General features: G+C 40.7%; 5 protein-coding genes across 5 annotated transcripts in view; all 5 read right to left on the bottom strand.

Annotated features, from left to right (window-relative positions):
* LOC142255699 (phospholipase A2 inhibitor and Ly6/PLAUR domain-containing protein-like) overlaps positions 1-6,597 on the bottom strand; it is a 6,695-nt gene extending 98 nt beyond the window's left edge. The window contains exons 1-5 of the mRNA XM_075327148.1: positions 6,491-6,597; positions 2,983-3,096; positions 2,748-2,894; positions 453-602; positions 1-199 (exon numbers count right to left, since the gene is read on the bottom strand). The exon at positions 1-199 is cut by the window's left edge and continues 98 nt beyond it. Of these exons, the coding sequence (XP_075183263.1) occupies positions 84-199; positions 453-602; positions 2,748-2,894; positions 2,983-3,096; positions 6,491-6,542 (579 nt within the window). The 5' untranslated portion in view covers positions 6,543-6,597 and the 3' untranslated portion in view covers positions 1-83. The remainder of the gene's footprint in view (positions 200-452; positions 603-2,747; positions 2,895-2,982; positions 3,097-6,490) is intronic.
* An 18,579-nt stretch (positions 6,598-25,176) lies between these two features.
* Positions 25,177-33,409, bottom strand: LOC142255700 (phospholipase A2 inhibitor and Ly6/PLAUR domain-containing protein-like). Its single transcript, XM_075327150.1, has 5 exons — positions 33,295-33,409; positions 26,999-27,112; positions 26,762-26,908; positions 25,723-25,872; positions 25,177-25,468 (listed from the first exon to the last, which is right to left on the bottom strand). Exons 1-5 carry the CDS (start codon positions 33,344-33,346, stop codon positions 25,353-25,355), a joined length of 579 nt encoding a protein of 192 aa, XP_075183265.1. The 5' UTR covers positions 33,347-33,409; the 3' UTR covers positions 25,177-25,352.
* A 3,686-nt stretch (positions 33,410-37,095) lies between these two features.
* On the bottom strand, positions 37,096-41,139 carry LOC142256462 (phospholipase A2 inhibitor and Ly6/PLAUR domain-containing protein-like). The gene is made up of 5 exons (XM_075328155.1): positions 41,036-41,139; positions 39,317-39,430; positions 39,082-39,228; positions 37,629-37,778; positions 37,096-37,373 (listed from the first exon to the last, which is right to left on the bottom strand). The coding sequence occupies exons 1-5, from the start codon at positions 41,085-41,087 to the stop codon at positions 37,258-37,260; spliced, it is 579 nt and encodes a 192-aa protein (XP_075184270.1). The 5' UTR covers positions 41,088-41,139; the 3' UTR covers positions 37,096-37,257.
* Positions 41,140-48,487: 7,348 nt separating this feature from the next.
* On the bottom strand, positions 48,488-54,454 carry LOC142256569 (phospholipase A2 inhibitor 31 kDa subunit-like). The gene is made up of 5 exons (XM_075328327.1): positions 54,375-54,454; positions 52,109-52,222; positions 51,877-52,023; positions 48,978-49,127; positions 48,488-48,738 (listed from the first exon to the last, which is right to left on the bottom strand). The coding sequence occupies exons 1-5, from the start codon at positions 54,424-54,426 to the stop codon at positions 48,623-48,625; spliced, it is 579 nt and encodes a 192-aa protein (XP_075184442.1). The 5' UTR covers positions 54,427-54,454; the 3' UTR covers positions 48,488-48,622.
* Positions 54,455-61,036: 6,582 nt separating this feature from the next.
* On the bottom strand, positions 61,037-68,863 carry LOC142256522 (phospholipase A2 inhibitor and Ly6/PLAUR domain-containing protein-like). The gene is made up of 5 exons (XM_075328252.1): positions 68,753-68,863; positions 64,749-64,862; positions 64,514-64,660; positions 63,869-64,018; positions 61,037-61,458 (listed from the first exon to the last, which is right to left on the bottom strand). The coding sequence occupies exons 1-5, from the start codon at positions 68,802-68,804 to the stop codon at positions 61,343-61,345; spliced, it is 579 nt and encodes a 192-aa protein (XP_075184367.1). The 5' UTR covers positions 68,805-68,863; the 3' UTR covers positions 61,037-61,342.
* Positions 68,864-71,281: the final 2,418 nt, after the last annotated feature.

Genomic DNA, 71,281 nt, shown 5'->3' with positions numbered 1-71,281 from the left:
GACAAATCAAAAGAGATAATTTGTAATTGAATTGATAATTTAATTAGTTTACGTATTGAGGATTCCTTGAGAATATTTTAATTCTAGCACTTAAGTAACACCCTGTGTGTTTCTTCAGTGAGAATCTGGCTGGCAAAGTTGTATTCACAGGCAACAGAATTAGTACAACCTTTGCCAGAATATTTTCTCTCTTTCCCATCTGTAAACATAAAAATGACATTATTAGGTAAAGGGAAACTTGTGCGCATATTTGTTTTCAATTAATACAGTACAACTTGGACCTAAAAGGTTCCAAATCATAAATATACATAAAAACTGTGTACACAATTAAACATTTAATGTTAGAATATATGTGAAGTTGCTGTAGTTTTTTTTTTTTACATGCATTGGAGCGAAATAAAAAAGATTTGGTTGAAAAAATATTTATACGTCTTTAAGAAATATGTGCTTACATGGATCCCTCGCTGTACCCCTATAGTCTAGACATCGGTCCATGGATCCAGTGCAGTTGACCTCCTTTTCACTCTTACATTCCTCTAAAGTCCCGGGACACATGGACAATGGACATTTTACACCATTTGTTGTTAAATTGTCTTCAGGAGCTAGAGAATACAAGACCATTTATTATTTTTTTTTAAATATTAATATCAGTCACAGTATCGACATGGACCAGGGCTACATAGAATCAACAAAATGAAGAAATCCAGCAGAACCAGCAGTTAAAAATGAATGAAAGCTTCTTCTTTATTGGAACATAAGAACAAAAATCCTCACAGGTACTGGCACCTTCAAATATGAAGCAAAAGGAATATCAACCGACGCGTTTCGACATTGAGAATGTCTTAATCATGGACCATCTCAAACTAGCAAATTCTATAAAAAAAGAAAAATTCCTCCTACATTACAAATCAGCTGCATTATGATTTACCACTCCTTTAACTCCTGGAGAAAAATACTCCACACTGTATATACATAGCTTTAAAATATCAAAGATGAAAACACATAAAAATACAACATAGTATAGCAGAGAGAGAAAAAAACATAAAAAACACAAAAACCTTACAAAAAATTTATATTAAAACTTCCACCACAAAAAAAATCACCCACAAAAAACAAAACAACACAAAAAATCTTAAGAAAAAAACAAACATCTTGCAAAAAAACACAAAAAACCTCAAAACCTTACGAGACAATAACAAAACAAAAAAACCTTACAAAAACCTCCAAACATCTTACAGAAAATAATAAATAAACCCCCCCAAAGAAAACACCCACAAAGAAAACAAAAAAAAACCAAAACGAAAAAAAAGAAACACTTTACAAAAAACCCTCCAAAAAAACCAAAAACCTTACGAGATAATAACAAAACACAAGAACCTTACAAAGCCCCCCAAACATCTTAGAAAAAATGATAACTCAAAATCTACTCCCCAAAAAAACACAAATAAAACAAAACAGACCTTACAAAAAAAAACCTTATTAAAAAAATCACAAAAATCTTACAAACCCCCCATACAATTTACAACAAATAATAACTAATAACCTCCCCGCCAAAAAAAATCCACATATAAAACAAAAAAAACCCAAAACTTTAAAAACCCCAAATACCTTACAAAAAAACAGAAAATCCCCAAAACCTTACAGAAAAATATCAAAACACAACAACCTTACAAAAAAACCTCTTGAAACATAAAATCTGACACTTTTATTTCCTTTTACCTCTCTATTCCTACCAATAGGATTCTATTTTTTGTTTTGAGGGTTTTTTGTAAGTTTTTTGTGTTTTTTTTGTATGGTGTTTGTTTTTTTCCAATAGGTTTTTTTTTATAGGTCTTTCTTCTTTGTTTTCTTTGTGGGTGTTTTTTCGGGGAGGAGGTTTTATTTATTTTTTTTGCATGGTGTTTGTTTTTTTTTCCTACAGGTTTTTTGTTTGTTTTTTTGTGGGTGTTTTTTTGGCGAGGGGGTTTTTATTTATTTTTTCGTATGGTGTTGTTTTTTTTCCTACAGGTTTTTTGTTTGTTTTCTTTGTGGGTGTTTTTTTGGGGGGAGGTTTTTATTTATTATTTTTTGTACAGTGTGCAGTTTTTTTAAGGTTTTTTATTTTTTGCGGGTTTTTTCTCTCTCTCTCTTTCTGCCTTACTATTTTGTATTTTTATTGTTATGTATTTTAACCTTTATTTGATATTTTAAAGCTATGTATATACAGTATAGTGTATAATATTTTTGGCAGGGGTTAAAAGTGTGGTTAACTCATGATGCAGATGATTTGCAACGTGGGAGGAACTTTTTCCTCTTTTTATAGAAGTTTGCTGGCTTGAGATGGTCCATGATTAAGTCATTCACAATGTCGAAACGCTTCGGTTGATATTCCTTTTTGACAGTGCCAGTACCTGTGAGGATTTTTATTATGTTCCAATAAAGAAGTTTCTATTCATGTTTACCTACTGGTTCCGGTGGATCTCTTCAGTTTATTGATCACCCCATGATTACATGCCATCCATATGCTCTTCATTGTCTACATTTTAATTGGAAAAACGTATCTATTATTTGTTAAACATGAGAATCATGGAAAACTGATGGTAATATTGACAGAATGTCTAAATAATGATGGAAATCTGATTCAAAGAACGGCTGAATCTCAGTTCATTTTTTGGCTATTTGGAAATCCCTAATGTCTCAATGAGGCCATAGACTGAGGTTTCGAACAATAGTTAATCCCTTATAACTACACACATTGTGACACTTACATTGATATGTTTGATTGTTGCACAAGTGTCCATTGCAGCAATGTGATTCAAATAGAAATTTAGTATTTTCCGCCGTTGCTGAGCCATTCATTCCACACATAGTTTCATTAGCACAACCTTTTAACATTGACTTAAACTCATATCCATCTGTAAAACAATAAGTAGAAATTGCAAAGCTAGAAATAACATGAAGGTACTGGCTGTCTGATAAAAGGAATAAATAGGTTGTACCCACCAAGTTTAAAGTATTGGCAGACGGTCATACATCGATCTCCAAGACATTCAGTCTCAGACACGTCACATGTTGTAGAGTTGCGAGACCAACACGAGTGACATTTATAGGAAAAGACTGGAAAAAAAAGAAGACAATTCACAAGATTTTCATTCAAATGCTGAATATATTGATTATGATGATAAGTTATGTACACTTCTCACAAAAAGTTAGGGATATTTGGCTTTCGGGTGAAATTTCAGAAGGATCCTAAAATGCTTTTTTATGCATGAGAGGACACACACAAGCTAGGGACCCCAACGTAGAGAAATACTTTGGCGTAGTGTTGGGGCTCTGGTGCATTGATGAATTCAGTAGCTATATTTCTCTTTATTCATATGTTCATGGCAGTAATGCAGATTCCATTTTCATATTTTCACTCTTGCATATAGCTATTGGATTTTTCATGTCAGTACTCACACAGCAGTTTCTGCTTTTCATATATTCCCCCTACATAGTCACTGGTGTGCATACCTTATCTCCATATAGTGTAGATTTTTTTAGTTTTTTTCACCCAGTTCAGACTCAGAATTGGTGTTCCAGACATTATTTCTTAAATGATGGTAGAGACACCAAGGAGAGTACTTTGCATCAGACACTGTTGGCACCAGAAGAGCCTTTGGTGATGGTGGTGTTTTAGTGTGGGCAGATGTGCCTAGTCTCTTCAGAATGGCCCTAAACAATTTGAATGTTACAGTGACAAGCCCCTAATACATGAATAACATCATTAATACAGTCATTGTGCCTCTGCATGAAGAAGAGCCCTGATTTCATCTTCATGGAGGACAATGCTAATGCTCAATAAGATTGCATTATTAGGGAGTGGCTGCTGGAGCATTCTGTACCTCAAATGAAGGGGCCTGTACTTTCTCCAGAAATCCTATGGGATCAGCTAAGTCGCCATGTAGGGGCTCATAACTCTGTATCCTAAAACTTCAATGACCTGAGGGCTTCCAACAGACAATATCTCCACTTATGAACAGCTTGAAATGTCATTGACAAGCAGTAATTGATACTCAAGGTCACATGATAAGTCATTGAGACATTGACATTTTTGGGGGACTACCCACCACTGTTGTTGGCTTTTCTTTCAATATATTTTTGATATGAATAAATCACTATTGCATGCTTTTACTTAAATACCCTACTATCATTATAAAATATCACTGTTGCAAAAATATTTACATTTTATATAAATATCACCCGAAAGCCAAATATTCCTAACTTTTTGTGATTAATGTATGTTTCATCACTATAGCCAGCAAGAGTTGGACATTGGTCATTGTTAACTTTGCTACATTAATTCCACAATGACTTAGATTATTGGCTCATAAAAGTCTTCTTTCTATAGTTAAGAAAAATTTTTTGAGTGGAAATTAAATCTACCATATTTTTCGGATTATAAGATATACTTTTCCTCCCAAAAATTTAGGAGGAAAATGAAGGTGCATTTTATAATCCAAATGAAGGTCAGGGGTGGTGTAGAGGGGTCACAGGAGGCAGGGGCAATGATGCGGGCTGTCCATTGCTCTGTGAGGGCTGTGGGTGCAACGCTCTGCTATAGGTGGTGAGGCAGAGGCCATCCTTCCTGAAGACGTTGGCAGATCAGGCTTCAAATAATGATGCCCGGAGTCGGCATGTGAGCAGATGGAGCTCTCGGCTCAAGGTCTCATCGGCACATGTGCTGCTTCCGGCTCATTAGGAAAATTGCTTCCAGAAGTGTCAAGTGCGCAGATAAGAGCTCAGCTTGTCATTGAACCGAGAGCTCAATTTCACACGCTTTTCACACTCGCCGACTCTGGGCGCCATTTCTTTGCATTCCGCACCGCAAACAGGCTGGATGCTTTCTCTGCCTCACAGTACTGCTGAACATTTGGGACACCCACAGCATTGCCCTACTCCACCATTACCCCTGCCTCCTGTGACCGCTGCTTCACCACCGCTGTCCCCTACTGATAAGACCACCGGATTATAAGACCTTTTTTCTCTCTAAATTTGGGGTGTGCCATATAATCCGGTGTGTCTTATAAAACAAAAAATGCGGTACTTAAATTTTTGCAAAAATATGTATTCTCCAGAATACAGATTTTTTTTAAATTCGCTTTGTGGGAAAACAGCAAAGTATTAGGCTGCCATTGTGTTGTCCTTTAGACGACTGACAAATGGTAAAAAAAACCCTAATATTCATCTCATCACTCATCTCTGCATACACTCCCAACTGCCGGCTGCCCCGACTGGTCCTCAAGGATTCTATTCTATTCTATTTTGTAGACTGTGAGCCCTCGTGGGCAGGGACCTCTCTCCTCCTGTACCTGTTTGTGTCTTGTATTGGTTCTGATTATTGTACTTGTCCCTATTATGTACACCCCTTTCACATGTAAAGCGCCATGGAATTGATGGCGCTATAATAATAAATAATAATAATAATATTTTCTGACATTGTGTGCCACATTTCTGACCTTGTCTCTATTGGCTAGGATTCTGGGCCATGTCCAGAATTCAAAGGTCACTGTGCAACATAAAGTTGCGGTGGATATCTGTGATGTCATGAGTCGCAAACTTACAACATGCAGAGATGTTCAAGGTCTGGCCATAGCCAGAAGTCCTTGCAAATAGTGTGGTCAGATGAGGCCAGAGATGTAGCACACAATGCCAGGAAAAAAGAGTATCATTTAGACCTCCTAATTTTGAGAATAATGGGTTAATCTTGTAGGATAAAGAATAACTTCTTTAAACCAAAACCAACAAACTATATAAAATGGGTCAATTTAAGGAGGAAGGAGTTGAATTTAGTCTGGGATCACAATATCATATTGCCTCTCACGTGCAAGATCAAAAGTGAGGAGAAGAAAATGTTGGGTCCTATTTTCCCAATAATAATTTTATTTCTTAGATTTATGGTCCAATGCCACCATATTTCCAAGAAAAATGCAAGATCTGAAAGAATATGAGCTTAAAAGGTTCGTCCTGGACTTTAACATTGATGACCTATCTTTACCCCCACCAATCTTGAATGTGTGAAAAGTGGAGGTGCAATACCTGGCACCCTTGCTAATCAGTGGTTCCTGATACTGGCATATGTACTTAGATGTGAAACAAAGATCCATAAATGAAATAATGACCAGGGCTGCACTATCACCCCCAATTTATTCAAATAGGAAGCAGATACCCAGTACCCAGCTGCAGCCTTTATGCAGTTGACATAGCTGTGAAGCTCCACAACTGAGTAGTGCCAGCTGCCACTTTTATGGGGAACATCTGATCGGCAAGGATGCCAAGTATTACATGCCCACTAATCAGACATTGATGAGATATTCTAAGGGTAAGGCCATCAATACTAAAGTACTGGACAATACCTTTAATAGTAGTATGCAGAACTATTGAAAATCATTGAGGAACATATCAGTAAAGCTAGCAGACACTCCACAGTGTACTGTGTGTATATGCTGTGAAGTGTCTAGATTAGTCCTACCTGAGATGACAATAGCAGAGATGACGCAAAGCAATATGACCAGGTTCTTCATTGTGGATGAATTGGTGGCTTCTCGGGTTCTCTTCTGCTCATTCTGTCATCCGTTCCTAGGGATCATATAAATACTCTTTGGAATGGTAAAGAAACTATTGTATCACGGGATGGATGATATCACTGCTCTAACCCCATGGCACATCACATATTGCTAGCATCCCTGGCAGGACAGTTTCTTCTCCAAACATTTATGTTTTCTCTAGGTAAGCTTCTCAAGCAATTAATAATGAATTGATTACCTAATTTATAAGGAATCATCAGTGTATCTGTCAACGTGTTCTTCCCAAAATGAGCATGTTTAATTATCTCAAAACATCTCAAGAACATGTATTTACCTTCCCTGAGGAAGTTTGGGTGGATATGTCTTGTTGGTGTAGTCAAGATTCTAACTATTTGTTTCTCCTTCAGGTGTCTAAAGTACATTTCCAACACTGGACACCATATTTTTTCTTTGTCCAAGTCTCATTAACCCTGCTGTTCTGTTCGGGTCCTTAGGACCAAAAAAAAAATTTGAGACCCTACTTATTATTTATTATGCGGATCTGAAACTTGTGACTTTTCCTCATTTCATGGGTTCTTACTATGAGTGTTGTTTCTTGTGTTTTTTGTGTTACAGTTGTACTTTTTGGGGCAATATGACCCAATAACATTTTATACTGTTCAACAGGACACTAATTATTTCTAAACAACCTCTACTCAAAATAATATGTATTGCAAAGTGTGCACAGTACCAACATTCCAAACTGTACTATTGAAAAATGAGATTTTTGGCAAAAAATTGCAATTTTTCGAGCTACCCTGCCAAGTCACGGCAAATCTCTTTGGGGCAGTCCTACAGTAAAATATTTTTATTTAAAGTGTGCCATGCGGCCTCACATATGCAAAAATAGAACTGCACAGCCTGTACCTAGTGCTTTTTAGTCCTGTCTCCATGACTGATTCATGGTTGTGGGCAGGACAGGCCAAAGCACATGCTGCTTGGAATAAATAGCCACTAAGTATTTCTGCCTGCAAAATGTATTCGTTTTCTTGTGTACTTCATCTCATTATTCAAAAGGGTGGAGGTTTCGCTGTTCTGATCAGTAAGCAAGTATTCATCCAGTCGTTTCACTTTCAAGACTGTGAGAGAGGACATATTTAGAGCTGCAATGTCTCTTGAAAGGTTTAATGAGATTTCGAGCGTACTACGGTTTGATAATAAAACATATCGAAATGAAAGAAGAGCTAAATAGAAACTAGCCCCTATTAGAAATGTTTGTAATAAATGGGTAGAGATTCTACCAAATATATATAATATTGGTGAAGCTGTAACTGTCGATGAACAACTGGTGGCATTCCGAGGTATGTGCCCGTTCAGACAATATATACCAACTAAAACAGGACTGCCACGGAAACACCATCACATGTCTCAACGCTGGCAGGAAACTAGCCAGGTCTTTCACCGGGAAGGAACAACCACGGGAAGGGCAGTCTCCAGTCAAGGAAACCGCCTATGCCAAAACATAGTATCCATCCACAGACAGCTGTTTCGGGGTATTTGCCCCTCATCAGTGTGGAGTAGGAAACTGGCTAGTGGGAGCAATGCCTAGTAAAAGACTACATAAGCAAGGATGATTGACCTTAGGGAGATTAACATCCAGCACCATGGAGTCACCATCATGTGTTTCTCAACGCAGTGATTCTAGAACAAGGCCCCCTGGGAAAATATGCAAAACAGGACTGCCGCGGGAACACCATCACATGTCTCAATGCTGGCAGGAAACTAGCCCGAAACAGCTGTCTGTGAATGGATACCATGTTTTGGCATAGGCGGTTTCCTTGACTGGAGACTGCCCCTCCCGTGGTTGTTCCTTCCCGGTGAAAGACCTGGCTAGTTTCCTGCAAGCGTTGAGACATGTGATGGTGTTTCCGCGGCAGTCCTGTTTTGCATATTTTCCCAGGGGGCCTTGTTCTAGAATCACTGCGTTGAGAAACACATGATGGTGACTCCGTGGTCCTGGATGTTGATCTCCCTAAGGTCAATCATCCTTGCTTATGTAATATATACCAAGTAAGACAGTAAAGTACGGCATCAAGAAATGGACACTTTGTGACAGCAAAAGTTCATACGCTGTAAACGTTCAAGTGTATACAAGAAGAAACCCTGGAGAAAATCCTAAAAAAAAATCAGGGTACGCGAGTTGTTCTCGATTTGACTCATGGACTAAAAGCAGTCTCCGTTGAGCCGGCCGGTGTTTGGTGAAATTGACTTCAAGAAAATGGCCGCGGGAGCAGCGCATCCGCAGATTGAGATCTTGGACAGCCGAGATCTCAATCTGCGCACACGCTGCTTCTGTGGCAATTGTCTTGAAGTCTATTGTGTCAACCATCCAGTCGGCTCATTGGAGCTCGCAGTCCACCTGCAGGCTCAATGGCATCCGTCGCGACACCCCTGATCCCCCAGTATCGCCGACCCTCCTTAGCAGCGACAACTCCAAGCGATAAGTATTGCCAACCTTCTATCCTGTGACTCTACTAAGAGGCGGACACCCCCATCCTCTGAGCTGGCATCATCGCCGACTTAGCCTGAAGAGCTACCCTAGTGAGCTAATTAATATAAGTCGCACTAGGATTATAAGATTTTTATTGGATTTTTTATAGGATTTTTAACATTAAAAATAATTTTTTCCAATTTTCCATCTCTAAATTTGAGGTGTGCCTTATAATCCTAGGCTTACACTAGGGTCAATAAGTTTACTCAGTATTTCGTGGTAAACTTAGCTGCCTCGGTTTTTAATCGGGTCGGCTAGCATATATACGGTATATTGTAACTCTGTAATTCTGGATGTTAATTAACCAGCTAGTACTTTCTCATTTTAAGCATCGTGGAAAAAACACGTATTTTGTGTATGTTTTTGATACTTCTGTGCAGCGTGTTTTGGTACAAATTTTTCTCTTTCAAAGGAATAGTTGAAAAATGCAAAAAAAAAGCTACAAGAAATATTTGCTGCAGATTTAAATCTGCAACAAATCTGCAAGAACCAAATACCCAGCGTGTGCATGAGACTTCAGGATTCTCATTGACTTTGCTGGCATCGGGATTCCTTTCAGACTTTGTGACAAATCTGCACTAAAAATACAGAAAAAACTGAGTAAAAAGGCACCATGTGCACACAGTCTTATTGTCCATTACCTATAGACAATAATGCAAAACTGCTTTATACTAATAATGTTACCTTTCATTTTATCCCTCCCCACTCATGACAATAAGCTGAGAAACAATTTTTACACAAGAATTGCCAGCCTTCTGTGAGATAATAGTGATGGAAATATTAAAAACATTTCTAACAACTTTTTAAACTTTTTAAACATAGATGTCCTTTCAATGGGAACCAGTCAGGTCCCCGGGGCACCCAGAACAGTTCTGGGTGCATATATCTAATCCCTGCCTATCAGTCCCAGCATAGAGTAGCACACATACACAGATCATTAGAAAAAGTATTTCTAAAGAACATTTATGAGATGCTAACTAGGGCTGTGACTAGTTGCAGAGGCATTAGTTCCCTTGACTAGTCTGCCCACTGAAAATGCCCAACATTATCTGCCTCTCTATACAAACCCTCACATGAGAGCAGGTTTGCACCTCTCAGCATTGCGTGTTTCTGATGCCGAGTATGAGCACCCGGGCTTCATAGGGGCTTATTGCGCAAGCTTGGAAGTTGTCCACACTTCCGGTGATGCACACTACTACTCTAAAGCCGGGCATACCCTTCCCAGCTTCTGAGAGGTGTAGTGCGCATGACCAAAAAATAAACTATAGCTGTATAGAAGGAACGATATAGCCAACATATATAGGAGGGGGGCAGATGTGATTGGCTCCCCCACAACATGTGAGCAAAGGAGACTAACAAGCAGACTATCAGAGATTAATTCTTGCTAGCCTGCCTATGAACCACCACTCTGCAGGTTGACATCCAAGCCTTCTAGCATTAGTCACAGACACCAGAGAAGTCATCAGGCGGGTTGTCAGAATCTGTAGTCTGAACAGATCCCAATGCTGCCATGAAAGTCAACAATGTTTGTAAAAATCTCCATGTGATAGGGTCAGTATACAGGTGCCTATCTAATTCTATGGCTTTGTAGAAGAACAGGAAAATGACAGATCTTACCCCAAAGCTGGATTCACAACAGCCCTGCTTAGTACAGTTATGTAATGTCATCTATGCTGTTGCTGCATTTAGGAAAAAGTTTTATCTCAGCCAAGAGCTGGATTCACAGCTGCACTGCTCAGTATTGTTGTAGAATGCATATATGCTGTTATTTCAGAATATGTACCACATAGAGAAATTACAACAGAAATGTGTCATGTCTCTGTGTGCTTTTTATGGGAAACTTCTTAGAAATTAGTCTCCATTCAGTAGTTAAATGAGAAATAGATAGTATAGATAGAGTATAGATAGAGTATAGATAGAGCATGGAGAAATCCAGTAACCACCGCTGCTTCTACTGATTTTAAAAAAATCTTTTATCTCAGCCAAGAGCAGTATTTACAGATGCACTGCTTAGTATTGTTGCATAATGTTATCTATGTAGCGCCTTCAGAATATTTACCATATAGAGAAATTACAGCAGAAATTTCTCATGTCTTTGTATGCTGTTTATGGAAAACTTCTTAGATATTGAAAAAAGCTACGTCCCCTTCCTCAGGACCAATTAAATATAACATCATTTGGTCCTGAGGAAGGTGACATAGATCCCAGAAATGCATCCACCTGAAATAAATAAACTCATCATTAATTAGCAATTCTGGTGGCAGTGCGGTATTATACTTGTTCTCTTTTTTCAATATCTAGGAATTTCCTTGTGGGACTACAGCAGCGGCCATTATCCTTTCAGGAATATAGAGGGGTTGTGCCTTTCACAACCCTGCCAGGTGAGTCTCTTTCATATTAACCTCTTTTTTATCCAGTTAAGACCCTATTGCGCTCTCCAGTATTATAATTGAGAAACTTCTTAGAAATTAGTTTCCACTCAGTAGTTAAATGAGAAATAAAAAGTATAAATTGAGTATAGATTGAGTATAGATAAAGCATACAGAAATTTAGTAACTACCAGTGCTTCTCCTGCTTTCCAGAAAATATTTTGTCTTAGCCAAGAGTAGTATTCACAGATGCACTGCTCAGTATTGTTGCATAATGTCATCTATGTAGCGCCTTCAGAATATTTACCATATGGAGAAATTACAGCAGAAATACCTCATGTTTTGTGTGCTGTTTATCTGAAACGTCTTAGAAATTAGTCTCTACTCACTGGCTTAAAGAGAAATAAATACTATAGATAGAGCCTGCCTTTGGACAACTGGTAAAAACTCCAGGATACAAGTCAAGTAATGGACATAAACAATGTTATTACACATGACAGGTTATTCTGCCAAAACACTTAAACTGACATATACATTTTATGAGTTACTGTTTATTTAATTTGAATAGTTCTGCCTTTGGATATTATTACTTTTACTTGTTAATAGAGATGAGCGAACCGGTCGCAGTTCGGCTCGAGGGTGGCTCGCCGAACGGAGCTCCCGTTCGAGTTCGGTTCGTCGAACGTTCGACGAACTGAACTCGAACCAATAGGCTATAATGGGAGGCAATCACAAACACATAAAAATGCATTATAAATGTACACATACAGTAAATAAACATTGCCATAACACTTACCAATCCCCGCGATCCCTCCTGCACTCTGTCTCCTGCCGCTATTCCATCCGATGATCGCTGAATCCTCCCGGTGACCGGCACTGCCAGCAGAGAAGCAGGACCTATAGTGACGTCAAAATAGCCATGTGACCAGTCACGTGGCTATTATCTCATTGGCTACAGACTGGTCACATGACTATGACGCGTCATGTAGGACCTGCGAGTGCATCTCTCCGGTACACGGTGCACATTTGTGTATCGCCGTGTACCGGCGATATGCTCTAGCACACGGTCAACTCCCGTTCCATTAGGGATCGGCTGACACAGCCGGTCATTAACGGAGATCACCGTTGCCATAGCAACGCAGTTAGCGGTGACGTCACCGCTAACCGCGGCTCCGGGAGCACCGTTGCTATGGTAACGCGTCTGTCAGCATTACCGCTGTTACCGCTAGCAGCACTGATCACTCACGGAGTGAAGGCTGCATGCTGCTAACCGATTGTAGTGAGGATTGTAGTGAGGATGAGGTGCCCCAGCCCATCACTTGATGGGCTGGGGCACCTCATCCTCACTACAATCGTCACTACTACTACACTAGTGGGGATTGTAGTGAGGATGAGTTGCCCCAGCCCATCAAGTGATGGGCTGGGGCACCTCATCCTCACTACAATCGTCACTACTACTACTACACTAGTGAGGATTGTAGTGAGGATGAGGTGCCCCAGCTCATCAAGGTTTATTTGGGATTTATTGGGCTGACAGGGGGTAATAAAGATGGAGTTTCTAATGTGTCTGTGTATTTATTTCTATTAAAGTATTTTTTCTCTGTGTGGTGTCTTTTTTTTAACCCTTTATTGGAGATTCTTAATGGCCGGGTCAAACGTGCCTGACATTAAGAATCTCTGGCTTAATACTGGCTAGAAAAACAAAGCCAGTATTAACTCATGATTACCCAACAAGCCACCCAGCTCCAGGGCTGTTGGAAGAGTTGGATACAGCGCCAGATGATGGCGCTTCTATGAGAGCGCCATTTTCTGGGACGGCTGCGGACTGAAATTCGCAGCAGAGGCGCCCAGAAACCTCGGGCTAACCTGTGCTGTGGATTCCAATCCCCAGCTGCCTAGTTGTACCTGGCTGGACACAAAAATGGGGCGAAGCCCACGTCATTTGTTTTTTAATTATTTCATGAAATAAGTGAAATAATTAAAAAAAAGGGCTTCCCTATATTTATGGTTCCCAGCCGGGTACAAATAGGCAACTGGGGGTTGGAGGCAGCCCGTGGCTACCTGCTGTACCTGGCTAGCATACAAAAATATGGCGACGACCACGTCATTTTTTTGGTGGGCAAAAAAATTCTGCATACAGTCCTGGATGGAGTATGCTGAGCCTTGTAGTTCTGCAGCTGCTGTCTGCTCTTCTCCATACAGACAGACAGCAGCTGCAGAACTACAAGGCTCAGCATACTCCATCCAGGACTGTATGCAGAAGTTTTTTGCCCCCTGAAAAAATTATGTGGGCTTCGCCATATTTTTGTATGCTAGCCAGGTACAGCAGGCAGGTACGGCTGCCCCCAACCCCCAGTTGCCTATTTGTACCCGGCTGGGAACCAAAAATAAAGGGAAGCCCTTTTTTTATTATTTCATGAATTTCATGAAATAATTAGAAAACAAATGACGTAGGCTTCGCCCCATTTTTGTGTCCAGCCAGGTACAACTAGGCAGCTGGGGATTGGAATCCGTAGCACAGGTTGGCCTGAGCTTTCTGGGCCCCACTGTTGCGAATTGCAGTCTGCAGCCGCCTCAGAAAATGGCATTTTCATAGAAGCACCATCTTCTGGCGCTGTATCCAACTCTTCCAGCACCTGCCTGCTACACCTGGCTAGCATACAAAAATATGGCGAAGCTCACGTGCTTTTTTTGTAGTTTTTTGGCAAAAAAAATAAAAAATGCTTCCCTGGATTTTCCATTGCCAGTGAAGGTAACACCAAGCAGTGGGGGTTAGCAGCCAGTAGCTGCTTGGATTACCCTTAGCTAGCAATACAAAAAATGCAGCGGGAGCCCATATATATTTTTTTAATTATTTATTTAAATAACTAAAAACAAAATGGGCTTCCCTGTATTTTGATTGCTGGACATCAGAGTGCTGTAAAAATAAATCTTTAAAAAAAATGACGTAGCGCTCCGCTGTATTTTTGATTCTCAGCGCAGATAAAGCAGACAGCTATGGGTTGCCACCCCCATCTTCCTGCCGTTACCTTGGTTGGCAATAAAAATACAGGGAAGCCCATTAATTTTTTCTATTTAAAAAATAGTTAAAAAAAAATGACGTTGGGTCCCCCCATTTTTGTTAGCCAGCTAGGGTAAAGCAGACGGCAATAGCCTGAAAACCACAGCTGGCAGCTTTACCGTGGTTGAAGATCCAATGTGGAGGTCCCCCCAGGCTCTTTTTTTATAATTATTTTATAAATATTAATAAATACACAAAAAAAGTAGGGTCCCCCCCAAATTGGATCACCAGCCAAGGTAAAGCGGACAGCTGTGGTCTGGTATTCTCAGGGTGGGAAGGTCCATAGTTATTGGGCCTTCACAGCCTAAAAATAGCAGGCCGCAGGCAACCCAGACGTGGCGCATCCACTAGATGCGCCAATCCTGGCGCTTCACCACAGCTCATCCCGTGCCCTGGTGCAGTGGCAAACGGGGTAATAAATCGGGTTGATACTAGCTGTAAAGTCACCTGAGATCAAGCCCGGCAGTTTGTGATGTCATGGCGCCTATTAGATACCCAACATCATAGACTGTCAGTACTAACAAAAAAAAAAATTGACAAAGAAATTTATTTGAAAAAACAGTCCCCAAAACATTTCCTCTTTCACCAATTTATTGTAAGAAAAAAAATAAAGGGGTCCCACGATGACTCTGGACAGTCTAGAATATGGGGGGAGACACTCAGGGAACGTATCCCCCATTTTCTAGGAGTGCGGACCCTTCATGTGAGGAGTGTGGGTGCAATGAATCTGCACTCACTCTCCCCGGGTCCACAGCAGCAGAGTCCATGTCGTAATGGTTGCTACCAAAGCTGCAATGCCCTGCTTATGAGGTAAGGGCATGCCTAATCAGGAGAACTACTGTAGAGGAAGCTCTACTCACTGGTATATAGGTGCTCAGAGGTAATAATAGATAAAATTAGTGAGTAACCTCGGCACTCTAAATCTCCCAGACTAAGTCAGTAAGTCACAACGGATAGTAATGCAAAATCACTTTATTGGTCCGTATTAAGAAAAACATTTTTTTCATAAGCATATATGTTTTTGTCCAAAACAAGTTACAAATGACGTTTCGGCCTGAGCCTTCGTCAGATTGGACTTATCTGCATGTAATCCTGAAAAATGACAATAATCAGTATCACATAAGAGTGAGAGAACAATAACATAAACTCGAACAATGTAGAAGTACAATTGGGATGCAGCAAAAAAATTGCAACACTGCAAGAAATGAAACACATGATACAAATGTCATAATACAGTACAAGGACAATATAGTAATGACAAATATGGGGTCAGAGTAGGCTTAGACAGCTCTGGTACGAAAGAGATGTCAACCATAAAGTAACAAGTGCAGTAGGTGTAGAGCTACACTATGCATGGCAGAGCTAATGGGCACACCGACCATAGAAAAAGAACGGAGAAAAAGTGGAGAAAAAGTGGAGAAAAAGTGGAGAAAAAAATGGAGAAAAAGTGGAGAAAAAGTGGAGAAAAAATGTTGAAAAAGTGGAGAAAAAGTGGAGAAAAAATGGAGAAAAAGTAAAGAAAAAAATGGAGTAAAAGTGGAGAAAAAGTGGAGAAAAAGTGGAGAAAAAATGTAGAAAAAGTGTAGAAAAAGTGGAGAAAAAGTGGAGAAAAAATGGAGAAAAAGTGGAGAAAAAAATGGAGAAAAAGTGGAGAAAAAGTTGAGAAAAAGTGGAGAAAAAATGTAGAAAAAGTGGAGAAAAAGTGGAGAAAAAATGGAGAAAAAGTGGAGAAAAAAATTGAGAAAAAGTGGAGAAAAAGTTAAGAAAAAGTGGGGAAAAAATGTAGAAAAAGTGGAGAAAAAGTGGAGAAAAAGTGGAGAAAAAGTGGAGAAAAAATGTAGAAAAAGTGGAGAAAAAGTGGAGAAAAAAATGGAGAAAAAGTGGAGAAAAAGTGGAGAAAAAGTGGAGAAAAAATGTAGAAAAAGTGGAGAAAAAGTGGAGAAAAAATGTCGAAAAAGTGGAGAAAAAGTGGAGAAAAAGTGGAGAAAAAGTGTAGAAAAAGTGGAGAAAAAGTGGAGAAAAAATGTAGAAAAAGTGGAGAAAAAATAGAGAAAAAATGTAGAAAAAGTGGAGAAAAAGTGGAGAAAAAATGTAGAAAAAGTGGAGAAAAAATGGAGAAAAAGTGGAGAAAAAATGTAGAAAAAGTGGAGAAAAAATGGAGAAAAAGTGGAGAAAAAGTGGAGAAAAAGTGGAGAAAAAGTGGGGAAAAAAAATGGAGAAAAAGTGGAGAAAAAGTGGAGAAAAAGTGGAGAAAAAATGTAGAAAAAGTGGAAAAAAAGTGGAGAAAAAAATGTAGAAAAAGTGGAGAAAAAAATGTAGAAAAAGTGGAGAAAAAATGTAGAAAAAGTGGAGAAAAAGTGGAGAAAAAGTGGAGAAAAAATGTAGAAAAAGTGGAGAAAAAGTGGAGAAAAAGTGGAGAAAAAGTGGAGAAAAAAATGGAGAAAAAAATGGAGAAAAAGTGGAGAAAAAGTGCAGAAAAAGTGGAGAAAAAATGTAGAAAAAGTGGAGAAAAAGTATAGAAAAAGTGGAGAAAAAGTGGAGAAAAAATGGAGAAAAAACGGAGAAAAAATGGAGAAAATAATGGAGAAAAAGTGGAGAAAAAGTGGAGAAAAAATGTAGAAAAAGTGCAGAAAAAGTGGAGAAAAAGTGGAGAAAGAGTGGAGAAAAAATGGAGAAAAAAATGGAGAAAAAGTGGAGAAAAAGTGGAGAAAAAGTGGAGAAAAAATGTAGAAAAAGTGGAGAAAAAGTGGAGAAAAAATGTAGAAAAAGTGGGGAAAAAAAATGGAGAAAAAGTGGAGAAAAAGTGGAGAAAAAAATGGAGAAAAAGTGGAGAAAAAGTGGAGAAAAAATGTAGAAAAAGTGGAGAAAAAGTGGAGAAAAAGTGGAGAAAAAATGTAGAAAAAGTGGAGAAAAAGTGGAGAAAAAGTGGAGAAAAAGTGGAGAAAAAAATGGAGAAAAAGTGGAGAAAAAGCGGAGAAAAAGTGGAGAAAAAGTGGAGAAAAAATGTGGAGAAAAAGTGGAGAAAAAAATGTCGAAAAAGTGGAGAAAAAGTGGAGAAAAAGTGGAGAAAAAGTGGAGAAAAAATGTCGAAAAAGTGGAGAAAAAGTGGAGAAAAAGTGGAGAAAAAGTGGAGAAAAAAATGTAGAAAAAGTGGAGAAAAAGTGGAGAAAAACTGGAGAAAAAATGTAGAAAAAGTGGAGAAAAAGTGGAGAAAAAATGTAGAAAAAGTGGAGAAAAAGTGGAGAAAAAATGTAGAAAAAGTGGAGAAAAAGTGGAGAAAAAGTGGAGAAAAAATGGAGAAAAAATGTAGAAAAGGTGGAGAAAAAGTGGAGAAAAAAATGGAGAAAAAGTGGAGAAAAAGTGGAGAAAAAGTGGAGAAAAAATGTAGAAAAAGTGGAGAAAAAATGTAGAAAAAGTGGAGAAAAAGTGGAGAAAAAGTGGAGAAAAAGTGGAGAAAAAGTGGAGAAAAAATGTAGAAAAAGTGGAGAAAAAGTGGGGAAAAAAAATGGAGAAAAAGTGGAGAAAAAGTGGAGAAAAAGTGGAGAAAAAATGTAGAAAAAGGGGAGAAAAAGTGGAGAAAAAAATGGAGAAAAAGTGGAGAAAAAAATGGAGAAAAAGTGGAGAAAAAGTGGAGAAAAAATGTAGAAAAAGTGGAGAAAAAGTGGAGAAAAAGTGGAGAAAAAGTGGAGAAAAAATGTAGAAAAAGTGGAGAAAAAGTGGAGAAAAAGTGGAGAAAAAAAATGGAGAAAAAGTGGAGAAAAAGTGCAGAAAAAGTGGAGAAAAAATGTAGAAAAAGTGGAGAAAAAGTATAGAAAAAGTGGAGAAAAAGTGGAGAAAAAATGGAGAAAAAACGGAGAAAAAGTGGAGAAAAAAATGGAGAAAAAGTGGAGAAAAAGTGGAGAAAAAGTGGAGAAAAAATGTAGAAAAAGTGCAGAAAAAGTGGAGAAAAAGTGGAGAAAAAGTGGAGAAAAAATGTAGAAAAAGTGGAGAAAAAAATGGAGAAAAAGTGGAGAAAAAGTGGAGAAAAAGTGGAGAAAAAGTGGAGAAAAAATGTAGAAAAAGTGGAGAAAAAGTGGAGAAAAAGTGGAGAAAAAATGGAGAAAAAGTGGGGAAAAAAATGGAGAAAAAGTGGAGAAAAAGTGGAGAAAAAGTGGAGAAAAAATGTAGAAAAAGGGGAGAAAAATGGAGAAAAAGTGGAGAAAAAAATGGAGAAAAAGTGGAGAAAAAGTGGAGAAAAAATGTAGAAAAAGTGGAGAAAAAGTGGAGAAAAAGTGGAGAACAAATGTAGAAAAAGTGGAGAAATAGTGGAGAAAAAGTGGAGAAAAAAATGGAGAAAAAGTGGAGAAAAAGTGCAGAAAAAGTGGAGAAAAAATGTAGAAAAAGTGGAGAAAAAGTGTAGAAAAAGTGGAGAAAAAGTGGAGAAAAAGTGGAGAAAAAACGGAGAAAAAGTGGAGAAAAAAATGTAGAAAAAGTGGAGAAAAAGTGGAGAAAAAGTGGAGAAAAAATGTAGAAAAAGTGGAGAAAAAGTGGAGAAAAAGTGGAGAAAAAATGGAGAAAAAGTGGAGTAAAAATGGAGAAAAAGTGGAGAAAAAGTGGAGAAAAAGTTTAGAAAAAGTGGAGAAAAAGTGGAGAAAAAGTGGAGAAAAAATGTAGAAAAAGTGGAGAAAAAGTGGAGAAAAAATGTAGAAAAAGTGGAGAAAAAGTGGAGAAAAAATGGAGAAAAAGTGGAGAAAAAAGTGGAGAAAAAAATGGAGAAAAAGTGGAGAAAAAGTGGAGAAAAAAATGGAGAAAAAGTGGAGAAAAAGTGGAGAAAAAATGGAGAAAAAGTGGAGAAAAAGTGGAGAAAATGTGGAGAAAAAGTGGAGAAAAAGTGGAGAAAAAAATGTTGAAAAAGTGGAGAAAAAGTGGAGAAAAAGTGGAGAAAAAATGTAGAAAAAGTGGAGAAAAAGTGGAGAAAAAGTAGAGAAAAAATGGAGAAAAAGTGGAGATAAAAATGGAGAAAAAGTGGAGAAAAATGGAGAAAAAGTGGAGAAAAAATGTAGAAAAAGTGGAGAAAAAGTGGAGAAAAAGTGGAGAAGTGGAGAGGAAGTGGAGAAAAAGTGTTTGTTCATGCCAGATGGGAGATAAATAATTTTTTACGGGCGCTGTCATTTACTGTAACGTGATCATCGGTGTACGGTGTATACCTGTGATCACGTGAGCGGGGACCGGAAAAACCGTCCTGAATCATGATCTCCAGGGTCTCAGCTAGCCCTGAAACCTCGGAGATTGTCTGACGCCAGGGGACGTTATTCACTTATTTCTGCCTGCTGTTTATAAATGGCAGATCAGAATAAGGCTACATTAACACGACCGATCCATTTTTGCGGTCTGCAAAAAACAGTCAATTTTTTTTCACGGGTGCATCCGTGTGGCATCCGTTTCCGTTTCGTAGACGGTCCGTATGTCATCTGTTTGTCATCCGTGTGCCTTACGTTTTTTTTGTGTACTGCAAAAAAACTGAAGGAGGGTAAATGCATAAATTTACCCAGGATACATAGCTTCATCCTACATGAGGCGGTCAAATGTTCACTCCAGTGCCATTTTCTACTGCTTTTTACAGCGTAGAGCGCTCTGGTGATTTTCTTGTGCTTGTACACTTCATATCAGTCTTTTCTGTCATTATAATGGCAGAAAGACACATAATGTCCCACTCTCCTGCATTTTGTAATTTTGCACCCTTTGGTGCCTTTCATGTGGCACTAAGGGGTGCTTAGCTTTGTATTTAGCCAAAAAAATGAAAAAAAAAATGACGTAGGGTTCCCCCTATTTTTGTAGCCACCTAGGGTAAAGCAGATGGCTGCAGCCTGCAGACCGCAGCTGGCAGCTTCACCTTGGCTGGTAGTCCAAAACTGAGGGCACCCCACGCTGTTATTTTAAATTAAATAAATAATTAAAAAAAAAAAACACGTAGGGGTCCCCCCAAAATTGGATCACCAGCCAAGGTAAAGCAGACAGCTGGGGTCTGATATTCTCAGACTAGGGAGGTCCATGGTTATTGGACTCTCCCCAGCCTAAAAATAGCAGGCCGCAGCCACCCCAGAAGTGGCGCATCCATTAGATGCGCCAATCCTGGTGCTTCGCCCCAGCTCATCCTGCGCCCTGGTGCTGTGGCAAACGGGGTAATATATGGGGTTAATACCAGATGTGTAATGTCACCTGGCATCAAGCCCTGGGGTTGGTGAGGTCAGGCGTCTATCAGATACCCGACATCACCAACCCAATCAGTAATAAAAAAAAATAGACGACAAACACATTTTTATTTGAAAAAACACTTCCCAAAACATTCCCTCTTTAACCAATTTATTAGAAAAAAAAACAAATCCAGGTCTGGTGTAATCCAAGGGGTTGCCATGACGATCCACACTGTCCCAGTCAATAAAGAGCAGAATGTTCCCCATTGGCTGGGAGAGCAATGCAGTGACCTGAGCTAACATCAATAGGTCAGCCCAGGTCACTGCAGGGGATGACAAGTGCTGCTGTCAGCAAGGTACATTACCTGCGCTGATCTCCAGCACTGCCGACAGCACCTGTCACTGAGTTCAATGACCGCCGCCTTCACAGCTAAATATCGCGAGAGGCCCGTGACGTCACCGCTAGTCAGTCTCGGGTCGGAAGTGAGAGGTGATGTGACAAGCGGCGGCCATGGAGGACAGTGACAGCGCTGAGGTCGGGATGGCGGGACTTCATCACCGCAGATAAGCCGAGCGGGACCATGTGTGCAGAGTGTGTGTGTGTGTGTTTGTGTGTGTGTGTGTACGTGTGTACATGCCGCGGGCAGGAGGGGGCGGAGCGAGCTGAGCAGGGAAGTGTGGGCTTCCTGCACGTAACTAAGATAAACATCGGGTTACTAACCAAAGCGCTTTGGTTGGATACCCGATGTTTATCTTGGTTACCAGCTTGTGGCAGGCTGCCAGCGATGGCTCCTGCACACTGTAGTTGTAAAAAGCCCTGATTTTTGCTGCTAGAACCGTTCTCGAACATATCTAGAACTATCGAGCTTTTGCAAAAAGCTCGAGTTCTAGTTCGATCTAGAAGACCCCCAAAAATCACTCGAGCCTCGAACTGGAGAACCTCGAACCGCGAACCGCGCTCAACTCTACTTGTTATGTCCTCTTATCGATACCACACAGTGTTTAGTGATAAGGATGAGTGAATGTATTCGCCACTATTTGGTATCCGACGGATAATGGGGTATTCGAGATCCGACGGCTAATATGGTATTCGCTCCGGTACTTTAATTTTCATTTCTTGACTTCCTGGTGCCTTTTTCCAGCCAATGAACACATCTAACGTTGCTTGCCCTCACAGTAACGCCGCAGCCATCTTTGTTGTGTTGTTAATGTGATTGGCTTGGCCGCACAGCATCATAGGGGCTATATAAGCCAGCAGCCATTTTGGTCAGTCGGTCTCTCCCTCTCTCTTTCTTACTCACCGATCATGAGCGCGGCGCTGCACGGCTGTCACGCTGTGGTGGGTTCTCCAGCTTTTAAAAATACCGGCCGCATATTTTTCCATTTCGTATTCCCAGCTTCCCCTTCCCACCGGCGCCTATGATTTGTTGCAGTCAGACACGCCCCTATGCTGAGTGACAGCTGTCTTACTGCAACCAATCACAGCCACCGGTGGGCGGGTCTATATCGTGTAGTAAAATAAATAAATAAATAAATAATGTAAAAAAAGACGTGCGTTCAACCCCTAAATGATACCCAGCCGATACCCAGCTGAGGTAATCACACAGCAGCAGGCCGGTATTCTCAGGCTGGAGAACGCAAGGGCCATGGTTATGGCCCCCCTCTCCCAAGAATATCAGCCTGCTGCTGCCCCATGAATGTCGCATTTATTAGATGCGACAGTCCTGTCGTGTAACCAGCCCTTCCTGATTGCTGTGATGCGGTGGCAATCAGGGTAATAAGGAGTTAATAGCAACCCATAGCTTCCACTAAGTCCGACATAATCCACGCTTACTCAGCGACGTCTGTGAGCGAGCACACAATGCAGCCCCATTCCGTGAACTGCCCCGATTTTAGAGGTGTGTCCCGCGGCTCACAGCAGATGTCCGGCTTCTCCCTTCAGTGCATAATTAAATTAAATTATAATTATAAATAAATAATAATTATAATTTATAGTTAGAAGTAAATTAAATTCTTTACCGGGACAGCCAGGACTCGAACTTGTGAACTAATTGTCCATAGGAAGCAGCTCTACCTATTGAGCCACTGCCTGTAATGATAAACATAGGAAGATTTGGTAATCTTGACCTCTGTATTGCAGTAGAGAAACCAGAATCAGATTATTCAGCTACAAAGATGATAGATAGATAGATAGATAGATAGATAGATAGATAGATAGATAGATAGATAATGGATAGATGGATAGATAGATAGATAGACAGGAAGACCGATGTCAAACACATATATAATGTCCCACCTCCCTGCATATTCTAAGCTGGCACTCTTTAGTGACTTTCATGTGGCACTAAAGGGTGCCTAGCCTTGTATTTAGCCAAAAAAATAAACAATTAAAAAAAGCGATGTGGGGTCCCCCCCATTTTTGTTAGCCAGCCAGGGTAAAGAAGATGGCAGCTGGCAGCTTTACCTTGTTTGGGGATCCAATTTGGAGGGCTCCGAGGCTCTTTTTTTATAATTATTTATAAATAAATAATAAAAAAAAATGGGGTTCCCCCAAATTGGTACATCAGCCAAGGTAAAGCAGACAGCTGTGGTCTGGTATTCTCAGGGTGTGAAGGTCCATAGTTATTGGACTTTCCCAGCCTAAAAATAGCAGGCTGCAGCTGCCCCAGAAGTGGCACATCCATTAGATGCGCTAATCCTGGCGCTACACCCCAGCTCATCCCATTGCCCTGATGCGGTTTCAAATGGGGTAATAAATGGGGCTGATACTAGATGTGTAATGTCACCTGACATCAAGCCAAGCAGTTGGTGATTTCATGGCGTCTATCAGATACCCGACATCACCAACTGTCAGTAATAAAAGTAGAAAAAAAAAATAATGACAAAAAAAAATATTTGAAAAAATCCTCCCCAAAACATTCCCTTTTTTACCAATTTATTGTAAAGAAAAAAAAATCCCCTGAAATCCATTTTGCAAGTTTTACGACGACTCTGGACCTTCTAGGCTATTGCTCGGGCACGCTCAGGGAACGTATCTTCCATTTTCTAGGAGTGCAAACCCTCCATGAGAGGTGTGGTTGTGCAAAAAATCTGCACTTACCCTCCCTGGATCACAGCAGCAGAGTGAGTGCAGCGAGCGCAGCTCCACAGCTCACACTGAACACTGGAAACTGAACTGAGCTGACAGCCGCGCTCATTGTGAAGGAGGAGGGATGTGGGGGATCAACGCTGCGAAAGGGTAAAAACAGCAAGTGAACACCGGAAAACACTGAGGGGTATGGGGGGTGACTTAGCTGGACCCGGGGAGGAGTTTTCTGTTGGATGTGTCATGGCTTATGCGACAGAAAACAAAGGAAGAGGGTGAATGCGGGCGGCGTGTTCATGTGTGTCCTGTCACTTTGTATGAATCGGGAGGGGGCAGAAATGCAGTCAGGCACCTATTACATGCTGTGCCTATACTGTTTCTGCCTTTTCCCATCCATTTCAGCCTTTTCCTCAGTCACCACAGGTCACCGACGTGTCCAACATGAAATTATTCTGGTTTCCCATAGACTTGCATCGGGCGTCGGATATTCGCGAATACTCGTATTGCTGAGAGGTATTCTTCGGATATCTGTCGAAGTGAATAATAGGGTATTTGATCATCCCTATTTAGTGACTATTATTTTACTTTAAAATGTACAAATAATCACATGTTCATTTAATATTATTCATATAATCTCTCATATCTTTGTGTGCTGTTTATGGGAAACTTGTTACAAATTAGACTCCATCCACTAGCTTAAAGAGAAATAAATACTATAGATAGAGCCTGCAATCAGATAACTGGAGAATATCGAGACCACATAGCATTAGAGAAATAAATACTATAGATAGAGCCTGGAATCAGATAACTGGAGGATATCGAGACCACATAGCATTAGAGAAATAAATACTATAGATAGAGCCTGCAATCAGACAAGGGGAGGATATCGAGACCACAACAACTTTTTTTTAATTTTAAAGTCTACAAATCACATGCATGTAAGTCTTATACATTGTATCTCTTTATAATAATTGTAAATAAGACAAATCAGAAGAGATCATTGAAATTGAATTGATTGTTATAGATGTCAAAAGAAAGCAGACCACGGGGCCGTATTCACAGATGCACTGCTCAGTATGGTTGTACAATGTCATCTATGCTGCTACTTTAGAACATGTACCACATAGAGAAACTACAGCAGAAATCTCTCATGTCTTTGTGTGCTATTTATGGGAAACATCTTAGAAATTAGTCTCCATACATTAGTTTAAAGATAAATAAATACTATAGATAAAGCCTAATATCAGACAACTTGAGGATATTGAGACCACACACCATTAGGGTAATAAATAATATAGAAAGTACCTGCAATCAGACAAATGGAGGATATCGAAACCACACAGCATTAGAGAAATAAATACTATAGATAGAGCCTGCAATCAGACAAGGGGAGAATATCGAGACCACACAGCATTTAGCGACAACTTTTTTTTAATTTTAAAGTCTACAAATCACATGCATGTAAATCTTATACATTGTATCTTTCTATAATAATTGTAATTAAGACAAATCAGAAGAGTTCATTGTATATGAATTGATAAATCATTTTTAGTTTCTGCATTGAAGATGCCTGGAGTATGTAAGAATTTCTAACACTTAAGGAACACCCTGTGTATTTCTTCAGTGAGAATCTGGCTGTCAAAGTTGTATTTGCAGGCGACAGAATTAGTACAACCTTTGGCAGAATAATTGCTCTCTCTCCCATCTGTAAACATAACAAATTACATTATTAGGTAAAGGGCAACTTGTGCACATATTTGCTTTTGATTAATACAGTATAAATTGGACCTGAAATGTTCTAAATCATGAATATACCGAAAAACTGTGTAGACAAGGAAACATTTAATGTTAGAATATATGGAAAGTTGCTATAGTTTTTCTTTTTTTCTTACATGCATTGAAGCAAAAAAAGGATTTGGTTGCAAAATAGTTATACATCTTTAAGAAATATGTGCTTACTTGGATCCTTCAATGTCCCTCTGTAGTCTACACATCGGTCCATGGATCCAGTGCAGTTGACCTCCTTTTCACTCTTACAATCCTCTAAAGTTCCGGGACACATGGACAATGGACATGTTACACCATTTGTTGTTAAATTGTCTTCAGGAGCTGAACAAAAAGGACAAATTATTGTTTTAAATATTGACATCAATAATGCTCAAGAAATCCCATTACCCCATGATCACATTAATTGATTGGAAAAACTTTACCAGTTTTTCCAATCAATTAATTTTTCCAATCATGAAAAAGTTAATCATGAAACACTGATGGTAAGATTAACACAATGTCCAAACAATGATGGAAATCTAATTCAAAGAATGGATGAATATCGGTTTAATTTTTGAATATTTGGAACTCACCATTGTCTGAATGAGGCCTTAGGGGTACTTTACACACTGCAATATCGTTACCGATATCGCTAGCGTGGGTACCCGCCCCCATCGGTTGTGCAACACGGGCAAATCGCTGCCCGTGGCGCACAAAATCACGTGGACCCGTCACACTACTTACCTGCCTAGCGACGTCGCTGTGACCGGCAAACCACCTCCTTTCGAAGGGGTGGTTCGTTCGGCGTCAAAATGACGTCACTAAGTGGCCGCCCAATCAAAGCGGAGGGGCGGAGATGAGCGGGACATAACATCCCGCCCACCTCCTTCCTTTCTCATTGCTGGCAGCTGTAGGTAAGGAGATGTTCCTCGTTCCTGCGGGGTCACACGGAGCGATGTGTGCTGCCACAGGAACGAGGAACAACATCGTGGAAGCGGCAGCAACGATAATTGGGAATAGGGGAGCATGTCACCGATGAGCGATTTTGAATGTTTTTGCGATAATTCAAAATCGCTCATAGGTGTCACACGCAACGACATCGCTAAAGCGGCCGGATGTGCGTCACAAATACCGTGACGCTAACAAGATCGCTTTAGCGATATCATAGCGTGTAAAGCCACCTTTAGCACCTTAGTTAATCCCTTATAATTATTACCATTGTGACACTTACTTTCATATGTTTGATTGTTGCACAAGTGTCCTTTGCAGCAATGTGATTCAAATAGAAATTTAGAATTTTTCGCTGTTGCTGAGCCATTTATTCCACACATAGTTTCATTGGCACAACCTTTTAATATTGACTTAAACTCATTTCCCTCTGTAAAACAATGAGTAGAAATTGCAAAACTAGAAATAACATGAAGGCACTGGCTGTTTTTGATAAAAGCAATAAATAAGCTGTACCCACCAATTTTAAAGTCTTGGAAGGCGGCCATACATCGATCTCCAAGACATTCAGTCTCAGACACATTACATGTTGTAGAGTTGTAAGAACAACACGAGTAACATTTATAGGAAAAGACTAGAAAAAAAGAAGACAATTCACAAGATTTTCATTGAGATGCTGAATTTATTGATTATGATAAGTTATGTACACTTCTCACAAAAAGTTTGGGATATTTGGCTTTCGGGTGAAATTTCAAAATGGTCCTAAAATTCTGTATGTCCTTTCCAGGTGAACTTAATGTGACCTTCTCTAAATTTTTGGATACACATTTTCAGCTGTTTAATGTTTTTGCACAGTTTGCTGTTCTCTAAAAAAAGCTTAATGATAACATTCACAACAGCTCTTTGATCCATGAATCACTCAATCCATTTTGTAGTTCAATTAGAACTGGTATTAAATAGTCCGTCTCGTCATGCTGTTCATATTTTTACATCGTGAGACCAAGATGACACCTAACAATTGATCCAGAGTACCTCACCATTGCTAGGTTTCAATCAGGATGTTCTCAGACAGAAGTGATCACTGAACTTACTGTCACAGAGTGTCATCAGCAGGTTGTACAGAGATGCAGAGAGACTAAAAGAGTCACAGAAAAGCAGAGAAGTAGATGTCCTTCAGTCACATGATGACTGCTTGATTGGGAACAATGCACTACAGAATGGATGATGAATGCCACACAACTCAAGGCACATTTAACACTAAAAGTCCCAGAGAGGGGTAATTTAACATTTCTACCTTTGGAACCCAGAGACGAGTCGAATGACCTGAAGGATTTTAGCTAACATTCTATAATCACCGTCTTTTGTTCTGTAATTAAGGCCATTACTGTCGCACCACAGGAGGTTGTTGTTTTCTATTGAGTTTAGCCATTTTGTTTCTAGTCAGTTCTATTCAGTTTATTGTATTTGATAATATATTTGGACTAAGGGTCATTTGACCCTCTTTCGGGACTTCAGGGGAGAGCTCGAAATTTCTGGGACTTCTAGTGTTAAGGCATATTTAAAGGAGGTAAGAGACGCCCAATTGTCATATCAGACCATTCAAAACCATGCACATCAGCGTGGTTAAATATACTGTATATACAGTTGAATAATTGCTGGAGGAGACAAAAGGCGCAAATGGTGTCGTATCCTAATAGCATGAGATAAAAAGTGCTTGGATACACTCACTTCAGGGAATTGTGAAGGTCACAACTGCCATTAAAGAATAATATGAACCACATAGGCTGCCATGTACCCAGCACATACAGGACAATAGCAGAAAGGAGAAAAGGGTTAACCACGCTGCCGTGGAGATCATCAAGAGATGAATCCAAGGGCTAATCTTCGTGATTTTTATTTTTCTACGCGTTTCAGAGTCTTGACTGACTCCTTCATCAGGACTCAAAAAAGACTGATGTACATCAAGATACACTGACAGGACATCCTTATATAAAAGACGCTAGATTTGAAAAAGGGCGCGCAGGTAACCGACAGTCAACGGATGCATTTAAAATATACGAGTGAATAATAAAATCATGTGGAGACCAGTGAAAATGCTTAAGGATGTTAATAAAAGGAAGTTTTACAGAAGAAAATTTATAATAATACCAAGGGACTATATGCAAAAATTGTGTAATAATATGCAAAAAAAAAAAAATTTGTAAGAGGAGAAATGTATTCTTTCAACCTGTCATGGTATGTTGATGAGGGAGATGTGAATGTGCATGTGTTACTCTAGTGAGCTACTGTGTAAGTGGTATGTGGGTGAATGTGAATTTAAAAAGGGGATATGTGCAAGAGAGTGTCAGTGTTCAAAAAAAAAAAAAAATTGAAATATTACCAGATATTAAAATAAAAATATGTTACTGTACACTCACGTAGTGTGGTTGTGAAAGTCAAAACCAACACAAGAAGCACGCAGATAATAGGCGGCTGCTGCAGCCCCACGTGTAGATATCTTTAATGCTGGAGAGTAGAAGGGGTGAAAGCCGCGCTTTTGCCAATGGATGATAACATTTTTTGTTGATTTAATGAAAGATTATTTTATTCCAGAGGTCTATGCGTTTCGAGGTGAGGACCTTTTCTTCAGGACCACAAAAATCAGAAAAATTAACAATACACGTATTGTTGATTTTTCTGATTTTTGTGGTCCAGAAGAAGAGGTCCTCACCTCAAAATGCATAGACCTATGGAATAAAACAATCTTACATTAAATCAACAATTTTTTTTATCATCCTTTAGCGACAACGCGGCATTAACCCCTTCTACTCTCAAACATTGAAGATAAGTAATTATGTGTAAAAATTTCCTGTAACCAACTATTTAGAAAAGAGAAGAGCAAAGAGAAAGTATTAGCGGAGAGAGACGCTGGAGGTCAATACATGCGGTGTGGTATGCACTTCTGTGCCCCGCGGTTTTCTCTCTTGTTTTTTTCTCCATAATTTTCCGCATTTCTGGTGGTGTGTTCACCTCACAAACCCTCTTTTTGTACATACCTGGTACTACACCAATTGCATAGTACCTCAATTCACAACACTGTTTGGCCGGTGAAAAAGCACTTGTCCTCGGATCACTTCTGGCCGACATGTGCAGTCTGCACTTCAATGACCCCCATCGTCTTTCTCCGCTAATAATTTGTCTTTGCTCTTCTCCTTTCTATATAGTGGGTTACAGGAACTTTTTACACATAATTCCTTAACATACTTCTTTTCAACACACTTACCGTATTTTTCGGACTATAAGACGCACCTGACCATAAGACGCACCCAGTTTTTAGAAGTGTAAAGTAGAAAAAAAAAATTTGAAGCAAAAAATGTGGTAAAATATTTAATAATCTAAATAACACGCTGACATTGTTATGGATCTGCTGCTGGAGGATGCACAGGCTGTGAAACACTCGTCTGGGGTCAGCAGTTTTGCACAACCTGTGTGGCTCTGCAGCTCTAGCCACACTACAGCTCCCATCGACCCAACCTGTACAAGCTTAATAGGAGTTAAAATCCCATAGGTTCCATTCATGTCAAGTGGTTCATTATTACAAAACCATATCTTCTTGACTTTAAAGGGGTTGTCCACTAAATGGACACCTTAAGGAAAATGAGATGAACTTTGTCCAAGTAGTGGACCCCTTTAAGGAGAACTATAACTCCTAGTATGTCCTGTATGGTATCTACAAATGTGTGTAGATGGGTTGGTAGCTGGCTTAGTGATAGAAAACAAAGAGTGGTTATTAATGGCGCATACTCAGATTGGGTCAGGGTTACTAATGGGGTGCCACAGGGGTCTGCATTGGGCCCCCTACTATTTAATGTATTTATTAATGATCTGGTGGATGGCTTACAGAGTAAAATATCAGTATTTGCAGATGATACAAAACTATGTAAGGTAGATAATACAAAGGAGGACAGTTTGCAACTACAGATAGATTTGAGTAAATTGGAGAATTGGGCTGAAAAATGGCAAATGAGATTTAACACTGATAAGTGTAAGGTTAGGCACATGGGAAGGAGAAACAGATGCTATGATTATTTACTAAATGGGAAACTGCTGGAGAAATCAGACATGGAAAAACACTTAAGCATCTTAGTCAATAAGAAGCTAAACTGGAGTGCCCAGTGTCAGACAGCAGCCACCAAAGCAAATAGGGTGATGGGATGCATTAGAAGAGGTCTGGAGGCACGAGATAAAAACATCATTCTCCCTCTGTACAAATCCCTCGTCAGACCACACTCGGAGTATTGTGTGCTATTTTGTTGCTTAAGAAAGATATTACTGAACTTGAAAGGGTTCAGAGGTGGGCAACTAAAATAATAAGTGGAGTGGGTGCATTGCAATACCCAGAAAGGTTATCAAAATTAGGTCTATTTACTCTAGAAAAGAGAAGACTTAGGGGAGACCTAATAAATATGTACAAATATATCAGAGGGCCATATAGAGATCTCTCCCATGATCTGTTTGTACTAAGGACTGTGACAAGAACAAGGGGGCATTCTCTTCGATTGGAGGAAAGAAAATTCCTACATCAGCATAGAAGAGGGTTCTTTACGGTAAGAGCAGTGAGGCTCTGGAACTCTCTTCCTGGGAAAGTGGTGATGGCCAACTCACTGAATGAATTTAAGAGAGGAATGGATGCTTTTCTTGAAAGCAACAGTATAGAAGGTTATAAATAGCATAATCTTACAGGTAGATAGTTGACCCAGATTAGGAGTCGGGAAAGAATATTTTTCCCTATGAAGAAAATTGGCTCCTACTCTGTGGGTTTTTACCTTCCCCTGGTTCAACACTGGGGAACAGCGGCGCTAAAATAGACTAAACTAGATGGACATAATGTCTTCCTTCTGCCTTACAAACTATGTTACTATGTTACTATGCTTGAAGTTCTAGTTCAGCACAGTAATGTGATTTTTCCTCCTTACATGTGATATCCCATTCAAGGAATTATTGGCAGGAGCAGCTTTGGGAGTTTGGGGTTCCTTCCCTAACAGGACCTGAGGTTGCTGGATTATCGGGCAATTGCTTGCTGGGTGGCAGAACCTGCGGTGATGCACTTCCGGTTTCATCGCGGTCATGTGATCAATCCGGGTTTGCACTTTCATTGCAGTTCTCAGGCTGCAACCAGCTAGCAGAGGACTCCATCAGCTTCTGTGGATTGTCCCTCATTTTCACCAAGGTTGTGCAGGGGTGCTTAACTCGATCAGGTGAGCAGCCTTAGGCGGGCTTTGCACACTAAGACATCGCAGGCCGATGCTGCGATGCCGAGTGCGATAGTGCCCGCCCCCGTCGCAGCAGCGATATGTGGTGATAGCTGGCGTAGCGAAACTTATCGCTACGCCAGCTTCACACACACACTCACCTGCCGTGCGACGTCCCTGTGGCCGGCGACCTGCCTCCTTGTTAAGGGGGCGGGTCGTGCGGCGTCACTGCGACGTCACACGGCAGGCGGCCAATCAGAGCGGAGGGGCGGAGATGAGCAGGATGTAAACATCCTGCCCACCTCCTTCCTTCCGCATATCCTACGGAAGCCGCAGTGAGGCCGGTAGGAGACGTTCCTCGCTCCTGCGACTTCACACACAGCGATGTGTGCTGCCGCAGGAGCGGCGAACAACATCGGACCATTGCGTCAGCGTAATTATGGATTACGCCGACGTTGTACCGATGATACGATTACGACGCTTTTGCGCTCGTTAATCGTATCATCCAGTCTTTACACACTGCGATGTCGCATGCGATGCCGGAAGTGCGTCATTTTCAATTTGACCCCACCGACATCGCACCTGCGATGTCGCAGTGTGCAAAGTGCCCCTTAGGCTCATAATTCCTTCACCACCAACAGGTGCCACATCATATATTCAGAATATAAGATGCACCCCCCCACTTTCCTCCAAAATCTGGAGGAAAAAAAGTGCGTCTCATAGCCCGAAAAATACGGTAATCTATATTTAAGCATATTTATTATTACAATGCTACTCCGCTAATTATAATAGTCCTCCGGCTTCACCTATAAACTATATAGATTAAAAGTTACATTTATAAGTTTAAAATATAATCTGGTTCCTTTTCAATTTTTTCTTCCTTTTTCAATATTTTTTTTTTTAACATTGACCCTCTGCAGCACATATCCTATGTTTAAATTCACATTCACCCAAATACCAGTAACACGGTAGATAAGTGGAATGACACATGCACATTCACATCTTCCTCATCAACATACCATCACAGGTTCAAAGAGAATATTTCTCCTCTTACAAAATTTTTTTTTGCGTAATATTACACAATTTTTACATACATTCCCTTATTATTATATATTTTCTTATGTAAAAGTTGCTTCCTACGTGCAGTGTATCTTGATGTACATCAGTGGTTTTTATGATTCCTGATGAAGGAGACAGTCAAGACTCTGAATCGTGTAGAAAAATAAAAATCACAAATATGAACCCTTAGATTCATCTCCTGATTTTCTCCTTGGTAGCGCGGTGAACCCTTTTCTCCTTTCTGTTATTGCCACTATACAGTTGACACAGCTGTGAAGCTCCACAACTGAGTAGATCCAGCTTCCACCTTTATGAGGAACATCTGATCAATGAGGATGTCAAGTGTTACGTGCTCACTGATCAGACATTGATGAGATATTCTAAGGGTAAGGCCATCAATACTAAAGTCCTGGACAATCCCTTTAATATTAGTATGCAGAACTATTGAGGAACATATCAGTAAAGCTAGCAGACACTCCTCAGTGTACTGTGTGTATATGCTGTCAAGAGTTTAGATGAGTCTTACCTGAGATGACAAGAGCAGAGATGATGTAAAGCAATGTGGCCAGGTTCTTCATTGTGGATGATTCGGTGGCTTCTCGGATTCTCTTCTGCTTGTCCTGTCATCTGTTCCTAGGGATCGTATAAATACTCTTTGGAAAGTTAAAGAAACTAATGTATCATGAGATGGATGAGATCACTCCCATAACCCCATGGCACATCACATATTGCTAGCATCCCTGGCAGGACACTTTCTTCTCCAAACATTTATGGTTTTTCTAGGTAAGGTTCTCAAACAATTAATAATGAAGTGATTACCTAATTTACAAGGCGTCATCAGTGTATTTGTCAACCTGTTGTTCCCAATAAGAGAATGTTTAATTATCTTAAAATATGTCAAGAACATGTATTTACCTTCCCTGAGGAAGTTTGGGTGGATATGTCTTGTTGGTGTACTCAGATTCTAACTATTTGTTTCTCTTTAAGGTGTCTAAAGTGCATTTCCAATACTGGACACAATATATTTTTCTTTGTCCAAGTCTTTTTAAATTATAGTTTTTCCCCATGGTGGTTGGATCTTTTTATCTAGAAATTGAGATAAAATAAATATTTCAGATGAGGCATAACACATGCACACAAATGGTTAAAAAATATTTTAAATAATCACCTGTTTTCTTTTCATCATTGACACCCGGTTTTCCTTCCAATATCTATTGTATTCAGAGAGACGATCAAGAACCCAAAATTGTGCACAGTAACCCACTGAAACTCTGTCTTGCAGAGTATCTCACACCTGATTCATCACCTTTAAAGGAGATATCCGAGCATCAAATCTCATCCGAGTTAAGAGGACAACCACGATCTTTTTTATAGGAATTTGATATCAATAACCCAATGTCTTGGGTGTTCCACCCTACAATGACTACCTACCGTCTGGGACCTTTTACTGTTAGAAGTGATTTACACGTTGCGACATTACTATAATTTGCTAGCAATGTCGAGCGCGATAGCACCCGCCCCTCGTCGTCCGTGCGATATTTGGTGCTCGCTGCCGTAGCGAACATTATCGCTACGGCAGCGTCACACGCACATACCTGCCCTGCGACGTCACAGCAGCGTCACTGAACCGCCGCCCAATAGAAAAGGAGGGGAGGAGATGAGCGGCCGGAACATGTTGCCCACCTCCTTCCTTCCTCCTTTTCTGTTGGACGCTTGTAAGGAGATGTTTGTCGTTCCAGGGGTGTCACACATAGCGATGTGTGGTGCCGCGGGAACGACAAACAACATCATACCTGCAGCAGCACCGATATTATGGAAATGAACGACGTGTCAGCGAGCAGCGATTTTGCACGTTTTTGCGCTCGTTGATCGTCGCCCATTTGTATTACACTCTGGGATGTCTCTACCGGCGCCGGATGTGCATCACTAATGACGTGACACCGACGATATATCGGAAGCGATGTCGCAGCGTGTAAAGTACCAATTAATCAAGAACTTCAGTCTGAATGATCTCCAATTCTTCATCGGGATACTGATCAACTATACCCTGATTCTGTGGAGGAACCTATCTATGTCAGGCGTTACCAAATGATCAACCAAGGTCAATTATCTGCCAGATATTTAGATTGCTCAAGAGGGATAACTGAGGATTACCACAGATCTCATTAATAAAAGGACCATCCTCTTTCAGAAAACTTGTATATGTATCCTAGGTACTTTGGATAAAGAAAAAAAAACAGTCAGTGCATGGTCTGTGTGCCGTGTCCTGCTCCCAAGGACCCTAAAACACTTGCACAAAAACGTTTTGCACTGTGGTTTTAGGCTGTCATTCCCATTCACAAGCAAAAAGATTTAAGCGCCAAGAATTCTACCTTCTGAGAAACTCTAAAGGTCTGTTATTCAAGTTGTGACTGGGCTTAGCTAAGGACTCAGATGTTTCCTTTGGGGGGAAATATTTTGTGGGCCCCATAGATTTACTGTAGATGCAGGGCAAAGCCCTGACTGCATCCTGCTGCAACCGACAGGCTGTTTAGTAATTAGTCTATACCCCGCAGATGGGAATTGTGGATGTCAGTGTTGCACCCTGCTTCTGGGAATTGCAACTATGGTAAAGATCACTGATTTGACCTGTAAATCAATAGATATATATGTTGGTAAGCTCCAGGGATGGCTCTGTTAAAACTAAAGGGGTATGTAGTGACCCAGAGTAGACACTACCAAAATGTCCCCTGATGGGCCATATTTTTTTCTATAATGTTTGACATGATCTGTGCCCTCTGAAGTCTTGCTCTGAGAGTTGTAGCATCTACGCTGACCTCTGCTGGCCATTCTCAAAACTACCTTTGCCTCATATGGTAAAAGGAAGTGTAGAAGCAGTGAGGAAATGTCTGGGTCCTTTTCTGATAGGAAAATACAAAGATGTCTGTGGCAGAGGACTCAGGAGGTGAGGACTGAGTTTGGTGGGACAGGTGTATGAATACTGGAGTCAGTGGGCCTACCTCCAGTCACTTCTATAATCTAGTGACTGTGTCTGGTAAGGAGAAGAAAACTCTCTGTGGAAAGGGAAAATCCAGGCTGTCATTTTTCTAAATCACAGTAGACCCCGAACACTAGCGAGATCCAGAAAGCACACAAACTGCTAAAAGCAAAGACAGTTATAGATGTCAAGTGAAAGCAGACCAGGAGTCAGTATTCACAGATGCACTGATCAGTATGGTTGTACAATGTCATCTATGGTAATACTTTAGAACATGTACCACATAGGGAAACTACTGCAGAAATCTCTCATGTCTTTGTGTGCTGTTTATGGAAAACCTCTGAGAAATTAATCTCCATACACTAGTTTAAAGAGAAATAAATACTATAGATAGAGCCTTCAACCAGATAGCTTGAGGATATTAAGACCACACAGCATTAGAGTAATAAATGCTATAGACAGAGCCTGCAATCGGACAACTGGAGGATATCGAGACCACACAGCAATAGGCCTCCTTCACACGCACATGTCTCTGGTATGTGCTAGGTCCGTTCTCACATGTACCGGAGACACGGGCACACGTAAACCCATTAAAATCAATGGGTTTATGTGCACCCACGTGTTTAGCCATTGGCCCGTGCCTCCGTGTAGAGCACACGTGAGCCCGTGTGCTCCACACGGATGCATGTCCATGTTTCTCCGGCAGCACGGGTGTCACGTGGCCCGCACACGTACCACACGGAAGTAGTGTGGATGCGGGCCCATGTGACACGCGCCGGAGAAACACACGTGTCATTTAAAAAAACACATACTCACCTCCACGAGCCCTGCAGTCTCTGCTGTGGCTGTCACCTGCATCCGTCCCCCAGTGAATTTGAACAACGCATCTTCTTCACTTATGGCCGAAAGCAGCGTCAGCGGTGCGTGGCCTGTGCTGAACGCTGTCAGTCAGTACCACAGACAGTTCCAGAAGAAAAAGGTAAGGCGGGGCTTTCCATTCTCCATGTGTTATTATGTATAACACACGGAGAACACACGTAGTGCCGTAAACACGGCACACAGAGGGGAACACGCACCCTTGACGCATCCGTGAAACACGTGCGTGATTTTCACGGATGTGTGAAGGGGGCCTTAGAGAAATAAATACTATAGATAGAGCCTTCAATCAGAAAAATGGAGGTTATCGTGACCACACAGCATTGGAGAAATAAATACTATAGATAGAGCCTGCAATCAGACAAGGGGAGGATATCGAGACCACACAGCATTAGAGAAATAAACACTATAGATAGAGCCTGCAATTGGACAACTGGAGGATAATTAGACCACACAGCATTCAGTGACGACTTCTTTTTATTTTAAAGTCTATAAATCACATTCATGTAAATCTTATACATTGTATCTCTAATTGTAATAATTGTAATTAAGACAAATCAGAAGAAATCATTGTAATTGAATTGGAAATTCATTTTTAGTTTTTGTATTGAAGATTCCTTAAGTATATGGTAATTTCTAACATTTAAATAACACCCTGTGTACTTCTTCAGCGACAATCTTGCTGTCGAAGTTGTATTTGCAGGCGACAGAATCGGTACAACCTTTGCAAGAATAATTTCTATCTCTCCCATCTGTAAACATAAAAATGACATTATTAGGTAAAGGGCAACTTTTGCACATATTTTGCTTTAAAATAATACTGTATTTATTGGACCTGAAAGGTTCCAAATCATAAGTATACAGAAAAACTGTGTACACAATTAAATATTTAATGTTAGAATATATGTGAAGTTGCTATTGTTTTATTTATTTTACATGCATTAGAGCAAAAAAAAAAGATTTAGTTGCAAAAAAAATGTATACATCTTTGAGAAATATGTTCTTACATGGATCCCTCACTGTTGCCCTGTATTCTAGACATCGGTCCATGGATCCAGTGCAGTTGACCTCCTTGTCACTCTTACATTCTTCTAAAGTTTCGGTACACATGGACAATGGACATTTTACACCATTTGTTGTTAAATTGTCTTGAGGAGCTGAAGAAAGAAAGACCAATTGTTGTTTTAAATATTAATATCAATTACTGTATTTCTCAGTTTATAAGACGCATCGGATCATGAGACGCACCCCAAATTTAGAGAAGAAAAGGTAAAAAATGGTGTCTGTGCTTCAATCTGGTGGTGTTTTACTGAGTGGAGGTGACAGTGGTAGTGGATTAAGGTCACAGGAGGCAGGGGCGATGATGCAGCACGTCAATGCTGTGGGTGATTCAGCCGGTGGGTGTCCCAGATCCTGTGAGATAGGGAACTTCCAGAAACTGTAGGTGGTGCGGGCTTCAAAGAAATGGTGCCAAGATTTGGCGCATGCACAGATTGAGCTTTTGGCTCAATGACAAGTCAAGATCTCTTCTGGTCACGCGTCACCTCTGGGCACCATTTTCCTTAAGTCCGCTGCTGGGAGATCAATGGGCCAAAGGTGGTGCATGCAGAGATGAGATTTTGAGCCAAGAGGTCTATCTGCGCAAGTGCCTAATTCGGATGTCATTATTTGAAGCCCGAATCACCAACATTTTCAGGATGCCCTTACCTCACAGCCCGCTGCCGCCCCAGCCCCAGCACAACCCACCACTGTACCGGCCTCAGCACAGACCGCCACTGCAATGGCCCCAGCATTGCCCTTACCTCCTGCTATCCCTCTCCACCACCTAAGCTACATTCGGCTTATAAGATAAACCCCTCATTTTACCCCCAAAGTTTTTGGAGCAAAAGTGCGTCTTATAATCCAAAAAATACAGTATGTTAATACTCAATAAATCCCATTACCCCATGATCACATGAGACGAATCACTGGCTTCATAGTCGTAAGAACTGAAAACCGGAGACTGAGACCATGTAGATGCAGACGGTGAGCATGATATATTTTAGGATTTTTTAGTAACCCCCTTCCCTCCCTTCTATTTATTATGTTTTGGGTTCTGTCTGAATCAAATTTGAGACATGTTCTCATATGTAGTTGCAAAATATCTAAGAAGGCCTTTTACAGATTAGCATTTTTTTGTCCTTGTTTTTCCCCAATTGATCACATATCAATTCTAGTTTCTACACTTTAATTGATTGGAAAAACTTTGGTATTTTTTTAAACATGAAAAAAGTTAATCATGAAACTGTCATGGTAAGATTAACACAATGATCAAACAATGATGGAAATCTGATTCAAAGAATGGCTGAATATCGGTTCATTTTTTGAATATTTAGAAAACCCCATTGTCTGAATGAGGCCTTAGACTGAGGTTTAGAACATTAGTTAATTCCTTATAATTACGACCATTGTGACACTTACGTTGATATTTTTGATTGTTGCACAAGTGTCCATTGCAGCAATGGGATACAAATAGAAATTTAGTATTTTCCGCCATTGCTGAGCCATTCATTCCACACATAGTTTCATTGGCACAACCTTTCAACATTGACTTATACACATTTCCATCTGTAAAACAATAAGTAGAAATTGCAAAACCAGAAATAACATGATGGTAGTGGCTGTTTGATAGAAGGAATGAATAAGTTGTACCCACCAAGTTTAAAGTCTTGGAAGGCGGTCATACATCGATCTCCAAGACATTCAGTCTCAGACTCCTCACATGTTGTAGAGTTGCGGGACCAACACGAGTAACATTTATAGGAAAAAACTGAAAAACAAGAGACAATTCACAAGATTTTCATTGAAATGCCGAATATATTAATTATGATAAGTAATGTACACGTCTCGTAAAAAGTTAGGGATATTTGGCTTTTGGGTGACACTTCAGAATGATCCTACAATGCTCTCTGTCCTCTCCAGGTGAACTTAATGTGACCTTCTCTAAATTTCTGGATACACAAATTCTACTGTTCAAAGTTTCAGTAATTTTTGCACAGTTTGCTGTCTCTAAAAAAAAGCTTAATCATAAAATTCACAACAGCTCTTTGATCCATGAATCACCCAATACATTTTGAGGTTCAATTAGAACTGGTATTAAACAGTCCTTCTCGTCACGCTGTTCACATTTTGACATCAAGAGACCAAGACGACACCTAACAATTGATCAACAGTACTTCGCCATTGCTTGGTTTCAATTAGGATGTTCTCAGGCGGAAGTGATCACTGAACTTAGTGTCACAGAGTGTCATCAGCAGGTTGAACAGAGATACAAAGAGACTAGAAGACTCATGGAAAGGCACACCCAATTATCACATCAAAACAATGTACATCACTTGGTCGGAGTGGTAGAAGAACTGCAAGGATACCTGACCAGACAATCAGGCACATGGATTATTGACTTGCGAAAAAAGAGACCAGTTGTCCTTAGTGATGTTCACTGATAAAAGACAATTCATGGTGAGCAGAAGATGGCCACCAACAATGATGGAGACGTCAAGGAGAGTACTATGCATCAGTCACTGTTGTCACCAGAAGAGCCTTTGGTGGTGGTGTTTAAGTGTGGGCAGATGTGTCTACTCTCTACAGAATGGCCCTACACTTTTTGAATGGTACAGTGACAAGCCCCTAATACATGAATAACATCAATAATCCAGTCATTGTGCCTCTGTATGAATAAGAGGCCTAATTTCATCTTCATAAATGACAATGCCCTAGCTCATCGAGATCTTCACTTCATAACTATAGCAAGCAAGACTTTAACATTAGTTATTGCAAACATTGCTACTTCAATGCCACCATATTTCCTAGAAAACTGGAAAGTCTGAAAGAATTGGAGCTTAAAGGGGTTTTCCTGGACTTTAAAATTGATGACCTATCTTTACCCCCACCAGTTTTGAATGTCTAAAAAGTGTTGGTGTAAAACCCGGCACCATCGTCAATCAGCTGTTCCTGATACTGGCAGTGGTCATATCTACTTAGAAGTGAAGCTGCACAACAAAGCTCCATAAATGGAATAATACCCATGACTGGGAGCTGCACAATCACCCCCAATATATTAAGGGGTAGATATCAAGTACCCACCTAAAGCCATTATACAGTTGACAGAGCTGTGAAGCGCAACAACTGAGTAGTTCCAGCTGCCACTTTTATGGGGAACATATGATCGGCAAGGATGCCAAGTATTACATGCCCACCGATCAGACTTTGATGACATGTTCTAAGGGTAGGGCCATCAAACCTAAAGTCCTGAACAATCCCTTTAATATTGGTATGCAGAACTATTGAAAATCATTGAGGAACATGTCAGTAAAGCTAGCAGACACTCCACAGTGTACTGTGTGTATATGCTGTAAAGTGTCTAGATTAGTCTTACCTGAGATGACAAAAGCAGAGATAACGCAAACCAATATGGCCAGGTTCTTCATTGTGGATGAATCGGTGGCTACTCGGATTCTCTTCTGCTGATTCTGTCATCTGTTCCTAGGGATTGTTTAATACTCTTTGGAACGGTAAAGACACTATTGCATGATGGGACAGATGATATCATTGCTATAACCCCATGGCACATCACATATTGTAAGCCTCCTTGGCAGGACAGTTTCTTCTCCAAACATTTATGGCTTTTCTAGGTAAGGTGCTCAAACAATTAATAATGAAGTGATTACCTAATTTACTAAGAATCCTCAGTGTATCTGTCAACGTGTTTTTCCCAAAATGAGAATGTTTAATTATCTTAAAATATCTCAAGAACAAGTATTTACCTTCCTGGAAGAAATTGGGGTGGGTATGTCTTGTTGGTGTATGGAAGATTCTAAGTGTTTGTTTCTCCTTCAGGTGTGTAAAGTACATTTCCAACACTGGACACCATATTTTTTTCTTTGTCCAAGTCTTATAAAATTATAGTTTCTCCCCATGTTGGTTAAATCTTGGTTTGTGTCTAGAAATAGAGATAAAATAAATAATTCAGTTGAGGCTTAACATATACACATATGGTTAAAAAAATATTTAGAATAACCATCTTTTGTCTTTTTATCATTGTTTTAGTATGTAGAAAAATTAAAAAAAAATAAAAAAACTTGTATTTGTGAAGGTAATTTTAGGCTTTATGACCATCAGCTAATTTTCAAATCAGACATGTCACTTTATTAATTTATGTTGTAATAACTTTGCCAGAATCATTTTAGCTTACCGTATTTATTGTTTTATAAGACGCACCCCAAATTTAGAGAAAAAAAAGAAAAAAGAAAAAGGGGGTCTGTCTTCCAATTCGGTGGTGTCTTACCATGGGCAGCAGCGGTGGTGGAGTAGAGGTCACACTAGGTAGGGGCGGTCATGGAGCAGGGTAATGTTGCGGGTGGTGTGGCGAGTGTTCCAGGTGCTCTGCGGTGCTTTGAGGCAGAGAAAATATCCAGGAATAGCCATCGGTGCAAGCTTTTAAGAAATTGCGCACAGAGGTGGTGTGTTCGCAGATTGAGCTATTGGCTCAATGACAAGATGAGATCTCATTTGCACATGTGCCACCTCTGGTGCCATTTTCCTTAAGTCCGTTGCTTGGACATCAATGGGTTGGAGGCAGTAAAGGCGCAGATTAGATCTTGAGCTGAGAGATTCATTTGCGCACACGCCGACTCCGGGTGCCATTATTTGAAGTCAGCACCATCTTAAGGATGGCACCTGCCACACCGCCCGTCGCACAGATCAACACCACCCACTGCACTGAGTAGCCCCGACCGCCACACAGAGAAGTGTCACTTGCTGTATAGAGCAGTGCCACCCGCCGCATAGAGCATTGCCGTCCGCTGCACAGAGCAGCGCCACTTGCCACACAGCTCCAGCAGCACAGCGCCTGCAAAACACCTTCCGCAACATCTTCCCTGCCTCCTGTCACTTTCTTCCACAAACCCCCTGATAAGCTACATTCGGATTACAAGAACAAATATAGAAAAAAGAACAAAACCACTCACCACTGCAGAGACAAGCCTGAATATATCCTCCTGTTAACCTCCCATGGTCTGGCACGGATTACGGCAGCAAGCCGAGAAGGTAATAGAACAGAGCAATGGAAAGGATCCAGCTGGACTCCATAGGGATAAATAAAAAAAGGCTTCTTTATTTGTATCAACTCGATTAAAAATATATATCCATTTTTCAAGTAAAGACACTGGCTTGTTCACACTGATGAATGGCAGATGTATACCACTACACGTTTCGGCGGGACGTCTTCCTCAGGTCAACGGAGAAAACACATGTATCAGCGAGAAAAAAACAAAAAACTTTACTCACCTTCTCCAGCCCTCCTGTCTCTGCCGCTGCTGTCACTTGCTTCTGACTGCCGCTCATTCTGCTCTTTGCATATTCACTTCACTGCGGCCGGAAGCAGTAGCAGCAGCGGTGAGTCGGCAGGACCGGAGACCGAAGATCAGCACCACGGACAGCAACGCCAAGGACAGGTGAGTAGAAAGTTTCCGTTCTCCGTGTGGTATCATGGATAACACACAAAGAACACATGTGAGCCATAAACACGACTCACGGAGGGCAAAACGCACCTTTGACACGTCCGTGAAAAACGTGCGTGGTTTTAATGGACGTGTGAAAGAAGCCTTACATGAACTTACCTGCCTAATGACATCGCTTTGGCCGGTGAACAACCTCTTTTATAAGGGGGCAGATCGTGCGGCGTCAAAGCGACGTCACACAGCAGACCACCAACAGAAGCGGAGGGGTGGAGAGCAGCCGAAAGCAGCCATCACTCCCACCTCGTTGTCGGAAAATGCAGGAACGCTGTTGTTCGTCGTTCCCAGGGTTTCACATGTAGCAATGTGTGCTGCCTCAGGAAGGACGAACAACCTGTGTCCAGCACCAGCAATGATTTTTTGAAAATGAGCGATGTGTCAACGATCAACGATTTGGTGAGTATTTGGAATCATTAGCGGACGCTTGTAAGTGTCACATGCAATGACGTCGCTAAAGAAGCCGGATGTGCGTCACGAATTCCATTATCGCAGCGATATCTCGTTAACAATATCGTTGCATGTAACGGGACCTTTAGAGTCCCTAAGGGAGAAAAACAAGAGAAAAACCTACACAAGTGATGAAGTTTTGGAAACCAGACACATCAAATAATTTATCTAGTAAGCATTTTATAACCACAGGTGTATCAGGACAGAAAATCCTAAAAACATGTTGTTTTCTCCACTAAATTGTTCTTTTACCCCAATTTTTTTTATCTTTACAAGGATTAAATAGGTAAAAGTGTAGCCAAACTCCAAATGCTCTTGTGCACAATTGTTTTGGAAAATGATACCTTTCAAAAGGAAATCTGATTTTGGAAAGCAGATTTTACTAGAATAGGTTTGTGGGGAATATTTAGAGTCCTTGAAGGGCTGCAACAACAAAACCTCTACACAAATATTCCTGATGGATGACTTTGGGAACCTCCTGCTGTAACCACAACCAATCTGAGTGACATCACCAGTCATTGCAGCTCAGTCTCCAACTGAAGCTCACAGCGTTCAGTTATGTTCCATCATTGCGCACTATGCCTTCAGTAATGTGGCAGAGCTGGAATCGTCTGGGGATCTCATGTGGCTTAAATCACACCTGGGTATTTTGGGGGTTAATAAAGTGGTGAAAGAGGGTGTTTTTTTGTCTTTTTTTTCAAATAAAGTATTTTTTCAGTGTTTGTGTTTATTTACTTTCACTTACAGATTAGTCTGTAAGTCTCATAGATGCATCCCAACACTAATCTAGGGCTTAGTGTCTGGTGTAACCCCTGATATTACCCCAATTGCCACTGCACTTGGGCAATTGGGATGAGCATGTTAAAATACCAGGATCATCACATCTAGTGGATGAGACAATCCTGGGAGGCTTCTATTTTTAGGCTGTGGGGAGGCCTATAAGCATGGGTCTCCCTAGCGTGAGAATAGCAGGCCCCAACTGTTGGGCTTTATCTTGCTGGTAATCAGAATATGGGGGACCACATTCAGATTTTTAAAATTATTTATTTATATAATGTAAAAAAAGAAAGCCACATGCGGTTCCTCTTATGTTTATACACAGATAAGATAATTCCAAATGTTTGACAACAGATCAGAGACGCATGCAAGAAAAACTTCCCGGTCCATTTGCAGTGTTTCCGGACTGATAAAACTTTCTGGATCGACTGGTCACTATGGACACATCTGAAGAAGTGATAACACGAAACGTACGTTAGGGGGCTACCTGTGGTGGGGACATACAGCGATAATGTATTGATTTCATTAATGTTTGGTTGTGGGGCATTTACCTGGAGTGTTCTCGGACACGGTGTGGTGGAATACAGCATTTGTATCTTTATGGGATTACACTTGATTCCTGCATATCATTTGTTCATGCCATGCTCTTCCCTGTTCCCTGTCCCAGAGACACATCCAATCTGTGAGCATTGAGAGGAGTGGGCAAAACATCTAGTTTATATTTTAAATGGTACTGGTTAACTATCACCCTGGATTTTTCTGGAACACAATCCATTGTTCACAGTTTATAAATGTTGATATCTACTGTATAAATATATATATATATATATATATATATATATATATATATATATATATATATTTCTGTATATTTAACTTGGTATACATATATCTATTATATGTCTCGGTATATTTATTTTGGAATGCATATATATACGGGCATATATATAATATACATATATATATATATATATATATATATATATATATATATATATATATATATATATATATATATATATATATACATATATATATATATATATATATATATATATGTCTAGGTATATTTATTTTGGAATGCATATATATATACGAGAATATATAATATGTATATATATATATACATATATATAAATATATATATATATATATATATATATATGAGTCGACCATCAGGGCTTTTGATAGGGGGTTACTCTGGTACCGGGACTACGGATACTTTACTCTCGATGGGGTTATCACAGGTGGTTGGTCCCGGCTTCGTGCCCTGGGCGCTCACTCTGCGGCTGTGGAATGGGGTACAGGGATGATTTTGGGGATATACGTGATGCCACCTGTGGTGTCTGGTAAGCGGGATACACCAGCGCTGCCCGCGGCCGTCCTCTGAGGCGATGGTGACGGCAGCTTAAGATCTCTCAGCTCCCCAAAGGTGGAGCTATTTTACCTCAGGGCAGTAGGTTGCTGACCAGGAGGGAAGCGACCGAGTGGTGATGGCTGCCTTCTTCTCTGACGTCGTAGGGTCCTGTCGAACAGCAGAGAGACGACACACCGAGTCCACATCAGCTTAAACAAGTCCTTTTTACTGGCATCTGGTTTGTTTTGCACAGTACACAGCAGAAACCGTTCGGTTACCAGAAGGCCGATGGTCACAAATTTCGGAGGAGATTTAATGACAGAGTCTCTCTGTGAGGTAACTTTTCTATGTTTCTTTCTCGGTCCCTGCTCTGAGGGCTCTGTGACTCCCTCTTTAACCCACTCGTTAATCTCATCACTGGTTTTCCCAGGGGTCTGATGCTGCACAATTTCTTTATCTATCCCGCAACAGTGTCATGAACTCGGCTTGGGGTTAGTAGTCAGACTCTTGATGGGTACCAGGACTCCTGTTATTTAAGATCCCAGGTGGTCAATGGTTTGGGGATAAACCTGACAAACCTCCTCGGTTCTGTTATACCGGTGTCGACCTGAACTCTTCAGCCGGCTCTCGCCAGACCTAAAGTGTCCCCTTTCTGTCTGGGTTACCCCTTTTCCTGTGTCTTGCTTTTCTTTTGGGTACCCTCGCTCTGGACATTGGGCCTATGTTATTTCTAGCCCTTCTTTCCGTCATCAATTTACTCTCGTCTCTTCTTGTCACTCCTTACTGACTGACTGTTAACTCCCTAACTGTCACCCAGTCGTCCCGGCAACCACGTCGTGTCTCACGCTCAGCTAGGCTGCACCCCCCTATGGACCTGCTATATAAACAGTCCCAGAAATATGAAGGTAGGGGCTGCTGAGTCAATGTTACTCAATCTAATATAAGACTCTACATTTCTTCTCTCTTTCACCTGTGACCAAAGAGCACTGCACCTTGATGTTAATTCCCCTGTAGCGCCTAACTACAGGGGCGCCATATATATATATATATATATATATATATATATATATATATATATGCTGCTCAAAAAAAAAAGGGAGCACTAGAATACCACATCTGCTGCTTAGGGCTATGTGCCCACGCTGCGGAAATTCCGCGGATTTTTCAAAAATCTGCAGCACAGCTACTCCCCAGCCATTTCTATGGCATTTGGGAACTGCTGTGCGCACGCTGCGGATTTTTCTGCAGCGGAAATAATGCATATTTCCCTGCGGAAAAATCAGCAGCATGTCAATTATTCCTGCGGATTTCTCCGCAGGGTCCCATATACTTACCTGCTTTGATAGCAGACACCCAAATCACTTTCTCCGTCCGGTATACAGCAGCGCGGTGGATCCAGGTACAGGAAGAAAGAGGTGGGTGGGGCCTGCATGAGCTCTAGTCATGTGACAGTCGGAGCTAGTCTGTGTTCTGGGATAAGGTGGGTGTGCTTCTAGTGCTTCTAGTGGACTACCTTCAAAAGTGTTCCTCTACCAATGCAAGGTATTAAATTTAACTTTTGGACCAATTGAAGGCAGCTCTGAAGGCCAAAAGGCACGTCAAGCTGTCCACAGGAATCTTGATCCTGCAAGACAAGCATACTAAGGTGGTGGCGTTCAGGGATAAGGTGGGTGTGCTTCTAGTGGACTACCTTCAAAAAGGTTCCCCATCAATGCAAGGTATTAAATTGAACTTTTGGACCAATTCAAAGCAGCTCTGAAGGCCAAAAGGCACAGCAAGCTGCCCAAAGGAAACTTGTTTCTGCAAGACAACACGTCCACCCACACTGCACAAGTTACCATGACAAAACTGGCAGAACTGGGCTTCCAGCTGGTTTACCACCCACCTTATTCACCAGATCTAGCTCTCTCCAACTATCATTTGTTTCCAAACCTGAAGAAACACCTCAAGGGTAACAAATTTCACACCATTTCTGATGCCATGACTGCTACAGATGCCTGGTTTGAGGCACATCCGAAATCCTTCTTTTTGCTAGGCTTACAAAACTTAGAATACCAACGTAAAAAGTGTGTTGTCATCAGTGGAGCATATGTTAAAAACGTAAAGTTTCATCATCTTATCTTGTTTCTGTCTGAGTAAAGCCAAAGACTTATCAGCAGCCCCTCATAGATGCCAAGTGAAAGCAGTCAAGGGGGCAGTATTCACCGCTCCATTACTCAGTAATGTTGTACAATGTCATCTATGCTGCTACTTTAAAACATGTAGCACATAGAGAAATTACAGGAGAAATCTCTCGTCTTTGTGTGCTGTTTATGGGAAACGTCTCAGAAATTAGTCAATAGTCACTAGTTATGTCATATAGTCATGCTATAGATTGAGCCTGCAATCGGAGAAATGGAGGATATTGAGACCACATAGCGTTAGAGAAACAAATACTATAGATAGAGCCTGCAATCGGAGAAATGGAGGATATTGAGACCACATAGCGTTAGAGAAATAAATACTATAGATAGAGCCTGCAATTGGAGAAATGGAGGATATTGAGACCACATAGCATTAGAGAAATAAATACTATAGATAGAGCCTGCAATCGGAGAAATGGAGGATATTGAGACCACATAGCGTTAGAGAAATAAATACTATAGATAGAGCCTGCAATAGGAGAAATGGAGGATATTGAGACCACACAGCATTTATTGACGACTTTTTTTATTTTAAAGTCTACCAATCACATTCATGTAAATCTTACACATTGAATAACTCTATAATAATTGAAATTAAGACAAATCATAAGAGATCATTGTATTTGAATTGATAATTCATTTTTAGTTTTTGTATTGAAGATGCCTAGAGTATGTAAGAATTTCTAACACTTAAGGAATACCCTGCGTGTTTCTTCAGCGACAATCTTGCTGTCGAAGTTGTATTCGCAGGCGTCAGAATTAATACAACCTTTGCAAGAATAATTTCTATCTCTCCCATCTGTAAACATAAAAGTGACACCATTAAGTAAAGGGCAACTTGTGCACATAATTTTCTTCAAATAATACAGTAATTATTGGAGCAGAAAGGTTATGAATCATAAATATACATAAAAACTGTGTACACAATGAAACATTCAATGTTAGAATATATGTAAATTTGCTATAGTTTTTTTTATTGGAGCAAATAAAAAATCTGATTGCAAACTATTTATACATCTTTAAGAAAAATGTGCTTACATGGATCCCTTATTGTTGCCCTGTAGTCTAGACATCGGTCCATGGATCCAGTGCAGTTAACTACCTTGTCACTCTTACATTCCTCTAAAGTCTCGGTACACATGGACAATGGACATTGTACACCATTTGTTGTAAAATTGTCTTCAAGAGCTGAAGAAAGAAGACCAATTATTGTTTTAAATATTGTTATCAATTACCATAGATGCACCCGAAATTTAAAGAAAAAAGGGTAAAAAATGGGGGTTTGTCTTACAATCTGGCAGTGTATTAATGGGGGGAGGTGACAGCGATGGTGGAGCGGGTTTACAGGGGGCAGGAGTGGTGGTGGAGCAGGTCAATGCTGCGAGTGGTGCAGCCATCAAGTGTCCCAGTTGCTGTCAGATAGAAAAATTCCAGAAACTGTCGGTATTGTGGGCTTCAAAGAAATGGTTTTCGGCTTCAGCGCAGATTAAGCTATTTTTTCAATGACAAGCAGAAATCTGCGTACGCGTGCCACCTCCAGGCATCATTTTCCGTAAACGGAACCTGTCCCCACTTTTTTGGCCTATAAGCTGCGGCCACCACCACCGGGCTCTTATATACAGTATTCTAACATGCTGTATATAAGAGCCCAGGCCAGTGGTATAACATAAAAAACACTTTGTGAAAACACTGTGGAAAGAGAGCGCAATAGGGTCTTACCCTACAAACAAGTAGGGTATAATTCACAGAGGTTACTCACCAAGTGGAGTTGTGAAAGTCACAACCACTGTGCAGGCATATATACTGGGTCAGCGGCAGCAGTCACCCCTAGGATGAAGTTATATTTTTGCAAAGAGATGGGTGTTAAGGTACCGCGCCAACGACCACTAATACAGGAGATGAATTTAACGTGACTTTATTCCATGTTCAGGTCTACGCGTTTCAGGAGCATCCGCTCCCTTCCTCAGGACAATACAGGCACAAGCAACATCAAAATCCTGGATTTTGATGTTGCTTGTGCCTGTATTGTCCTGAGGAAGGGAGCGGATGCTCCTGAAACGCGTAGACCTGAACATGGAATAAAGTCACGTTAAATTCATCTCCTGTATTAGTGGTCGTTGGCGCGGTACCTTAACACCCATCTCTTTGCAAAAATATAATAAAAAACACTTTGTAATACTTACATAACGGCCGCGCTGTGGGCCTTATGGGAGTCTCCGTTGTTCAGAGCCGGCCCCTCCTTTTTTGGCCATCTTCGTCCTCTTTCTGAAGCCTGGGTGCATGACGCGGCTACATCATACACACTCGCCGGTCCTGCGCAGGCACACTACAATACTTTGATCTGCCCTGCTCAGGGCAGATCAAAGTGCGCCTGCTCGAGGCCTGAATGCCGACGAGTGTGTATGACGTCGGACCCGTCATGCACCATGGCTAGAGAAGAAGGAGCACAAAGATGGCCAAAAGAGGAAGCGCTGGCACCATACAACGGAGACACCCATAAGGCCCACAGCGCGACCGTTATGTGAGTATTATAAAGTGTTTTTTATGTTATACCCCCGGCCTTAACTTTTATATACAGCATGTTAGAATGCTGTATATAAGAGCCCAGTGGTCTTGACCGCAGCTTATAGGCCAAAAAAGTGGTGAAAGGTTCCCTTTAAGTCCGCTGCATGCAGAGATGAGATCTTAAGCCAAGAGCTCTATCTCTGCATGTGCCGAATTTGGGTGCCATTATTTGAAGCGCGGACCGCCGACATCTTCAGAGCCCACTTCCACAGCGGCCCCAGCACATACTGCAACCACACCGGCCTCAGCATAGCGCCCCGCAATACCCAGCATTGCCCTTGCCTCCTCCTACCACTCTTCAACACCTGCCGGTAAGGTACATTCGATTTATAGGTTCCACCCCTCATTTTCCACCTAAATGTTTGGGAGCAAAAGTGCATCTAATAATTCAAAAAATATGGTATGTTCATTCTCAATAAATCTCATTTTCCCATGATCACTTGAGGCTAATCACTGGCTTGAGAGTCGTAAGAACTGAGGACCGCTGGCTGTTCAGAATGTCTCATTTTTTGCAGACAAAATAGTCTGTAAGAAATAGAACCATGTCAATTTTTGATCAAAATCATCTACAAAAATGTATGTACAGTAAAAATCATGGCCATCACATAGATGCCATCCATATGCTCTTCATTTTTTACACTTTAACTAATTGGAAAAACTTTGATATATTTTTTTTTAAACATGAGAAAAATAATCATGAAACACTGATTGTAAGGCCGAGGCCACACGGGGTTTACTGTGATCCCCTCGCATGACACTCAGCTCACGCTGGCAGTATAACAGAGCTGAGGGTCCCTGCAACTGAGGTCCAATCATGCGAGTGGACCTCAGTTGTGGGGGGTGGGCCGACACTGAGGAGAGGAGGGCAGGCGCTGGGGAGGGGCGGGGCAGCATGGAGGAGGGGAGGGATTTATCTCCTTCTTTCCTCCGTAGCCAGCTATTGCGATTCTTGTCCTGCATTCGCGGTACACCGGTGTACTGCAAGTGCAGTGCAATATTTCTCTCATCCCATAGACTTGTATGGGTGCGAGTGAAACAGGATCGCATTACACTCACAGCATGCTGCGATTGTTTTCTCGGTCCGATTAGGGCTGAGAAAATAATCGCTCATGCGTGCTGCCCCATAGAGTAATATTGGTCCGGGTGGAATGCAATGTTTTATCGCATAACACTCGCATCGATTTTCATGCCGTGTGGCTTAGGCCTAACATTGACACAATAATCAAACAATGATGGAAATCTGATTCAAATAATGGCTGAATATTGGCTCTTTCTTTGAATATTGGGAAATCCCCATTGTCTGAATGAGGCCATAGACTGAGGTTTAGAAAATTAGTTAATCCTTTATAATTATTACCATGGGGACACTCACTTTTATATGTTTGATTGTTGCACAAGTGTCCATTGCAGCAATGTGAAGAAAATCGATATTTTGTATTTTCCGCCATTCCTGAGCCATGGGCGCCACACAAAGTTTCATTGGCACAACCTTTGAATATTGACTTATACTCATATCCAGCTGTAAAACAATAAGCAGAAATTGCAAAACTAGAAATAACATGATACTGGCTGTTTGATAAATGGAATAAATAAATTGTACAAACCAAGTTTAAAGTGTTGGGAGCAGGTCATACATCGATCTCCAAGACATTCAATCTCAGATTCCTGACATGTTGTAGAGTTGCGTGACCAACACGAGTAACATTTATATGAAAAGACTAGAAAAAAAGAAGACAATTCACCAGATTTTCATTGAAATGCTGAATATATTGATTATGATTAGTGATGTTCGAATACCTCAAATATTTGGCTTCGCGAATATTTTCCGAATAGGTCACTGCTATTCGACTATTCGTGAATATTTGATGCGCAATGTAAGTCTATGGGAAACCCGAATAACAACTATTTGGAACTATTCGGGCTTCCCATAGACTTCCAGTGTGCATTGAATATATGCATAGCGGCGAACTATTCGTTGGATATTCGCGAAGCCGAATATTTGAGGTATTCGATCATCTCTAATTATGATGTTATGTACACTGCTCACAAAAAGTTAGGGATATTTGGCTTTTGGGTGAAATTTCAGAATGATGATAGGGTGAACTTATTGTGACCTTGTCTAAACTTTCCAATTCAGATGTTCAACTGTTAAATGTTTCATTACTTTTTTTCCGTTCTCTCACAAAGAGCTTAATGGCAAAATTCATAACAGCTCTTTGATCCATAAATCATAAAATATATTTTGGGGTTCAATTAGAACTGAGATTAAACAGTCCTCCTCATCATTCTGTTCCCGTTTTGTCATCATGAAACCAAGACGACAACTACCAATTGATCAACAGTACCTTGTCATTGCTAGGTTTCAATTAAGATTTTCTCAGATGGAATTGACCACTGAACTTATTGTCAAAAAGTGTCATCAGCAGGATGTACAGAGATACAAAGACTAAAAGAGTCATGGAAAAGCAGAGAAGTAGACAATCTTCAGCCCCATCCCACACTGATGACCGCTTCATTGTGAACAATGCCCTTTGGAAACGGATGACGAATACCACACACCTCCAGGCACATTTAAGACATATTTAAGGTAGGTGAAAGACACCTACATCGGACGATTCAAAACCATGTACATCGGCATGGTTGGCGTGATAGAAGAACTTCAAGGACACCTGACCATACCATCAGGCACATGCATTATCATCTTGCTGAAAAAGGGACCAGTTGTCCTCAGTGCTGTTGACTTATGAAAGTCAATTTATGCAAAGCAGACATTATGGTTGCCAATGATGTTGGAGACATCAAAGAGAGTACTATGCAGCAGCCACTGTTTTCTAACCTTGTCACTATTGGCCAGGACTTTGGACTATGGCCAGAACACAAATGTCACTGTCCAAGGTTTTGGTGGATATCTATGATGTCATGAGTCATAAACTTACACGGGCAGAGATGTTCAAGGCCTGGCCATAGCCAGAAGTTCTTGCCAATAGTGTGGCCAGATGAGACAAGAGATGTGACACATAATGGCAGAAAAAAAGAGTCCTTTTTAGACCTCTTAATTAAGAGGATGATGGGTTATTCTTCTGGGGTAAAGAATAACTTCTTTAAACCAAAACCACCAAACTATGAGAAATGGGTTCATATAACGAGGAAGGAATTGAATTTAGGCTGGGATCACACTAGCATATCACATCTCACATGCAAGAACCGGCTCAAAAGTGCGGAGAAGAAAATTTGGTGGAAGATTTATGAAAGTTCCTATTTTTCCAATAATTATTTGTTCTCTAGCAAATATGGTCTAATGCCACTATATTTCCCAGAAAAGTGAGAGATCACAAAGAATGTGAGCTTAAAGTGATTTTCCTGGACTTTAACATTGATGACCTCTCTTTACACCCACCAGTCTTGAATGTCTGACCAGTTGGGGTGCAAAAGCCGGCACAATCAGCTGTTCCTGATACTGGCAGCGACCATATCTACTTAGAAGTGAAGCTGCACAACAAAGCTCCCTAAGGGGAAAAATGTTTAGGGCTGGGTGCGGCACAATTAGCCCAAGTTATTCAAATAGGGGGCAGAAGTCTTTTACTCATCTGTAGACACTAAACAATTGACAGAACTGTGAAGATCCATAACTGAGTAGTTCCAGCTGCAACTTTTATGGGGAACATCTGATCAGTGAGGATGCCAAGTGTTACATTATCACCGATCACACATTGATGACCTATCCTAAGGGTAAGGCCATCAAAACTAAAGTCCTGGAAATCTCTTTAATATTATTATGCAGAAAATAATTGAGGAACATGTCAGTAAAGCTAGCAGACACTCCTCAGTGTACCGTGTGTATATACTGTCAAGTGTTTAGATAAGTCTTACCTGAGATGACAAGAGCAGAGATGATGCAAAGCAATGTGGCCAGGTTCTTCATTGTGGATGAATCGGTGGCTTCTCGGATTCTCTTCTGCTTGTCCTGTCATCTGTTCCTAGGGATCGTATAAATACTCTTTGAAAAGGTAAAGAAACTATTGTATCATGGGATGGATGATATCATTGCTATAACCCCATGGCACATTACATATTGTAAGTATCCCTGGCAGGACAATTTCTTCCCCAAACATTTATGGTTTTTCTAGGTAAGGTTCTCAAACAATTATTAATCAAGCGATTACCTAATTTACTAAGAATCCTCAGTGTATCGGTCAACGTGTTCTTCCCAAAAAGAGAATGTTTAATTATCTTAAAATATGTCAAGAACATGTATTTACCCTCCCGGAGGAATTTGGGGTGGGTAGCTCTTGTTCGTGTGCACAAGGTTCTAACTATTTGTTTCTCCTTCAGGTGTCTAAAGTACATTTCCAACACCGGGCACCATATTTTTCCTTTGTCAAATTTTTTTTAAATTATAGATTTTCCCCATGTGCTTGGATCTTTGTGTTTGTTTCTACAAATAGAGATAAAATGATTAATTCAGGTGAGACTTAACACATGCACAAAAATGATTAAAAATGTTTTTGAATTAATCACCTTTTGTATTTTATCATTGTTTTAGTATGTCGAAAAATAAAAAAATAAAAATACCTTGTCACTTTATTTTTGGAGCCTAGGCTTTATGACCATCAGCTGATTTTCAAATTAGACATGTCACATTATGACTTTATGTTGTAATAACTTAGTTACCAAGTAACCATTATTTTAATTTATTTTTATTTTTCCAGATTTTAGAAGGCTCAAAAGTTAAAAAAAACTTTTTGTTTCAGAACCTTTTCACTTTTGAAGTTACTTTGAAGGATCTAAAGTAAAAAATCTGATACAAAGCTTCTCCAGAACATGTCAATAATCCATATGTGGTCAAAAACAGCAGTTTGGTGACATCACAGAATTCGGAAAGGAAGGAGCAATAATTCATTCATGCAGCACAAATTTGTCTGGAACATATTGACAATTCCATGTCTCATTTGTATGTGTCAAAACAATTGAAATCTCCAATAATCTAAAACATTTTAGAAACTACATCCCTTACAGAAATAATCTAGGGTATATCAGACTTTTTGAACTCAAGGATTTTTCACAGACGTTAAGGCAAAATTTGGTATGCAAAAATTGCAGATGTAAAGTCACATTTAGGGTTCCTAAGGTGGAAAAACAATAGAAAAGCTTACACAATTGATGAAGTTTTGGAAACCAGACACGTCAATTAATTTATCTAGTAAGCATCTTAAAACCACAACTGCATCAGACCAGCAAAACCTAAAAAAAATGTTGTTTTCTCTACTAAATTGTTGTTTTACCTCAATTTTTTTAATTTCATAAAGAGTAAATAGGTAAAAGTGTAGCAAAACTTCAAATGTTCTTGTGCGTTCGGTGTTGTTCCATGATTGTGCGTTGTGACTTCAGTAATGTAGAGAGCTGGAATCGTCATATCTATTATTTCAGACCTGGGTGTTTTGGGGGTTAATGAAGTAGGGAAATAGGGTGTTTTTTGTCCATTATTTCAACAAATAGGATTTTTTTCAGTGTTTCTTTTTATTTACTTTCACTTACAGATTAGTAATCGGGGGTCTCATAGACACCTTCCATCACTGATCTAGGGCTTAGTGTCAGCTGTGAGCTGTCATTTATTCCTGATTGCACCAGGGCAATCGGGATGAGCCAAGTAAAGTGCCAGGAGTGTCACATCGAGTGGATGCGAGAATCCTGGAAGGCTGCAGGTTGCTTATTTTAGGCTGTGGAGAGACCGATAAGCATGCATCTCCGAAGCCTGAGAATACTAGCTCCAGCTGTCAGGCTTTATTTTGCTGGGTATCAAAATAGGGGGGGGGACCACATGCTGTTTTCTTAAATTATTTATTTAAATAATTTACAAAAAATCCCCACTCAGTTCCTCTTATACACAGCAAAGATAAATGCATGGCTGGGGGGCTACAGCCTGTAGCCGTGGATTTATCGGTGCTGGTATCAACACAGGGGGGCCTGAATTGGTTGATTTATTTTACACCACGTTATAAACCAGCACACAGCGTCTGTGATTTCAACCAATCACAGATGCTATCTGGGGCGGGATCTGACTGCAGCAAATCACAGCCCTTGGTGGGCATAGAAAGCAGTGAATATGCATTAGAGATAATTAGATATTAGAGATAATTATCAGACCCGGAAGTAGCACTGCAGCCACGGGGAGACTCAGTAAGTCTATACTGCTTTAACCCTATTTTATTTTCTTTCTTTTACAGCCCTTCTACATCATTTTACAACACATAACTTTTGCCTCTAATTGAATGTAATGGGTTCGACTAAGATTGATCAGATTGGCTAGGATTGATGATCCGATGGACGATCGGCGATCTGAGGCAGGCTCGACGATCCTGGATCAATCCAATCTTTGGCATGATCGCTCATCTCTACTGCTAACATAGTCACTTTAAGGTAATATATAAAAAGTATATGCTTTAAATACCATTAGATATTCACTAACTGGGTCAATAGTGGGTCTTTTTTTATGTTTGTTGTAATTAATAAGTAGCCATTGCTGCAAAGTATAATTTGCAATATATCCACAAATTTCCATCATAGTGCCAAATTAATGTGTGCAATTTGTGCCACTGCAGCCAACTAACCGATGTGGAATCCCTTACTTTAATGAGGGCTCAGGAGCTGAGCCTGCTCCTTTTGGCAGATGATGGCTCTATTATTCAGCCATTATGTGCCTTTAACAGGTGTGAGTGTAGCTGAGGATTTTTTTTTGCTAATTCCATTTCACTGTCTCCATCAGTGAATGAACAAATAAAAAAGCAACATATAAACAGCATGGAGAAAATCTAAACCTAGGAAATATCACCCAACCCAATTTTAAAAAAACAAATATGGTGGCAATGGATGAATTAAGGCCCCGTCGATTTATCGTGCGATTGCACCCGCCCCCATCGTTTGTGCATCACGGGCAATTTGATGCCCGTGTCACACAAAGTCGGTACCCCCTGTCACACGTACTTACCTCCCGAACGACCTCGCTGTGGGCGGCAAACATCCTCTTCCTGAGGGGGGAGGGACGTTCGGCGTCACAGCGACGTCACACAGCAGCCGCCCAATAGAAGCGGGGGGGCGGAGATGAGCGGAACGTAACATCCCGCCCACCTCCGTCCTTCCTCGTTGCCAGCGGGACGCACGTAAGCTGTGTTTGTTGTTCCCGGGGTCTCACACGGAGCGATGTGTGCTGCCTCAAGAACGACGAACAACCTGCATTCAGGAATGTGACCGATATTTTAAAAAATGAACGACGTGTCAACGAGTAACGATAAGGTGAGTGTTTTTGCTCGTTAACAGTCACTCGTAGCTGTCACACGCTACAATATGTGAAATGATGCCGGATGTGCGTCACAGAATCCGTGACTCCGACGACATATCGCCCGATATATCGTAGCGTGTAACACCCCCTTTAGTCTTCTCCTTGCCAGCATCCTTCTACTTCTTAGACTCCCATTAAAAATTATGATTTTGAATTTAGAATCCTTAACGCTATAAATCATTTAACTATCCTTTATTTTATCTTGTAGTATATTGTGCATTATACTTTTGATTTATCGATTATCATTTGGATTAATTATTACCCTCAGACTCGTTCTTATATATGAATGATTTGTTTTCTTCTCTTCCCATAAGGCGTATCATAACTTTCCCTATAAAGCCATGTATTACCTTTATTTCTTTTTATTTGTTATATTTAATATAACAAGGATTGTTTCAATCTCATGTCATGCCTCTGTTCCTTTATTTTTTAATTGCATTTGTTCCCTTTTGGGTTTGGCCTTGCAATATCCATTTTTTTGCAATATACTGTATTTACTCGAGTATAAGCCAAGTTTTTCAGCACATGTTTTATACTGAAAAAGTCCCCCTCGGCTTATACTCGAGTGGGGGTCCCACTTAATGATTATAAACACATTTTTCCTCACAAAACTGGGGGGAAAATTGTGGTGTGTCTTAAAATCCAGATAAAGCTTACCGGGTTGCCGTGACAGAGCAGGGTCACAGGACGGAGGGTTGAGAATACTGTGGCTTGAGTCTGTTGTGGCACGGTAATGACTCAAGAGGGTCGGCAAAACTGGGGGCTATGAAATGTTGCAGTGGGCGCCATTGAGCCTTTCAGCGGGTGGCCAACCCCGTTGAACCTGTAGGTGAGCTGCGGGCTCCATTGAGCCGGCCGGCAGTTGATGCAATAGACTTCAAGAAAATGTCCGCGGGAGCGGCACATCCACAGATTGAGATCTCGGACAGTCGAGATCTCAATCTGCGCACGCGCTGCTTCCATGGCAATTGTCTATTGTGTCAACCGCCGCGGGCTCATCGGAGCCCGCAGTCCACCTACAGGCTCAATGGCACCTGTTGTGACACCCCTGATTCCCCAGTATCACTGACCCTCAATGGTAGCAACAACCCGGAGCCATAAGTATTGCCGACCTTCCATCCTGTGATCCTTCTAAGCTGCAAACACCCACGTCCTCTGAGCTCGCAACATTGCTGACTCAGCTTCCTGAGATGCCCTGGTGAGCTAATTAATATAAGACACCAGGATTATAAGACAAACCCACATTTTAACATTAAAAGTTTTTTTTTCCAATTTTCAATCTCTAAATTTTTGGTGTGCCTTATTATCCTAGGCTTAAGGAAGCTTTATACGTTGTGACATCGGTAACGATATATTGTCATGGTCACGTCGTTAGTGCTGCACATCTGGTGCCGTTACCGACATCGCAGCGTGTAAACCCTAGGAGCGACGATCACCGATCGCAAATACATCAAAAATCGTTGATCGGTGACACGTCACGTTACTGCTGTAGGTATGATGTTGTTTGTCATTCCTGCAGCAGCACACATCGCTATGTGTGACACCACAGGAACGACAAACATCTCCTTACCTGCATCAACCGGCAATGAGAAAGGAAGGATGTGGGCGGCATGTTATGTCCCGCTCATCTCCACCCCACCGCTTCTATTGGCCGGCTGCTTAGTGACGTCGCGGTGACATTGCTGTGATGCCGAACGCACCTCCTCCTTGAAGGAGGGATTGTTCGGCGGTCACAGTGACGTCGCCGACCTGGTACGTGTGTGTGAAGCTGCTGTAGCGATAATGTTCATCACGGCAATGTTCACCAGATATCGCATGTACGACGGGGGCGGGTGCTATCGCGCTCAAAATCACTAGCCGATGCTAGCGATGTCGCAGCGTGTAAAGCCCGCTTTATACTAGGGTCAAAAAGTTTACCCAGTATTTTGTGGTAAACTTAGGTGCCTCGGCTTATATTTGGGTCAGCTCGAGTATATATGGTATATTGTAATTCTGGATTTTAATTAACCAGCTAGTACTTTTCTCATTTTAAGCATAGTGGAAAAAACGTGTGTTTTTGGTATATTTTTGATGCACTTGTTTAGCGTTTGTTTTTGGTGAAGATGTTTCCCTTTCAGTTGTTGGAGATTTTTCCCTTTCATTGGAATAGGTAAAGTTGGCAAAAACAAAGCTGCAAGAACTGACTTGCTGCAGGTTTAAATGTGCAAGAACCAGGGCCATTAGTTTCCTCGACTAGGCTGCCCACATATAATGCCCAGCATCATCTGCATCTCTATTGAAACCCATGCATGAGTGCAGGTTTGCACCTCTCAGCAGAGAACGTCTCTGACGCCAGGTATATGCACCCAGACTTCATAGAGGCTTACTGCACTTGCTCGGAAGTCGTCCGCACTTCCAGTCATGCACATTACTCCGAAGCTGGGTGTATGCGTCCCTGCTTCGGAGAGGTGCAGTGCACATTACCAAAAGTCAAACTATAGCTGGCATAGAAATAAGGATATAGCCAACATATATAGGAGGGGAGCAAATGTGATTGGCTTCCCCAAAACATGTGATCAAAGGAGACTAACAAGCAGACTAGGAGAGATTAACTCTTGCTTGCCTGCATATGATCTAACACTCTGAAAGTTAATGCCCAAGTCTGCCTGCATTGAGCACAGACAGCAAAATTGTTATCAGGCAGGTTTTCAGAATCTGTAGTCTGAACCGATGCTGACCCCACCATCACAGTTGGCGAAGTTTTTAAAAATCTCCATGTGACAGGGTCAAATTCCTGCTGCCTATCTAACACTATGGTGTTGTGAAAGAATAATAAGATGGCAGATCTTACCCCAAAGCTCGATTCACAACTGCCCTGCTCAGTACAGTTATATAATGTCATCTATCCTGTTGCTGCATTTAAGAAAATGTTTTATCTCAGCCAAGAGCTGGATTCACAGCTGCACTGCTCAGTATTGTACTACAATGTCATTTATGCTGCTATTTCAGAATATGTACCAGAAAGAATAATTACAGCAGAAATCTCTCATGTCTTTGTGAGCTGTTGATGGGAAATGTGTTAAAAATTAATTTCCACTCATCAATAGCTCAAATAGAAATAAATACTATAGATAGAGCCTGCAGAAATACAGTAACTACCAATAAAAACTGCAGGATACTCTTCAAGTAACGGACATAAATGTTTTATTTTTCATGAACGCATGCACATGACATCTTATTCTGCAAACACACTTAAACTGACATATAAGCTTTAAGAGTTTATATTTATTTCATCGGAACAGTCCTTCCATTAGAAATGATTACAGAGCAAGTGCATTGTAATGAGACAGATTGATATTTAATGAATATTTTTTAAAGTGTACATATAATCACATGTTCATTTAAATCGTATGCATTGTATCACTCTACAGTATACTATTTGTAATTAAGAAAGATCATTATGATTTGATTGATAATTCATTAATAGTTTATTTATCGAAAATGCCTAGATACGAATTAACGTCTAACACTTCAGCATCTCCCTGTGCATTTCTTCAAATAAAATTTTGCTGTAGAAGTTGAACTTGCAGCCGTCAGAATTAGCACAGCCTTTGCAAGAATAATTAGCATCTCTTCCATCTATAGAAATAAATTTGACAGCATTAAGCAAAGGGAACTTATGCAGATATTTTACTTTCCATTAATCTAATATTTAAAGCTGAGTTTATGTATGTGTGTGTGTATGTATGCATGTGTGTTTGTGTGTATGTGTGTGTGTATGTGTGTATGTGTGTGTATATGTGTGTGTGTGTATTTGTGTGTTTGTGTGTGTGTGTATGTGTGTTTGTGTGTATGTGTGTGTATGTGTGTGTATGTTTGTGTGTGTTTATGGGTGTGTGTAAATGTGTGTGGGTGTGTGTGTATATGTGTGTTTATGTGTGTGTATGTGTGTTTGTGTGTGTGTTTGTGTCTATGTGTATGTATGTGTGTGTATGTGTGTTTGCGTGTGTGTTTGTGTGTTTATGTGTGTATGTGTGTGTATGTGTGTGTGTTTGTGTGTATGTGTGTGTGTGTATGTGTGTGTATGTCTGTATGTGTGTGCATATGTGTGTGTATGTGTGTGTTTGTGTGTATGTGTGTGTTTGTGTGTGTATTTGTGTGTATGTGTGTATGTATATGTGTGTGTATGTGTGTGTATGTCTGTATGTGTGTGTATATGTGTGTGTATGAGTGTGTGTGTTTGTGTGTGTGTTTGTGTGTGTGTGTGTGTGTGTATGTGTGTGTGTATGTTTGTGGTGTATGTGTGTGTGTGTGTGTGTGTTTGTGAGTGTGTGTGTGTATATGTGTGTGTATGTGTGTGTTTTTGTGTGTGTGTGTTTGTGTGTGTGTATGTATGGGTGTGTGTGTATGTCCGCTAAGTGAATTTGCACCGTCACATTTACAATCACAAAATTTTGCACAGATGCCCAATTTTACTCAGGGAACATCATCGACTATGTTTTGATTGGGAAATGAAGCTGGGAGCTGCAGGTTATTAAGAGGAGTTGTGATTGGTTGTTATAGGAACAAAGGAAATTGTTAGTATAGGAAGCTTATGTGTGAGGTAATAAGATGTCACTGGAGAGATGGATAGAGAGAGACAGAAAGAGACAGAGAGAGGCACAAAGATAGAGAGAAAGAGGCAAAGAGGGAAAGAGACAGACAGATAGAGGCAGACAGGGAAAGAGACAAAGACATACAGAGAGAGACAGATAGGAAAAAAAATGCCAGACTGACAGAGAAAGAGAAAGACAAAATGACACACCTGGAAAGAGACAGACAGACACAGGCAAACTGGGAATGAAACAATCAGACAGACAGACTGGGAAAAAGGCAGACAGACAGAGACAGACAAAGAAAAAGAGTGACAGAGGAAGACAGGAAAAGAGACAGAGACATACAGTCTGAGACAAATAAGAAAAAAAGCCAGACAGAATGAGAAAGATACAGACAGAGGTAGACAGACAGAGGCAGACAGGGAAAAAGACAAACAGACAGACAGACTGGGAAAAAAGGCAGATAGACAAATATGGACAGACAGAGAAAGAGACAGACAAAGGTAGACAGGGAAAAAAACAGAGACAAACAGACAGATACAGACAGGGAAAAAAAAGGCGGACAGACAGGGAAAAATGGCAGACAGAAAGGGAAAGAGAGACAGGGAAAGAGACAGACAGAGAGGGGGAGAGAGACAGAGAGGGAAAAAGACAGACAAAGACAGAGGCAGACATGGAAAAAGAAAGACAGGGAAAGAGACAGACAAGGAAAAACACAAACAGGGAAAGAAACAGAAAGGTAAAGAGACAGACACACAGAGACAGACACACAGACAGAGACAGACACACAGACAGAGACAGACACACAGATATAGATATACACAAACAGACAAGGAAAGAGACAAAAATGGAAAGAGACAGAAAAAGAAAGAGACTGACAGAGAAAGACAAGGAAACAGACAGAGAAAGAGACACACAGCGACAGACAGGGAAAGAGACTAACAGACAAGGAATGAGACTGACAGACAGGGAAAGATGCAGACAGACAGAGGCAGGCAGAGACAGACAGACAAAGAGAAAAACAGACAGATAAACAGACAAAGAGACAGGCAGGGAAAGAGACAGACAGGGAAAGACAGGAAAAGAAACAGAAAGAGACAGACAGGGAAAGAGATAGACAGGCAAAGAGATAGAGAGACAGACAGAGAAAGAGATAGAGAGACAGACAGGGAAAAACACAGACAGACAAAGAGATGAAGATAGAGACAGACAGACACAGACAGAGAGATAGAGAGACAGAGAGGGAAACAGACAGAGACTGGGAGAGAGACAGTGAGACAGTTACTATCACAGACAATGCCAGGTACTACAGCTAGTATAGTATAAATTGGACAGAAAAGGTTCTAAATGATAAATATACACAGGAACTGTATACACAAACTGATAAATATTTCACATGTGAATTTAATATAGTTTTTTTATATTTTACACATCTTTAAGAAAAATGTACTTGCATTGATCCCTCACTGTGGCCCTGTAATCCACACATCGGTCCATGGATCCTGTGCAGTTTATCATCTCGTCAGTCTTACATTCCTCTAAGGTTCCTATACAGAGGGAGCATGGACATTTTACTCCATTTTCTGTTACATTTTCTTTAGGATCTGGAGAAAAAAAATGCTAATTATTGCTTTAAATATTAACATCAATTTCCATTTTTTACATTTTAATAGATTAGAAAAACTGATAGTTTTTTTTTTTAAACATAATGGAAAAATTAGACCACAATTTGCCAAAGGGTACATAGGCTGGTTAATTAACCAAATACTAAATAAGTCAAAAGGACAAAAAAAGCTAGATAAAGGTAAAATATATCTTTGTACCGTGTTAGCCAATAGAGATAAAAAAAATTGTTTATTTCTACTAGGGACCCTTCTGGAACTCCCTGGCGCCAATACTAGTTTTGTTTTAGCTTATTATATGGGAAAATTAGACGCATAGTAAGACACTGACCAAATACTGATGAAAATCAAATAAAAAAATTGGCTGAAAATCAGTTTCATTTTAATTGAAGACAAATCGCCGTTACCTGAATGAGACCTTAGATTGAGGTTTAGAAAATTAGTTAATCTCTTATTTATTTCCATTGTGATATTTACGTTCAAATGTGTCCTTGTTACATAAGGTCCCAGTGCAACATTCTGAAGAAAATTGATATTCTGTATTTTTCCCTTTTCCCATGCCCTTGTCTTTACACAAAGTTTCATTGGCACAGCCTTTAAACATTGACTCAGATAGCGTTCCATCTGTAAAACAATAGATAAACAGAAGAAAGTTAGAAATAACATGGTTATCCTATATTATTTTTAAAAGAAATTAATGAGTTTTACTCACTAAGGATAAAGTATTGGGAGGCGGTCATACATCGAGGTCCAAGACATTCAATTTCAGTCTGGTTACATGTTGTAGAATTGCTGGAGACGCAAGAATAACATTTATGGGAAAAGACTGGAAAAAAAGAACACAATTCAGAGGATATTTTGTAAAATAGTCATCATGTGTATAACGCTAGACACTAGCTTATGGGGTCACATGGATGGAAGGGTAGTCAGGAAGGCTGGGGTCTGGTAACAGGAGGCCATGTATATTCATAAGAAGTAAACAGAGATGCAGTCAGGGCACAATCTGAGGGTCAAAATACCAGGAGAGCACATAGTAGATAAAGGGAGCAAGCAAAGACGTAGTCAAGTAACGGTCCGGGTCAAAGGCAGGAGAACATGACAGGAATAGCAGAGAGAAGTCCAATAACAATCCGCGGTCTAAATACCAAGATCAGAATTCTAGCATACACACAAGCTACAGCAACACAGCAGATCCAGAGAAAACAACCGACAGAGTTCTGGGGAGCATGCTCGGTAAGGAAGCCTGAGCAATTACCCGGAAGATGGAACAGCTGAGTGACCTACCAGAACCAACCTGAACTCCTGTGTAGTAAGGCAAGATAAGGCATCTTGGCAATATAAGGTCACATGCAGTCCCATGCGGCTGCATGGGACTGCATGTAACCTTATCTTGCTGCGATGCCATTTAACTGTATTGAACGGTACTGCATTTCTGACGGATCTGACATTACGGCAAAATACCACTGATGTGAAAGGACCTTAACCAAGCTGCCAGGTCAGTATCAAGAGCTGCTCCGCAGAACATCTTCAAAGACAAAATGTTCTGCACAAAGGAATAGAGTAAAGCCTGCATTATACTCTTCAATTTGTTATGCGATCGCACCCGACCCAATCGTTTGTGCGGCACGGGCGATTTGTTGCCTGTGTCGCACAAACTCTTAAACCCCGTTACACGTAATTACCTTCCTAACGACCTTGCTGGGGGCGGCGAACATCCACTTCCTGAATGGGGAGGGACTTTCGTCATCACTGCGACGTCACACAGTGGCCAGCGGCCAATAGAAGCGGAGGGGCGGAGATGAGCGGGACGTAAACATCTCGCCCACCTCCTTCCTACCACATTGCCGGCGGGACGCAGGTAAGCTGTGTTCATCGTTCCCGGGGTATCACACGGAGCAATGTGTGCTGCCTTCGGGAACAATGAATAACCTGACATTCGATTTTTTGAAAATGAGCGACGTGTCAACGATGAATGAGAAGGTGAGTATTTCTGCTCGTTCACTGTCGCGCCTAGCTGTCACACGCTACAATATCACTAAAAATGCCAGATGTGCATCACTTACAACGTGACACCGCCGACATCTCGTTAGATATATCGTAGCATGTAAAGCCCGCTTATCTGCCAGATCTGTAAGTGCACCAGAACATCTCCAAGTCTGTGAGATGCTCTGCACAGAAAATCATGACAGTATGTATATATAACCATAGCCAACAAGACTTGGACATTGGTTATCGCCAATAATGCTACCTTATTTCCACAATTACTTGATATCTTGACTCATAGAAGTCTTCTATCAACAGCTAGTCAAGTTTATTTGAGTAAAATGGAAATCTGCTTGACTTTTTGTAAAAAGCTCTATTCTTCAACATATCTTTTTTGGAGAATTTGCTCCATGTGAACAGTGTGGGTAGAGGAGGCCAGAATGTGAAACATAATGGCAGAAAAAAAGAAGCCCTGAGGACCAAATATGGGGTAGTGTTTCAGCTTTGGGGGTAAATGTTCAGATATTTCATTTTCTTAACAGCTTATGATTATTATGCTCTGTAGTCTAGAGGCAGTCACACATAATAAGGGACATAACATTTTTTAAGAATAACTACTGCAAATCCAATCTTTGGATAAATTTATGCAATTAGGCCAATTTTAATTTTGACATATCATCAAACTTCTGACGTGTTTTCCTGAAAATTAGAACTATTGTGAAAATTAAGGCTCTTAGGAGTTTTCAGCAAGGCTTCAATATAAGTCCTCCTCTAGCTAAAAATAGTTATAGAATACTGTAGGACACTTCATTATAGAAAGCAGACACTCCAAAAAGAAAGAAGAGTGAAGACCTCACAATCATACTCATTAAATGCCTACTGGGAGCACACACAATCACACACATCAGATCACACACACACATGAGATCGCACACACAATCACACATCAGATTACACACACACACTCACCACATCCAACAATATAAATTGCTTCCGGCCGGCATACGGTAAGGACCTGGCATGCTTTGAAGTGGAGCGCCAGGACCTGCAGGTGGAACGCACACCCACACACATCAGATCACACACACAATTACATTGATACTATTGATACAAATAGGGGCAGATATCCAGTATTCAACTACAGCCACTACATAGTTGATGGGCTTCCCGGTATCTGGAACATTTGATTGACAAGGGTGCCAGTTGTTACATCCCCACCGATCAGACGAGTTAAGGTTAGAACAGACAGCTGCCCTCTTTAGCTTTGAAAAAGAAAAATTAATAGGGGAATTTTAGACCTGCATTACTACTATTGAAAATAGAAAAATTGGGGTACTCAGTGCATAAAGTGGCAGTTTATGAAAGCCCAGCAGCCAGGGACAAGGCGTATCTCTTTACTTGGTCTCTATCACGATATGCCTCAATGCGGGTTTAAAGCCTACAATTTTATGGGCTTACAGGAACCTGCTAAATTGAAACCCACCTAAAGCTAGTCGAAGGAGTTTTTATTCAGAAGGAATGAACTACAATGTCGAATAAAAAAAAGGGATCTGCACATCCTGTCAAATAAATGTGAACAGTTGCAAATGCGCTAAATATCACAAGTTTTCTATGTTCAATAGTAGTAATGCAGGTCTATAAAACCCGTTTTTTTGATGTTTGCAACCTTTAGCGCTAAAGAGTGCAGCTTTATATAATTTTTTTTGTTTATTGTAGTTACGGTTTGCACCTGTTTACACTTTTCTGTAAGGATGTGCTGGTCAGTTGTTGTTTTTTTTTCATTGTAGTTCATTCCTTCTAACTGAGCACTCCTCCTACCAGCTATAGGCACTTTTCAGTTTAGTGGAGTCCTGTGTGTCGCTAAAATTGTAAGCTTTAAGCTCGGAGAGAGGCATATCATGATAGGGACTCAGCCTTGTTATTGGCTGCAGAGCTCTCATAAAAAGCCACTTTATGTGCTAAGTCTCTCAATTTTTCTACTTCTAATAACAGTAATGAATGTCTATAACTCCCATATTGAATGTTTCCAGAGTGCAGTTATCTAATTTTTAATTTATTGTATTTGCGGTTTGCATCTGTTTACATTTATCTGTTAGCATATGTGAGTCAGGTTTTTATTTCACTATCCTAAAGTTAGGACATCAATGCTAAATTCCTGGACAAGACCTTTTATATTAGTATGTAGAACTATTGAAAATCATTGAGGAACATGTCAGTTAGGCTGGACTCACACGAGCGTATGGCATCCAATGCGAGAGCATCAGATGCGGTATGCTAATGACCCCCGGCTCAGGCTCTACTGCGAACGTGAGCCGAGTGTCATGCGACTGTGATCCGATCCTGCAATCAGGTCACAGCTGCGAAGCTGAGGGTGGGCACTGCAGAGGAGAGGGAGGGGTTAATCCCCCATCTCCTCTATTATCAGACTGTGCGTATATCGCACTGCACTGGGATAACATCCGAGTGCAGTCCGATGTATCAGTCGCACCCATTCACTTGAATGGGTGCAAGAGATACGGCTCTCGCAGAAAATCGTAGAATGCTGCTACTTTTCTCGCAACCAGATTCTGGACACGAGAAAAGCTGACCAACTGCTGTCCCTCATTGACTAATATTGGTCAGAGTGCAATGCCAGATTTTCTGACTTCAACGCTCGTGTGAGCGTACCCTTAAGCCTACAAACACTCTTCAGTGTATTGTGTTTACACTGTGTTGTGACTACATTATTCTTACCTGAGATGACAAGCGCAGAGAGAATGTAAAGAAAGGCAACGAGGTTCTTCATTGTGGACGATTGGGCGTCTTCTCGGATTCTCTTCTGCTCGTCCTGTTGTCTTTACACAGGGATCGTATATATACTCTTTGGAAAGGTAAAGAAACTATTGTATCATGAGATGGATGAGATCACTCCAATAACCCCATGGCATAATACATAATGCAGTTATCCCTGGCATGACATTTTGTTCTCCCAAAAATGTATGGTTTTTCCAGGCAAGGCACTTATTGTTTGTTTTTCTTTCAGGCATCTACAGTAAGTTTCCAACACTCAACACCATGTTTATTTTTTATCCTGTTCTAATTAAATTATAGTTTATCCCTATAGTAATTGAATCATGGCTTTTCCGAAAATGTCCCTTCATAGAAATAGAGATAAAATAAAGAATTCAGGCAATCTGCAGCTACCTATATGTGAATCCTAACACATACACACAAATGATTAAAAAATTAACACTCTTCTACAGCCAAATTGGTTTACAGATGACAACAGTTGAACTTAAAGGGGTGGCTCACCTGTTTTCATTACTGGTCACATCAATATTATACTGAGAAACAATATTTCTCTCAAATACATTGTGTTGCCAATAGTGCCAGTGAGCGGTGATATTGCTGTCCGCTCATCTTCTTTGCGTGATCCCCCGGGCTCCATGACCTCTGATGTCTGGTGATGTCACATCAACTGAGACGGGCCGCAGTCTCCCTGAGTGACTGGGCTGTGGGCGGCATTTCACCGCTCATCACAGCCTAGCATCTCCCTGCTCCCTCCTCCTTCACTGTAGAGCGCACAAGTAGGAGCGATGTTGGGCTGTGATGAGTGGTGAAACACCGCCCACAGCCCAGTGACTCCTAGAGACTGGAGCCGTCCATGGTGATGTCAAGTCATCGGTAAGTTGATGCGATATCACCAAACATCAGAGGTCATGGAGCCCGGTGGTCATGTGATGGGGATGGGCGTGATTGGCAACACGAGGTATATGAGAGAAATCTTGTTTCTCCCCATAATATTGATGTGGCAGTAATGAAAAGGGGTGAACCACCTCTTTAACTAATTTTTTGGTGCTGAAAATGAATATAATGCTTACATTTGCTGATCTAATTTTCAAGATCCATAGGAGATTGTAATTACTTATTACACATTTCATGCAAGCTTATAGAAAAAGTATGTCTTTATTATTTAATCATTATTGCTTTGTAGTAGAGTCTACTAGCGTTACTAGAGTCTATTACACCATCTATTTGGTCTATTGGGTCTTCAGTATTCTATCATCTTTGGGTGACCAGTCAAAACTCACCAGCTCAGCTACAATGACGTCACCCTAATAACTCAAACAAGTAAAACAGTAAAGTCCAGCTCAAATGAAAAATTTCTTCTTTATTTCTTGAGAATTTCAAGTACACAGGACATCAAAACTTTCACAAGGAAACCACTATAATGGCATATGCATCAACACGTTGCTGAAGATTGAAAATCGTATTTTTAGAAACGTACGTTGGGCTTGCTGAGGTCCTGAGTCTTTGAGACCAGCCGGAGACTTTTTTTGCACTGCATTGCCTGCTCCACTCCATATCATCAAATTGTGGGTATGACATCCTTTACTATCTGGACTTTGGCTACATATGATTATGGATCATGCAAAGTGAGAGAGACATTCACTTCAAATGAATGAGTTATATGGTTAATTCTTGTGGTCAGTTCTATCCACATATTGTCAGATATTATGTTAAATGGATTATATGTTACAGTATTTTCTCTGTTATCTCAGTTACGCTGTGTATGGCCATAAAGAGCCCTTTTCCAATTTGTAAAGGCAATGTAGCAATATATGGGCTATAGGGCAAAAGTGAGGTATCCATGTAAAAATTCTTTCTTAAAAGGATCCTTTCACCATATAAAATGAGGCCAAGACCTGTTTGCTCTCATATCCAGCATACTAGAATGCTGTGCAGTATATAAGGCTCAAAACCAATCTGTAAAACATAAAAAAGACTTTCATTATACTCACCTGTTGGGCGACCTTGTTGGGAGTCGCTGGTACTTCTTCCCTGCTTTGTCTAGATGATACATTCTAAAGCGGGCTTCACACGCAGCGACATCACTAACGAGATGTCAATGGTAGAGTTGAGCGCGGTTCGTGGTTCGTGGTTCTCCAGTTTGCGGTTCGAGTGATTTTGGGGGGGTGTTGTAGATAGAACTAGAACTCGAGCTTTTTGCTCAAAGTTCGGCAGCTCGAGTTACGTTCGAGAACGGTTCTATCAGCAAAAATCCTAGCTTATTACTAGCTGGCTTTTCAATGCAATAGTGTGAGTCACTCTGTGATTCACACTATTATCAAATTTCAGAGTATAGTGTGCGGGGGCTGCGCGTTTAGATCCCTACTGCTGGGAAATTGGCAATCACCTTTTTTTTCTAAGCGCGCGTGTAGTGTGGCGAGCCAGCATGTCAGCCAATCCCAGACACACACAGAGCTAAGTGGACTTTTTGCT

The sequence above is a fragment of the Anomaloglossus baeobatrachus genome, chromosome 11 (assembly GCF_048569485.1).
Source record: "Anomaloglossus baeobatrachus isolate aAnoBae1 chromosome 11, aAnoBae1.hap1, whole genome shotgun sequence".
Lineage (NCBI taxonomy): Eukaryota > Metazoa > Chordata > Amphibia > Anura > Aromobatidae > Anomaloglossus > Anomaloglossus baeobatrachus.
Note: the sequence above shows the minus strand (reverse complement) of the source record. Positions and strands in the feature narration are given on the sequence as shown.

Bases quoted from the DNA above. Each gene is read 5' to 3' on its own strand.
- LOC142255700 (XM_075327150.1), bottom strand. From the start codon at position 33,346: ATGAAGAACCTGGCCACATTGCTTTACATCATCTCTGCTCTTGTCATC. The intron at 25,873-26,761 runs GTAAGTGTCACA...CTTTTTGTTCAG, and splicing joins CAACAATCAAACATATGAAA to CTCCTGAAGACAATTTAACA. The intron at 25,469-25,722 runs GTAAGCACATAT...TTATGTTTACAG, and splicing joins AGGGACATTGAAGGATCCAA to ATGGGAGAGAGAGCAATTAT.
- LOC142256462 (XM_075328155.1), bottom strand. From the start codon at position 41,087: ATGAAGAACCTGGCCATATTGGTTTGCGTTATCTCTGCTTTTGTCATC. The intron at 39,229-39,316 runs GTGGGTACAACT...ATTGTTTTACAG, and splicing joins CTTCCAAGACTTTAAACTTG to ATGGAAATGTGTATAAGTCA. The intron at 37,374-37,628 runs GTAAGAACATAT...TTATGTTTACAG, and splicing joins GGCAACAGTGAGGGATCCAT to ATGGGAGAGATAGAAATTAT.
- LOC142256569 (XM_075328327.1), bottom strand. From the start codon at position 54,426: ATGAAGAACCTGGCCACATTGCTTTGCATCATCTCTGCTCTTGTCATC. The intron at 49,128-51,876 runs GTGAGTGTCCCC...TTCTTTCTTCAG, and splicing joins CAACAATCAAACATATAAAA to CTCTTGAAGACAATTTTACA. The intron at 48,739-48,977 runs GTAAGCACATTT...TTATGTTTACAG, and splicing joins GGCAACAATAAGGGATCCAT to ATGGGAGAGATAGAAATTAT.
- LOC142256522 (XM_075328252.1), bottom strand. From the start codon at position 68,804: ATGAAGAACCTCGTTGCCTTTCTTTACATTCTCTCTGCGCTTGTCATC. The intron at 64,019-64,513 runs GTAAATATCACA...TTTTTTCTCCAG, and splicing joins TAACAAGGACACATTTGAAC to ATCCTAAAGAAAATGTAACA. The intron at 61,459-63,868 runs GCAAGTACATTT...TTATTTCTATAG, and splicing joins GGCCACAGTGAGGGATCAAT to ATGGAAGAGATGCTAATTAT.